The following is a 72089-nucleotide window of genomic DNA, read 5'->3' on the forward strand; positions in this document are numbered from 1 at the left end:
CTTTACTAGTTAAAATATAGAGTTTGGGATATACTCGCCGTATAAGACTACCCCTCTTCCAATACACACCAAATAAAAAAAAATAAAAAATTTCAGACATCAGTGAGATCTGAGAGGCAGAGAAGGAGGTGCAGTAATACCAGTAGAATACAGAGGTGGCCAGACAGGTGAGAAGGGTGTGTTTTTCTGGGCGCAGCACCACTCTACCATATCTCTTTTTATCATACCCGGAAGCCTGGACCTTGCTCTGCCCTTCATATGGTCATCGCCTACAGCGGGGATGCAGCCATTTTTATTTCCCCCCACTGCATGCAGCGGCCGCAGATTCTCCAACCCAATTCCAAAGTTTTCAGCACTCGCCCTATAAGATGAAACCCGGCGTAAAAGACGACCCCTGACTTTTGTCTCCAGTTTGGGTGCAGGTTTTACAACTCCATTCTATTGAAGTGAATGGAGCCTAAATGCAAACCACACCTGAACTGTAGACAAGAGTAGTGCTGTCTCTGGAAGAAAGCAGCCATGTTTGTGAAGCACTGGATAACCAGGCAGTATGGTGACTAAATAATGACATAGATTAACACTATTTATCACTGCTACAAGGGGAAAACCCTCCAAAAGGCTTCATAACATACCTAGCACTCTGTATATAACCACATGGCAACCCCATAAGGTTAGGCTCCACTGTGATGCATAAAAGTCTTTTTCGGCAACAGAATTCACACTAGTCCACTTACTTGTGGAAAAAAATAAAATAAATAAAATATCGACAGCAAGTCTATGGGGATATTACAATCCCTATTGATTTCACTGGGGAAACTAGCATGAGGAGTCTGAAATCTGCACTGCTTGTCAATCGGCCAACGAACAAGCATCTTATTTGCTGGCTGATTGCTGGCCGTTTTACATGGGAATGCCCACTTACCCGATAATCGGCCCATGTTTAAAAAAAAAAAAAAAAAAAACTTTTGCTGCAGATTTAATGCAGCAAATCCATATACTGTGCATCTGCTCTTCGCTTTCTTCGCTCAGATAACTACTTTCTAAAAGATCCAGTAGGGTTACATAGACCTGTGTGACGATATCACCCACAGCTTTCACAGAAATCTGATCATGTGGGTGCCTGACAAAATAGAGAAGGTAAATGACAAGGGCCTGCGCAGCAGACAGGCTCGTGAATTCATGGCGTTTTACATGATTTTTAAGAACAGGCAAAATGATTATTTTAGGTTCCAGTTATAATGCTCCTTCTTGACTCTGTAAAGCAAATAGTCCTCGACCTGCCGCTAGAATGGTTCAACATATTTTTTCCACTTCAAGTTGTGCTTCACCTGTGGAAGATACACCATGTTATGCCTAGAGCAGGACCTGCAGGGGCAATGTATAACCAGAGACTCTGTGTACTGTATGGAGTCCTACATCACCTTCGCCAAACCCTGCGTTAGATATTGAAAAAAAAAAAAGTACTAGCTTTGTCTGGATGGTCCCTTTAAAAGGACATCACTTCAAAAGGGAATCTTACCCCAGGAAACAAGGGAAGTAATGTCACTAATAAAATTATAACTTCCCTTTAGCAAAACCACACCTGAGTGAGCCATCTGTAAGAACACAGGCAGGATGGCAGCTTGATTTGTGTAAAATACCACTTAAAATGGTTTAAAAACAGCGGAATGGATAAAATAATATAACCCTTTGGCAGATGTTACAGCTGGGGTATAAAATAAAGATTAAAAACAAACACCGTACAAGAGATCCCTCTGAAGAGAGGGAGCGATATACTTGGCTCCCCTCATCCCTGCATCTGTTACCTAAAAACACTGGTTTCCATTGCACAATCACCAAACCGACACAATAACAGACTGTCAACGACTGGGATAAAAAAGAAAACCCATATTCGCCATACACACAGCAACAACCCACAGACTCTCCCAGATCACACTGAGATGAGGCGGAAAGACTTCCAAGTCTTGAGTGAGGAAGGATGACCCCCCCGATCTCTTCTGTCCTGTGGGTGCCCGCAGAGCGGGGGTGGCGCCTTCTGCTCCATTGCATGCACAGCCCCTCCTGTCTGGCCACAGCCATCTTCTGGAGACGAGTTATCCATCCAGCGGCTTCCCTAAGTAGACCAAAGTCACTTCTGTGTTCCCATACACTGCAGAAACTGCTGGATATAGACAGGTCTTTGGAAGTCCCCTAAATGCCACTCCTAAAAACTCATAACCACGCTCAAAGGCCAAGGTCTTGTCTTCCATATCCAAGATCACTCTGATCCTTTCACCTATCTGCAATGGAAAGGAGAAAACAAAATACATAAGTAGAGGTCAAAAGCAGTGTTGGGTGAACCTTATGGGCAGAGTTGTTGGGGTTCAGAAATGTTCTCTGTACCTGAATGCTCGGCATTTGACTCCTGGCATCTGGACAAGTTGGATATTCATCCAGCGCCCGCTAGAAAAACATGGCTCCAAACGTCAGGAGTCAAATGCAGAGTGTTCAGGTGTGGAGAATGTTGCTGATTCCGAACAGTTTTGCAAGTCAGCTCAACACGAATAGTAAATAGGCTGGAGCAACACCAAGACTGTCGCACAATATCAGTCTATACTGTGGTGTGATATGAGGGTGTGCACCCAGCAATGCACAATTCACATTGTGAAGCTTTTACTGGATATAAACATTGCCTTTAAGAGGAACCTATCCGCTGGTTAAATGATTCCAATGTGCTGATAGATTCTAATAGGGCAGGGGAAGTAAGACTGGGCGTATCTTCATTACAGCCATATGCTGCACCATTTAATATGTAAATGAAGACATTCCAACTACTATACTCCTTAATTCACAGATCTGCCAAGCTGCCGACTCCTGCAGAACATCTAATGATCAGCTGTGCAGCAAAGTCATGCCTCTGGTACATATGCAATGAGCTGGGTGCAAAAGGCTCTGCTCTTTGTTCCCATTGAAGTGTATATCTGTTTTTGCAAATGAGGTTATTCCTTCCCACACAGCATTTTTGCTCAGTATTTTGGTCAACCAAAACCAGGAGTGGATTAAAAATTTGTCGCAGTGGACTGATCGGCTGAGTGCCGGGAGCCCCCAAAGCAAGCCAGAGCGGGGACCTGGTAAAGCATATACCAGCGCGACTGCGAGTATGTCATCCAATTGAAAAGAATGGGCAGGTACCCTCAGCGGATTTCACAGTGAACTCGCATTGTAAAATCAGCTGCGCATACGGTACGTGTGAACGTACCCTAAAGGTGTATTCTGCTCTCACTGCTCTGGTTCGGCGGGCTGCAGTGATGTTGCGCTGAATATGCATCTTTGCGTCTCCCACTGAAATCACAGATGCCTCCAAGGAGAATCCACAAGCCCTGAAGCCGCCTGTGATTGAGTTGGAGCCATAGAGGCTGGTTGGGAACACACACCAGCTGGTGAGCATTACCCTAGGTCCTGGCCTCCAAGTGATGTCACAGGCCGACCACCGCTCACAGAGCAGAGGCTGGTAATGTAGGCACCAAGCTGTCAACTATTGGCATGTAGTACAGGGCACAAGTGTAAAAGTATCCTGTTATCCTGGGTTTGAATACAAAAAATACATTCCTTCTCCCTTTTTTCACTCGGCACTGGAGGTTTGGATTGCACTAGCTAACACATATTCCTTTATATAGGTGGCTCTGCAAAAATTTGACAGTGTTTGGTCCCCATGGACTGCCCTTATGTCCTTACTGTGTGCTGGGCTCTCTCTATATTCTCAGTAAGCGGGAGGGGCACTCGTATGGATGAATTGTGTAATTTTCTTTTGTTCTTTTTTAGGCCATCTGCCCCTGCATCTGCTCTAATGGCACTAGTCACCCCTTTACTGAAGCGCCATAATTCCCTTACTTCCAGCAAGTGTAAATCTGTCCTGGTCAAGTAAGGGAAATACAAGTACAAGACACTGTTCTGACATATACACACAATCTTATATATAAAAAAAGAAAAAAAAAAAAAAAAAGGAAGAAAGAAAGAAAGAATCGCCCCCCCATGCCCATCACCTGACCAGGTCTGGAATGTAATAAATATTCCCTATTAAAAGGAGAAGTCCGACCAGGCCTATTTTTTATTATTATTTTTTTTTTTTTAAAGTGCTGGGGAAGATAAAAGAAACATACTCTTACATCCCTGGCTCCAGTGCTGGGGGCAGTATACAGCCACTCCAGTCCCCAGCTGCTTCCTGGTCTGAGCGGGTACCCGGGTTGGGACATGTGAGGTCCGCTGAGCCACTCAGCGACCAAGGCAGGACCCAACATGTCACAACTCAGGTCCCCGCTCAGACCAGGAAACTGGTGGGGACCAGAGCGGCCACCAGCGCTGCAGAGGGGGAGGCAAGAGCATATTTATATAAAAAAAAAAAGATTTTGAAAACCATGAACATTTGATAGCGAATATAAATTTTGGAAAATTGTTTCATCCTGCAAGATCATCTGTACCAGAGACCTTAAAGGGGCTGTTTGGCAAAATAAAAACATTGAGGGCAGCAAGGGGTAGTGCAACTCACATGTCACAGTCCAGCACAGCTGCTCCCCATCTTCTCCCCTGATTGCCTGATCAGAGGCCACCGATTGGCTGAGCACACCGTTCCTGCAGGGTCACAACATCACAGGAATTGGGGGATACAGGAAACCAGTGGGAGATGGGGAGTGGCAGCTGCACTGGAGTGGAACAGGCGAATGGCACTTGCTTATGTCTTCACTACCCCCGGCTGCCCAGCACATGCTTTTTCCTTGCCCGGACAATTCCTTTAACAATCTGCTATTTTAGCTGTAAGTGGCTACATTTCCATCACAGTAACCCCTTCCCCACCCACCACAAGCAGAATCTGGCCCCCTTTGTATAGTAGGCTGTACTCTCTGGAAGGAGCAGAATAAATGTCAGCTTTTACTCACCTGATATTTGGGTGCATTATTGCACTGTGGAAAACTCCCATTGACTTCTCCATTGTGCAATAGGTTATTATCAACTAGGTTCCAGCCCCAACTCTGATCATCACTTCCGAGGAGCGCCACGTAACCCTGACACTGCATGGGAGCCCGTTTGGTTGCAATGCCAATAACCGCCACTGTGCCAAGTGGCCCTTCCCACCATACTTCCCAGGCGTGCCGCCCCTCACTGAAGCCAATTTTGGTGCGCGCCCCGTCAGTGCTCTGAGCGATTGGGTTCCGATGCAGAGTAAAACCATTCTTCTTAATGTAAACATTTCTAGAGCAATCGTTGGAGCTGAAGCCATGCTGGAAGGCGCGGACCTGCAGGGACATCAAGATACTGGTGCTTAGACTGGTGTAAGGTTTCTCAACACATAAATCACAGGAAGTCAACATGACCTTCAATAAAAATGCATAACAGAAGACTTAAAGGGTTATTCCCATCTCAGCTTGTTACCCCCTAGACCAGGGATGGGGAACCTTCGGCCCTCCAGATGTTGCAAAATTACAATTCCCATCACGCCTGGACAGCCGAAGCTTTAGCTATCCAGGCATGATGGGAATTGTAGTTTTGCAACAGCTGGAGGGCCGAAGATTCCCCATCCCTGCCCTAGACGTAGGATCCCTGCAATGATTACAGCGCATACCTCGACTGTGTCTCTTGGCCTATGTGTGAACACACCCTAGAAAGGGTTTACCCAGGATATAAGACCGGTCTTCACTGATGCATTATGTAATCACTGATGCATTATGTAATACTAAACATATTTCGAAAGTCTTGTAGGAGCCATATAGATTTACAGCCCCCCTATGTGCCTGCATTGTATCACTCTTAACAACAGTATTATGTGGCCTACAGCACAGTGACCAGTGGAAACCAGAAAGTGATCAGATACAGAAAAGAACAGTAAGTAAAGAAGTGCAAATTTAAAGGGAATTTCCATTTAAGGCCCCTTACACGTTAGATTTGTTAACTCCAGAATATTGCAAATGCCATGTAAATTCATATCTCTTATAGTTCAACACTGACAAAAATCCTCTAAACGCAAAGAACTTGATCCATCAGGGAGGGCGACATAATATAGGTTCTGGTAAAATGAAAGCTGAGCTGTGACAGGTTGCTATTGGCAACAGATAGATGAGGCCTTATATTCTGACAAAACCCCAAGAAAAACCCTTGAGGTCTCCATTCAGGATCAGTGAGTAACATACACACAATGGGGGAGATTTATCAGACATGGTGTAAAGTGAAACTGGCTCAGTTGCCCCTAGCAACCAATCAGATTCCACTTTTAATTTCACACAGACTCTTTGTAAAATGAAAGGTGGAATCTGATTGGTTGCTAGGGGCAACTGAGCCAGTTTCACTTTACACCATGTTTGATAAATCTCCCCAATGAATGGCTGCAGAGAGAATGAATGGAGACAACGACCAGATAAAGGACCAATCAGCGAGCCGCTTACAGTCACCTATCTGACCCGGACAATAGAAGCTGTGATCTGATTGGCTGCTCTCGGCCCTATCAGTTTGTATTGAGGAGCCGGAATGAATGAGCCGCCCGCTCACCTTCGCCTTGTATGTGGGCAGGTTACACAGCACGTCGGTGCGCAGCGCCTCCTCGCTCACCGTCCGCAGGCACAGGCTCCGCCACACGTCGTTGTTCTCGTCCCCGTGCAGGCAGCGATGCCAGTGTTTACACACCAGGCCGCAGCTCCGGAGATCTGACAGCTCCAGGTAGGAGAAGACCAGCTCCAGCACACGGCTCGGTAATCTCCCCGAGCCTGAAGCGGGAGGCGGTGGAGGAGGTACAGCGGGAGCCGCAGAGGGAGCGGCGGCCGCCGCCATTCCCTCCGTATTTCCCGGTTACCGGCGACTCAGTCCCCTCCACACTCCCACATCACCCAGCGCCGAGCAACATCCTGCTGCATCACGTAATCACTAGCCAATCACAGGCCGCGGTTACAAAAATAAATAGGAGGCAGTCCAATCAGAGCTGACATACTACGAGCGCTCCAGCAGTCTTCCTGTTCTATCTCCACCCTGCATTCCTCAGCGGCGGAGCCCAGTAGCCAATCAGCTATAGACCCGGCCTCCTTATGACAGTGAGTGGACCAATCACAACAAAGCGTCCTGCGGCGCATGCGTCTCACATGGGTAGCCGCCCCCTATGACCTGTCAGTTACGGCCCTTAACCAATCAGAGGGCGTCTTTTACTTCTGCGGAAAGAATGTGACCAATCGCGTGTAGCAGCACATGTGTAAGTGGGGAAGACGCCATAGATTCTGGAGAGCGAGGTGTGTGATGTAATTCTGCTGTGTAGCCTTCTTTTATGTAGTGTACAGGTCCGGCGGGTGTGACCCTAGGTCATAGGACACTGTACCCGCTTTATCGTCGTGGTGCATGCTGGGAGAGTTCATTACTAGCTGGATAGAATACACTCTGCTCCTTACCCTGTCTGGCTAATATGTATCAAGGATAGTAACGTTCTAGTGTGTACTGTACCCAACAGAGTGCGTTTCTGTCACCTTCAGGGGCTATCCTGGTGATGTCAGTGCATAGGACAACCCCACTAGACACGTGACCTTCACCTTCTCTGAGTCCGCTGCCATCACTGCACTGGGTGCCATTGTAATATGGGATTTCTCACTATTTTTCCTTGACCCTAAGCTAGTGGGTGTAGCCTGGCTGCTACAATGTCTCCTCCTATACACTGCACTCACACAGAGGAGGGAGGTTCTGTCTCCCCTACAGCTCTATAGCATGCCCTCAGAAGCAGCAGCAGCATGGAGGACATTATAGAGCCATACTGTGCATTATCCCTGAGTCAGCCCATTGTCCACCTTTTTATGTTTAGATACATTTACATGGGTACTGTCCTAAAAACCAAGCTTGACACATCAAATGTTTTGATCAGTCTGGGTGCACGAGAAGGAAGAAGTAGCTGGTAACACATTTCTTTCACCATCTCACAGCTATCTCCATTATAAGTCTATGGGATGCAGAAAGGAGATGACTGACAGTGTTCTGCTCTCCCTACTCATTTCCATTATCCATGGGATCTCAGCAGTAAGACTCCACTGATCAAAATGTTTGACATATGCCTGTTTTTTTTTTTTCTTTTTATGATAGGTAAGCTTTAAAGGGAATCTGTCTGCTGCAATTCATGTTCCAGACTGTTGACACAGTTAGACAAGGGGACACATTGTACCTTTAATATATTCATAAAATGTTTTTTATTCTATAGAATGAAGAGTCAAAGAGGCTTTCCCAAGCTCCTTATCAAGCGCTACAAAAAACATGGCCACTTTCTTCCAGAGACAGCACCACACTTGTCTCCAGTTCAGGTGTGGTTTGAAATTAAAGGGAACCAATCACACTAAAATTGGCCTTAAAGCTAAGGAAACGTGCTGGTACATCACCCTGTACCCTCCGTCCCCTGTACATACAGACTGCAAAGTTAGTTTAATAACCTCCCGCGCTCTATGTAAATTACCAGCCAAGTAGTCACTGGGTCCTGGGCTTGCTCCGGCGCGGTAATCACGCCCTCTGGGCGTGTTGGAAAGCGCCGCATGCTGACATCACTTGGGGGGGGGCATTGCACGTCGGCCACGCCGACGTCTTTACTATGCTGCACATGCGCAGTACAGTGGGTGAAGCCGCTGCTGTACTACGCCGCGCAGGCGCAGTACAGCAGTGTCTTCTCCGGGCGTGATTACAGCGCCAGAGCCAGCCCAGGACAGTGACTACTTGAACAAGCCACCCACCCACCATGACTACTTGGCTGGTAATTTACATAGAGCGCAGGAGGTTATTAAACTAACTTTGCAGTCTGTATGTACAGGGGACGGAGGGTACAGGGGGATGTTTGGGAAGTGTGCTGGGTGATGTACCAGCACGTTTCCTTAGCTTTATGCCAATTTAAGTGTGATTGGTTTCCTTTAAGCTTGATTCAGTTCAATGGAACTAATGGTGCCTTTACACAGAGAGATTTATCTGACAGATCTTTGAAGCCAAAGCCAGGGACAGACTATAAACAGGGAACAGGTCATAAAGGAAAGACAGATTTCTCCTCTTTTCAAATCTATTCCTGGCTTTGGCTTCAAAAATCTGTCAGATAAATCTCTCTGTGTAAACGGACCCGAAGTTACAAAACCCCACCCAAACTGGAGACAAGATAATGAAAGCTACTTGGTGTCTCCTTCACCTAACAGCTATCTAACAGTGACACCAGTTTGGAAAGTGAATTGTAGCTGACAGATCGTTTGAAGGGAATATGTCGCCTACATTTTTTTTTTACTGATTAGAATCAGATACTAAAACATTTTCTTTTATTCTAATCAGTTTCTATTTACTGACTGTATTTTTATTTCTTTTTAGCACATACTTATGGTGGTCATTCCACAGATTGCTGCTATTGTCTCCTCTACTAGTGTCACATGTTGCTGTAATACTATACAGATCACTTTACAGCAGCCTCCAGCTTATCACCAGAGACACAACAGGAAGTCTCAGCTTAGTTTTAGCACCAGTAGTAAGAATAAAAAACGCAAGATATCAGGATTATTATTATTAAAAAATTCTGAAAAAATATGTTTAACATAAAAACATTGTTTAAACAAGAAGTCATTTTCTGAGGACAAATTCCCTTTAAGCTGTTTTTCAAAGAGAATAATGAGTTTAGGTAGGTGGGAGCCGGATAAGAGGAGAAAGTATTTTTCTCTGTTCAGATATATTACAGAGGGTTTTTTTTTTTTTTTAATTTTCAATTTCAGTCCACTGTTCCTTGACTTTTCATAATTAATTAGTTTCAGTCTGTATGAAAAAAAAAAAAACACATTAGGAAAGATCATGTCCCTGTTTTCAGAAGAACAGTGTAGCCCAAAGGCTGTGAGGTTCCTGTAAGGAGGATTTATGGAAAATACAGCTAGCCGCAGCTGTCAGAAAGTGAAATTCCATCACGCCCCCATCTTTCCCTGACATCATTTCTTGGTGTCGTTTTGGGAGACCCCCATATGCTTTATACAGGTGGCCAAACCCACCATAACTAAAATGTTCTTTTTTTTTATCTCTTTCTATTTTCTGACTAATCTTTCATATTTTTTTACTGTGGTGTCCTACCACAGGTGTTACTATTGGTTGCACCCTTCGTAAAAGCCTGTACTTATTGTTCAAGTGGTGATGAAAGTAGTGATAAAGTTTTGCCTCTAGATGCCGCTGTTTTAGAGAGAGTCTGTCCCCTAGAAATAAATGTAAAACATTATTGAGCGTACTCAGTTTGAAGAGGTCGTTCCTTAGGGAGCTCCTGCTCTCTTCTCTATCTACCAGTGTCATTTGTTGCAGCAATGCTGTACAGATCACTTTACAGACAGAACAGGAAGTCTCAGCTTACTGTTATACCCCGTAGTGAGAATGAAAACTGCTAAATTTCAGGATCATTTTATAATATAAATAGTAAAAAATGGAAAATTAGAAAAAAAAATCACCAAAAATTCTTAAAAACTATCTTTAACGTAATATCTCCGATAGGTCCTCTTGTGATGACACATTCCCATTAATGTGTGTCCTTCTGGAATCTATACACGTCGATGCCATTAACTTTCAGCCGCAGAATAAGTTCATTCTTCTCTTTCAGAGCTCCCTAAAATGTGTGGATGGATTCCTGCCCCTACCGTGAGTGTTCACAATGAGTATTGATCCTGGTTCAGGTAAGAAGTCATTTATCAGATGCAAGTTGTATTTGGGAGTAATAGTGAATCGGATAGACGTCACAGTATCATTCTTATTTTTTGAAGAATTTTTTTCCCCTGTAACTTAGGTCCTGGATAAGACCTTTCAAAGGGACTATCCAGGATACATGAATAAGCATGTGAAAGGGGTTCCCCAGGCTTAAAAGGGTATTCCACTCAAACATAACCTTTGATATATTTCTGCCCATGGTGAGACCAACCATTCCTTCCATACTTGTTATTGTCTATTCAGTCTCCTTCCCCCAGTTCTCAGCTGCTGCTTTCTGCTGAAGACACAAAAATGTGTGCGTGAGCCTTTCTCTCTGTCTCCCCCTCCTTCCTTCTGAGACAGCTGATGTAAACAAGTCCCTGGCAGGCTGTATCTTCAACGTTGTAGCTTATTTGTAATGCTGGGAGGGTTATTCTTAGGTCAAGTTGCTGATGAAATCACTGTGATTATCCCTCCCAGTATTACAAAGAAGCTACAATGTTGCAGATACATCCTGTGAGGGACTTGTTTATATCAGCTGTCTCAGAAGGGAGGAAGGGGAGACAGAGAGGAAAGCTCACACACAGATTTTTGTGTCTCCAGCTGAGAACTGGGGGAAGGAGACTGAATAGATTATAACAAATATGGAAAGAAATATTACTCAGCATGAGCAGCAACATATCAAAAGTTATGTTCCAGTGGTATACCCCTTTAATAGAACATATTCCCTTTCTTGCAGAAACAGCACCACTCTTGTCTCCAGTTTGGGCATAGGTTTTGCTGCTTATTTCCATTGAATGAATGGAGCTGAAATACCACACAAAATCTGAGGACAGGGGTGGTGCTGTCTTTGCAAGAAACTGACTCCCAGGCCGCCACCTATCAGCTGATTGAAGGGGCTATGACATGTGAACACTGCAGCTTCAATGTTTATTTCTTGTATAGGTAAAGCAGCGCCTTGATTGGTGGGGACCTGGGAGTCGGACCCCTGCCAGTCTGATGTCCTGTCTTGCAGATAAACCATTACTTTTATAAGGTTGGATAGCCCCTTAAAAATCCACTCTACTTTCCAAGTATTTAGGATCCAACAGTAGGAGATCATTGGGGATCCTTACAGATTGTGGGAACGGTGGGGGTCACTTGTCTCACCTTACTATAGGACTAATAAACCCCCAGATCAGATATTTATTACCTGTCATGTGGATAGGTGATATGTTTTAGTCTTGGCTTAACCCCTTCCTGGTAGAAGCTACTGTATGTATATAGGACAACATTAGACATATTTATAGGGGTTATCCAGCATTAGAAAAACATGTCCACTTTCTTTTAGAGACAGCACCACTCTTGTCTCTAATTTGGGTGCAGGTTTTGCAACTCAGTTCCATTGAAGTGCATGGAGTTTAAATGCAAACCACACCTGAATGGAAAGTGTCACTGTCTGTGTTTTTTTTCAATCAATAGTCAAGGCGATTTTAAATAACTTTGTAATTGGGTTTATTAGGCAAATATGCCATTATCTGCATTCAAAAAGACTTTCCCCAGGTCCCCCTTCCTCCTTTTTCTCAGATAATCTCGACTCTTTTACATCAGTCGAGCCCTGTCTAATCTATGGAGAGGGGAGGAGGGAGATTAGTCGCCAGCAGAGAACAAAGGATTACACAGCGGGACCTGTGTGAAAGCCGGTATTCAGAGGTCTGTGCTGACCTCAGAGGAGATAGCCTGGTGATGTAGATGTAAATTACTCTTTTACTCTTTGATGTCCTGTTTTGGTGCCTAATCTCCCTCCACCCCTTCCCTCTCCATACGAGAACCATGAAGACAGGGGGGAGAGCTTCAAACTGCTTTTTCATGATAAAAATGCATTTTCCGGCTAATAAACCCAGTTACAAAGTTTTTTAAAATCGCCTGGACTATTGAGTTCTGCAAAAAAAATTTAAACGACCGTGACACTTGAAGAAAAGAGTCGTGGTTGTCTCTAAAAGAAGGTGACTGTGTTTTTCCAACACTGGATAACCCCTTTAAATGCTTATTTTTATTCCTGGGAACTTACTTTGAAACATCTGTGTAAACTTTGTTTTTCTATCTCCCTGTTAGCTGCAGGCGGAATAATGGCTGCAAAGTGGGACTCTGGTCATGTCAGTCCTGTGTTAAGTCTGGCAGTCAGTAAGGAGAGAGTGATCGCTTCTGGTGCTGAAAATGGGGAACTTACCATCTGGAGTGAGCAAGGAAATCCAATAGGCAAATTACATCTGAAGGGCGAGGAAGATGTGACGGGTCTGACCTTTTCCCCAGTGTCATTCTCTAAGTTCTATGTTGCTCACGGGGAGACTATCTCAGTGCTGGACACCAGAGCCTTTGGGGAACCAGTGGAGACATTCAGCATCAACAAGGACGAGATCAACTGTATTTCTGTTAATGAAACGGACAGTCTCTTAGCGGCTGCTGATGACTCTGGTACTGTGAAAGTCTTAGACCTCCAGAGTAAGAAAGTCTGCAGGACCCTGCAGAGACATACTAATATTTGCTCAGCAGTTGTTTTTAGGCCCCAACGCCCACAAAGCCTTGTGTCATGTGGCCTCGACATGCAGGTGAGTTCTCTGTGCCGCTGGATTATAACATTCAGGATGTTTCATTTGTTAGGAACCTAAAGGAACTTGCTAGAGTGGGCATAGGTTTCATGGGTAACAGAGTTTCTGCAAACAAAACTTATTATTGTATGATGAGAAAATGTATGATGAAAACATCCATAATTTTTGGTTTACTATCTGCACCAACTCTTCCTTGTTTTTATGAAAAATGACATTCAAAACCTGGCTCCTGGTTTTGACTAGAGATGATCAAACAGAGCTGATGTTCAGGTTCGTACGAACTCGAACCATCGGCATTTGAATCCCGCAGTCTTTCCGTTCCGTGGGGAAGGTGGAGACAGCCCGAGTCCCGCCTGGAAAACAGGAATACAACCTATGGCCCAGGCTGTATTCCTGTTTTCCAGGCGGGACTCCGGCTGTCTCCACCTTCCCCAAGGAACGGCAAGACTTCGGGAGTCAAATACCGATTGTTCGAGTTCGTACGAACCTGAACATCAGCGCTGTTTGATCATCTCCAGTTTTGAATACAGATGAGAGCACGGCATGTGTCCCTCCGCAGTTCTATTCATTCTCTATGGAGCTGCCGGAGAGAGACGAATACAGCAGTCGACTCTTTCTAGCGGCTTTATAGAGAATAAATAGAACCGCGGGTCACGAGGGTCGATTTAGAGATCGCTGTGGATAGGGGACAAGTTAATTTTAAGCTGAGAACCTCTTTAAAGGGGTTGTCCACTTTTTAGTAAAATTATTTAGTGTACAGTATTAGTAAGTGTACTCACTGCACTTATTGACAGCAGCTCCCTGTGTACCTCATAGAGTTAAATTCAGACCCTCCTCCAGGCTGTGCTGCCCTGCCTAGTGGTGATTCTGTCTATAAGATGGCTGACCATGTCCCACCCCCCAGTGTCCTCCATAGGCATATACAGGCTCTGTGGTGAAAACTAGGGGGCGGGACAAGGTCACATGCTCCTCCATGTCAGCCATCTTAAAGGAAGACTTGCCACCGAGCAGGACAGCACAGCCTGGAAGAGGGGAGTCTGATTTTAGCTCTGTGGGGCATGCAGGGAGCTGCTGTCAGTAAGTAATGTAAATACACTAAACAATTTTACTATAAATGGCCGACCCCTTTAGGATTGAATCTCCTTTGAGTTGATAAATGATGGTCTTTAATGTGAGATCAGTGACACTCACTATTCTATAAATGACATAGGAAAACTATACAGTACATAGTAATTTGTCATGTTCTCTGACCACTAGGTAATGCTCTGGAATGTGCAGAAAGCAAGACCACTATGGCTTACAAATCTGCAGCACTTGGCTCAGGATGAAGAAGATACGGATCTCCATCAATCCCCCGGTCAGCTCTTTAATCCACCGCTGGCCCATTCACTTTCAGTGGCCAGCTGTGGAAATGTGTTTTGCTGCGGTGCTGAAGATGGTAAAATTCGTTCATTTCGGATAACAGGAACTCGGTTCGAGGAGGACTTGTGCTTTAAGGCTCACACTCAAGGCGTCTCTCAAGTCAGTTTTTTAGGGGAAGATCCTGGAAAGACTTTGCTGCTCTCTGGAGGCAATGATGGGAGAGTGTGTCTATGGAGTCTCGGGAAAGAGACAGTACAAGCTCAGAAACAGCAAAAACATCACCACTCAAAGAAGTCAGCATCAAAAGTTAAATTGAAACATATGGCAGAGGCATCTCCAAGAGTTTCTTCAAGTCTCTGCATTGAGCATGGAGAAAAAGTGAACTGGATTCTAGGAGCTGATCTTCAGGGGTCAAAGGTGGTTTTGGTTGCAGACCCTAGCAATGCCATATCCATGTATCAGCTTGGTGAGCTCTAGATTGTGGAGGTGCACCCATTAAAGTGCTAAGAAAGTGTTAAGGTATAGTAGTATTGGACATATGCAACCAAGTCACTTGATAGACTGATGGGACGATAACCCAGATCTATATGCAACACAAGGATTTATGTGCAGTGCCTTACTATGTTTCTTAGGACATATCAAAAGTTTTTCCTCTAATGACATGTTTTAAAGTACACTTTAAAACAGCTATGCAGATTTAAAAAAACAAAAACAAAAAAAAACAGCTGCTTTCTTCCACAAACACCACATTGTGCTTAGGTTGTGTGTGGTTTTGTTTGTCTTTTCCTCTGAAGGGAATGGAACTGAATTGTAATACCACCTGGGAACAGGGGTGGCACTGTTTTCGCAAGAAAGTAGTAGTTGCGTTATTAATAACACTGGATAATCCCTTTAATATGTCACAAGCTTCAGTCATTTGTGATTTCCTCCTCGAATGGTAGTAAAAAAAGTTAAGTGGGCAATGTCATTAAGAAATATGGTTGACCTTCTTACAAGGACATGTAAAAAGCTTTGATTGGTTGAGGTCTCACTGCTGGGACCCCGGGAAAAGCAGACGGTAATGCATTTTACTCCCTGGCTTTCAGCAGTCTTCGTCCAGGTTGCTCCATTATATGATCATTGAGCAACTGGATGACGTTGACTGCCAGATGATTGATCACCTACTTCTCCCGATCAGTGGAGGGCCTGACCGATCAAAACCTTGGATGTATCCCTGTGACTAGTGTTGAAAAAACTTCAGAAAAGTGTCCGTGTTCCGCCATGAGGCTGAACCCGAACACTCAGCATTCCACTTTCAGGATCTGGAGAAATTGGATGGATCCAGCTTCCACAGAAGGTGGGAGTTGAATGCCGAGGGTTCGGCCACGTGGCCCAACCTGGACGCTTTTCTGGAGTTCACTCAACACTACCTGTGACATGTCAAAGGTTTTCTTAATGACCAGTGCTCTTTAAGGTTTCATTTTGCACTATTTTATTCTGTAAGCGTTGTAAAGAGAGTATGTTGACATATTGGGAAATTTATATAAAGAAAATAATAAGTATATGAAAATGAATGATATATATGTATTGTGGCATATGAATTCTGGAAAGTTTAAAGTGTATCTCCTTCACAAATATATTAAAAAGTAATTTCTATGGACAGCAGGAAGCCTTTCATGCACCCAAAGCTATTGTTCTGGTATGTTCAGGTAGGAAATCACTCACATGGTTAAAGTTTGCTCATATCTTCCATATTGCTTCTCTAAGCATTGCACTATACTCCTCACTACTTTTTTCTTGTATGTGTTCTCCCGGGGGGGGGGGGGGGGGGGTGTTCTACTAATCACAAGAACAAAGGGGCAGTAATCCATAGTGTTCTTCCCTGCACAGCAGCTCTCATGTGCGCGGCACCATCAGAGTAAGGGCCCTATTACACGGGACGATTATCGTGCGAAAAATCGTTATATCTTTTGAATTTAAACGATAATCGTTCTGTGTAATTGCAGGCAACGAACGAAAAATCGTTCGTATGTCGTTGATTGTTGACTTAGACTTGAACCTAAAATTATCGTTAATCAGTCGCTGTAATTCCACATTAGTTCGCTCAAGTTCCGCATTTGTTCACTAATCGTTCAGTGTAATTGCACATTGTTCATTGTTTTGCTGGGATCAAAAGGAATAAACGATCATAGTAACGATCGTAATAACGATCGTATCTAACGACCATCGTTCTGTGTAATATGGTAAACGACTTCAGGTTAACGATAAACAATCTTGTTTGCGATCGTTTATCGTTAGTCGTTTAATCGTTATAAATCGCTCAGTGTAATAGGACCCTAACCCTTGCTTATAAGTGTGGGGCTGGGTTCACACATTTTTTTTTACTTACTTTTTTGGGCAGTAAACCTTCTGAAAAGAAGGATCAAAAAAAAAAAAAAAAAAAAAGGGGAACAATAGCCTGCTATTCTATTAGTCACTTGGTGTTGCTGCAGTTCAGGTTGGCAACAGGAGAGTCAGCAAAACCTGGAACCAAGCACAGGACAGAATATGTTGGATGTCAGGTAAAGAATGGCCCACCTTTGCTATAACACAACATTTAGGGCCTTATTATATGGCCTAATCACTATAGTAAATGAGCGCCGATCTGCCTATTACACGGCCTGATTCTTGTGCAGCAAGCGCTGTGTATATATATATATATATATATATATATATATATATATATATATATATATATATATATCTCTTGTTACAAAATTGATGGTTGTTATTGCAAGAAAAGAAGGAAACCATTTAAAAAAAAAGTAAATAAATTAAGATATCGCTATAATGGTATCAACCTACAGAATGGTATTATCATGTATTGTATACCAAATAAAGAATACTGAAAAAAAAAAAAAGTTGACATGTGACATATATGCAAAAATGTCACTAAAGAAAATATTGACTCATCTCACATAAAATGAAGTCCTCAGTAAAAAAAAATAAAAATATATATATAGTACAGTAAACAACCCCATTATCAGTACGTCACCCACACTGCTACTAAGCAGAGTCGAGCTGTGTCGCGCAGAAACAAATGGACACAGTGCTCAGTTAAACGCTTCTGCCTATTTAATTTTAGCGATCAGCGGAGGTCTCGGCACCTCAGGGGCTCTGCAAAAGGTACCAAAAAGTCACTGAGCCCGGCCATGTGACCAAATGGCAGTTTATAACTACATACTGGACAATGCTGCACCCTGCAGAAGTTGCCTGTCCCTAGTGGCACAAGCTGGCTACAGCATTCTGGTCACTAATGTGGCAGATCTTTATAAAATAGCTTTTTTTTTTTTTTTTCATTTTACATAATCTGCACATTTATTCCAGGAAAACTCTAATTTTCACTATACTCTTTTATAAACGCCTTAAGCGTAATTTTCAGCATGGGGTCACGTTTTGGAGATTTCTTTTAATAGTTTATGTCAGAAATCTGCAAATGGAGGTCAGTACTGTGTAAATCACCATATCAGGCCTTAAAAATGTGAGTGGGACTCTCTCACTCCTGAAGGCCTGATGTCTGTCTAAGCAAAAACTTAGGGCCACATGTAGGGTGTTTCTGAAGCCAGAATGCCCTGCATAATCAGAAGGCCATCTTTTCATTGTGGCATAAGCTAGCCACAACAAATTGGGCACTGAAATGGCTTATCTGTAGAAAAACTGCAATTTTCATTGTACATGCTTATAGTTAAAGAGGGTGCCCTGATTGACAGTGCAAGAAACTATTGGCTCCTCGCTCTTTCAATCACTCTTGTAACTACAGGGCTGGAGCAGTGAACTTTCAGTGTAGGCAACTATGTATCAGTCTGCCTGCCCCAGGAGCTTTCTGAGCAGCTGCTGCAGACCGGAGGTCCAGGAGGATAAACACACTGCTGTGGAGTGATGTGAGAAGTGAGTATGCTTTTGCAGGGGACATATTCTACAAGAGAGGTGCTAAACAGAGGGGCCTATTCTATGTATCTATATATCAAAGTCAATGAGCGTTACAGTTATGAAGACGTGTCCCTGGCATATGCTACGGAAAAAGGGGTAGATTTGCCCCTTTTCCGTGGCGTACGCCAGCTGTACCCCCTGCTCGCCTGATGGGGGGGAGCGGGGGCGCGTCAAGGCAGGAAGGAGGCATGCAGTGGAGTAGCTACCTTAGAGGCAGGGAAGGCGGTTGCTATGGGGCCCATGGAGGGAGGGGGCCCAGAGAAGATAAGAGCCTCCTGTGTCCCCTTTGCTTAACCCCATTTACTGCAGTGTGTAAGTGACCCAGTGTTCTCTTACATGCTGCAACACAAAAAAGGGTTAATAAGCTCAAGACAATTAGCTCTCTGCCTCACTACTCTGATAACCTCTGAGCTCTTGCAGAGGCCAGGGGTTATTAGTGCAGGAGTAGTGAAGGAGAGAGCTAATTGTCTTCTGTATTAACCCTTTTTGTGTTGTAGCATGTAAGAGAACACTGGGTCACTTACACACTGCAGTAAATAAAGGGTTAAGCAAAAGGTAGTCTGCTTCTGCACCTATGTATATTACCATGAGGCTCCCAATACGCTGTTATAGTTAAATACAGTGGATGGACAGAACAAGCAGACTTTGGCTTTTTGCTCTACCAGTCAGAGATTTTTTTTTTTTTTGGCCACATCACCGAGTACGTATGTATATATTATAGTGTGTAGGGGAGGGGGGCCCCATGAATCCAAGCTACGCCCCTGGAGGCATAGCCTCCTCCCGCGCCTTAAGGCCCTTTTACACAGAAAGATTATCTGACAGATTATCTGCCAATGATTTGAAGCCAAAACCAGGAACAGACTATAAACAGAGATCAGGTCATACATTAAAAGCCTGAGATTCCTCCTCTTTTCAAATCCAGTCCTGGCTTTGGCTTCAAATCTTTGGCAGATAATCTGTCAGATAATCTTTCTGTGTAAAAGGGCCCTTATTTATCATGATTTGTGTGCAATTCCAGGCGTAAATCATGATACAAATCTACACCTGAGCAGTAAGGAGGTGTAACGGTCTGGTGCACTTCATGAACTCGGGAACGCCTCTTTGACTCTTCTTACTATATATTAAAAGCATTTTTCTATTATCAAAATGTTTGTTTCACTTCACATCAGCTACACTATCTCCTTCTTTCCTGCTACAGCCCACCTTAGAGACAGCAATCTATGGAAACTTTGCATGCCCATCTAGCCACATCCTTCCCAGCATGCATGGCTTCACATCTGATACACGACTATAACTGTCGATTTGTAGATTTTATGTTTTAGGACAGGGATGGGGAACCTTCTGGATTAGGTCAAATCACAATTTATTTTTATTCAGATCATCTATCAAAGGTTGATGATATATATACTTACCTGTCAACATCAGAGGACCACCAGAGGTCATATTCCTTACCATAGGCTTATGTAACATCTTTCGAAGGGTCAGATCCTCTATTTATAAAAAATTGTTGGATCATTGTATACTGTACATAAAACACTGGGGAGATTTCTCAAGACCAGCGTATCTGTACACCGGTCTAACCTGTTCCCGTGTCCCACACATAGGCCTCTCAGGCACATGGCCCTCAGTAACTCCAGCAAATCTGAGGCTGCTGTGCAGCGGTCTCAGAAAATTAGGGTCTGTTTACACACACAGATTATCTGACAGATATCTGCAAGATTTTTGCAGCCAAAACCAGAAATGGATTTGAAAAAAAGAGGAATCTCAGCCTTTCCTTTATGAACTGTTCCCTGTTTATAGTCCATTCTTGGCTTTGGATGCAAAAATCTGTCAGATAATCTGTGTGTGTAAACAGACCCTAAAGCTGAGTTTACACGGAACGATTATCGTGCGAATTTGCACGATAACTATCTAATTTGAACGATAATCGTACGTGTAAACGCGGCAAACGATCAAACGACGAGCGAGAAATCGTTCATTTTGATCTTTTAACATGTTTTTAAATTGTCGTTCGTCGTTCACAAAAATTTTGCCGATTGTTCCGTGTAAACAGTCGTTCACTGATTTTACCTATGTGCGAGATAGGCTTAAGCGATCACAAAACGATCGCAAAACGAATTTTCTGTACGATATATCGTTCCATCTAAAAGCTGATCGTTATAGAAAAAAAATCGTTACTTCGAAATCGTTAATCGTACGATCGGGCAAATTATCACTCCGTGAAAACGTAGCATTACACCAGCTCTGAACTGGTGTCGATTTTGACCAGTACAGATAGAAGGCTAGTTGGCACCACTATACGGTCCACAAAAATGTACATATATAGATGTAGCTTGTACTAACAAGATCACGATGACACAGTATACTGCACAGGGTAATGAGATGTTCTAATGCATCACCATATGATCATGATAAATTTTAAAGTGTGATTCATCCTCTTCACCACCAGGTGGCACATGGTGCTATTCTTATTGTTGATTGCTGTCAGTTGATTCCCCAAGGCACATTGCTTTACTGTACAGCAAGCCAATCCTGCTGTATGCAACCTTGGTTTGCTGTCAGCTGCTTAGTCTTCTGGGCAGAGGTAGAAAGCTCTGTTGCACTTTGCACCACATCCTTCTGCCAGGGAAAACCAGTGCCACTAAGCACAGACAACACTTTTATTTAACTAAAAGGGTTGAAGAGGGGTCTTAATTTCAATAAAATTTTAATAATGTTTGCATTTCAATAAAGGTTCTTTTTTTTTTTTTTTTTTTTTTTTAACTTACTAAGTAGTGGATGCCATGTGGTAACCAGCATCTATTACTGAGCTGGAACTTATAGTGCGTTTACACAGTCAGATTTATCTGACAGATCTTTAAAGCCAAAGCCAGGAACAGACTATAAACACGGATCAGGTCATAAAGGAAAGACTGGGATCTATCCTCTTTCCAAATCCATTCCTGGCTTTGGCTTCCAAAATCTGTCAGATAAATCTCTCTGTGTAACATGGAACATGGGGAAGGGGACCATTCACATAAATAACACACATTACAATGAGACAGCTGATGTAAACAAGTCCCTGGCAGGCTGTATCTGCAACATGTTCTTTGTAATACTGGGAGGATTAATCACAGTCAGTTTATCAACAACTTGACCTCAGAATAACCCTTCCAGCATCACAAAGAAGCTACAAAGTAGCAGATAAATCCTGCCAGGGATTTGTATACATCAGCTGTCTCAGAAGGGAGAGATTAGGAAGGGGAGACAGAGAGAAAAGCTCACACACAGATTTTTGTGCCTCCAGCAGAAAGCAGCAGCTCAAAGCTGGGGGAAGGAGACTAAATAGATAAAACAGTATGGAAGGAATTGTTAGTCTCACCATGGGCAGCAACATATCAAAATGTCTGTTTGAGTGGAATACCCCTTTAAGAAGTACAGCCATTAGGCAGGATCTTTAGGACTATAAGCACAACTCCGTTATACAGATTTTATACCAAACTATTTCTGTTGTCCTGAGATCTGTATGTAAAATAGTTTACACAGTAGGAAAATGATGGAGATTCAAGGAGAAAAAAATACATTTGTTAAAAGAAAATCTCAATCTATTTATTAAAGATGGAAATACATGAGACAAGTTTGTAAAGGTACAACAATCCTTTTTTATGGAAAAGAACAAGGAGATAAATGAGGATGAATATAGATGACAATCCTTCACCAGGATTACGGCTTAATGTGGGTCTTGCAGGTATGGAAGGTGCAGGCTTTCAGCAGTTCTGTGAAAAAATTACACAAAGACAAAAATTAGTTTTAGTAAAAAAAAAAATGCAATAGTGAGAATGTGTGAGTAGACATAAAAACATCGAAAATTGTCGGCAGAAAAAGTCCACCTAGTCTTCCCTTTTAGTGTTTTCCTTCTTATTATGTTAGGATAGATATATGTTTACCACATGTTTACATTCACATCTGCGGGAAGTTTGTTTCAAGCATCTACTACTCGTTTAGTAAAGTAATTGTTATGAATGTGACTATGCACACTGTCTGTGTCCGCCATCTTGTCTGTCTGAGCGACCAGTCCTAACAATATTCTAATGTTGTTTCTGTTCTTTCCCAAACTAACCTGACTGTGTCCCCTTATTCTTATGTTCAGGTTTTTTTTATTAACACATCCTTACTGAACTTTTTTTTAGTCCTTTAAAGGTTTTGATCCCCCCTTTCTCTTCTTTCCTCCAGACTATAAAGACTTAAATCCTTAAGTCTTTCCTGATTTGTTTTAATCCTTACATCCTCCACCATTTTGTTCTATTTTATCAATATCCTTTTGTAGGTGAGGTCTCTAGAACTGGGCACAGTATTCCAGATGTGGTGTCACTAGAGCTCTATACAGCGGGATCACAATCTCCCTCTTCCTACTGGTTATATCTCTAGCTTTAGAGCTCAGCATACAATTTGCTTTGCCTACTGCCTGGTTGCACTGGTGACTCATATTAAGGTTGTCAAAAATCACTACCCCTAAATCCTTCTCTTCTAAAGTCTTTGCTAAAACAGAACTGCCGATATCATACTTGGATAGAGGATTCCTTCTCCCCAAGTGCATTATTTTACATTTGGGAAAACAAACTGAACTGCAGTTTCCATTGTTTGGACCACTTGTCTTTCTCACATGATCTGCTCGCAGTAAAGCCGTGCTGGTTTCTATCCATCAAACTTTATTATTAGGTGATGAATTATCTTCTCTTTTAGAAGTGGCACCTTATTAACCTTTAAACGAACAAGTTCTTCAGACTTATTGGCCATCGGAAAACACAGGGGGCTGAACCCTTACAAGTGGAGGCAATGCTATGACCAACTGTGGTGTCCCACCAGGTGTGTTGCTTATGGTTACACCCTTTGCAAAAGTCTGTACTCTAAGTAAACTGTTGTGATGAAGCAGTACCTAGGTTTCGCCACAAGATGTCACTATTGTATGTAATGGTACTTATGTTTTGCACAGCTGCAGGTAACCATAGGGTTATTGTTTGTTGTAATTTGTATACCAATGAGGACCTTTTCTCTCTCTCTCTCTACCTATCTCTGAGCTCCTTTCTTCTATGCTTTTCTTCTCCAGCACTCACAGGGATTATAACATCACCTGTAGGGAGTCGTTACAGCCTATGTACTCTATCTCGCAGCGTGGAGATCACCGACCACAAGGGAAAGGGTATAGCTAGCCTCCCTAAACTAAAAGCAGGCGTGCCACCATACCTGTGTGCCCAACGGGCACTGGCGTCACAATAATATACCATCTAATCTATATTCTGACCAACCACCACAGAAGTGGCGTCACACGGTACCATCTCGCAAGTGACCATTCAAGCACACTTTGAAAACACTGTGCAGAAGTAGCTCAGCAACCACCTTATCTCCATTACTAAATGTATTCTCCCCATTACTTATTTTAGAATTGCTGTAGTTATTCTTTTTCTTCTTCCTGTCACTTATATATCTAAAGAGGGTTTTATTCCCCACCTTAACAGATTTTGCCATTTCTTCCTTTTTTAAAGCTTTAGCAGCATTTATCATCTGCTTTGCCTCCTTCTGTATAATTTTATATGTCTCTCTGTCAACTATATTTTCAGTCTCTTTATACCTCCCATAGGATGATTTTATTTCCTTTACTATATCCTTTGTATCTCTAGTAAACCATAATGGTTTATTTTATCTTTTACTAATTTCTTGTAGTCTACTTGCCTTTTATATGGCCTGTTTTAGTACTGTCCATTGAACACTAGCTTTCAAAGTTTTATCCCATGCTTTTAATCCATTATTTATATACAATTTTCTTAAAATATATCTAAAATCCAATACTTTGGTTGCAGTATAGGATTGCATGCGGTTTGTATGTGAAACCATAAACAATGGTGGTCACTGGAACCTTAATTTTCTTTCACTTTATTCTAACTTCAGACACCCGATCCCAATTAGTAAATACTAAATCTAGAATGTTCTCTCCTCTGGTTGGTGACCTTAGAAGCTGTTTTAGAGATGCCTCTGTAAGGGCCTCTGTTACATTCTTGCTTTTACACATTAGGGCTCTATTACAGGCCGATTCGGCCAATTATTGACAACCATTATTGGCTGATTGCGTCTATAGGTCCGACACCATCATCAGCCACCAACCGTGCATTGCTACATATAATAGTGATGCACGGCCGACGGCTAACGATTGAATAAACTGTTAATACATTACCTCTCCACACTCCTGGTCTTTTCCCGCCCTATGCTCTCTTCCCAGTGCGGCTGTAGATTCAGAATGGTGTCTGAGCTGACAAGCCGCTCAGCCAATCACTGGCCGCTGCGGTCCCAGACAGTGATTGGTCTGTCTAAGCTGTGAAGCTGCAGCCGCAGTGCTGGGGGAAGAGCAGAGGGAGGGAAAGGACCGGGAGCATGGAGAGGTAATGTAACCTAAGTTTGAACCCTACTAGGGTCTAACATTTTTTATTTATTTTATTTTTTATTTTTGATCAGCGGATCATTGGCCCTATGACAAGGAGTGATAGCCCTCATAGTAGGGCCACAAGAATAACAGAAACAAAAGGAATTAAGCTGATAAAGTACCTGATTGTGTACAAGTGTTAAGAGATTCCACAGCGTCTGTGTAAGCCTTCCCGAGGAAATCATTCATACGATCCGATTTAATTTCACGTAAGCATTCTGTGGAGTCCTTGAAGAGTTGATCTTTGCGTCCCTCAGAGTAAAACAATCTGAAAGGCTGTGCAGGGTCATCTGTTTTCTTTCCAAATTTGATCTTTAATAAAGAAGTAAGTGTAAGCGACTTATTTTGCATGATATTTTTCTATAATAGTAGATATAATCATTTCTTTATTTATTCAGTGCCAACTTATTCTGCAGCGGTGTACAGAACCTATCCTTACTCAGATCAGTCCCAGTCTCCCACTGGAGCTTACAATCTAAATAGCAATTTTACCTATCTATATGTTTTGTAGTGTGAGAAAAAACTCATGCCAACCTGTTTAGAACATACCGTCAGCACACAGGCACGGCACCAGCATTCACATTCTGATTAACCCCCCCCCCCCCCCTATAAATTGCAGCTGTCTTAGTAGGATTTTCCAAACATTTTCATTCTCTCATTGTTGAAAAGTATCAGTCAAGAGAAGAATACCCCCCCCCCCCCCCAAGGCATTAGATATAGCACAGAACATTGCAAAGTGACATAACGAAAAAATGTATTCAATTGATTGAAAAGACAAGAAGAACATTGGTCTGGGAGGCTGCCAAGAGGCCTACAGAAACATTAAAGGAGCTGCAGAAATTTCTGGCAAGTACTGGTTGTGTACTGCATAAAACAACAACCTCCCATATTTTTCATATGTCTGGGCTCTGGGTCAGGGTGGAAAGAAAAAAGCCTCTTCTTACAAACAAACATCCAAGCCAGGTTATGTTTTGGAAAAAACCTACATCAAGTCTGACAAAAGTATTAGGAAAAATGTGTTCTGGTCTGAGACCAAGGTTGAAGTTTTTGGTCAAAATTCTAAAAAAGTATGTTTGGTGCAAAGCCAACACTCACTAGAGATGGGCGAGTACTAAAATGCTCGGGTGCTCGATACTTGAGACAATTATTTCCCGATGCTCGTTTCCAGTAACGAACCCCATTGAAACCTCAGAAAATTATGGAAACAACACGTAAATGGACAGGAAACAGCAGGGGCAGCATGTATGGACACCTCTGGGGCTGGCTAATTGCAACATTATGCCAAGTTATGGGCTCCAGGCTCTCTCCCCCATGATCCTGTACCTCCTTCCTCACTCCAACTTTTGTTCACTGTTGGGCCAGTTGATTGATGTCTATCAGGGGTCAAAGTACAGTCTTGGACACACTCATGCCGTAGCTGTACTTCGCTGATCCCAGTCTCTTTCCCCATACAACGACTCCCCCTCCTTCTCGGCTCTCTCCTTACTGCACAGAACACAGCACAGTGAGGAGGTATCGCTGAATTACAGATCCCAGCCAGCCAAGAGTATGTTAGCAACAGGACAAATTGACTTCTGACAGCTGCACTACAAGTCCAAGCCAGCAGCCAAGAGTAGCAAAAAAAAAAAAGTTTAGAAAATTTTAAACCCTTAGAAAAACAGTTGGGTTCTTCGTGTCGGATTCCTGCCTAACCGCACACTAATTCCCTGCCTAACACTCTCCCTGACAGACAGCAGCTCTCTCACTGAAGCGAGCATCGCGGGACCTGATTCTTATATGCCCAGGTCATCCGATCTGGTCATCCAATCTCTATCGACACGTAGGGTTTCCACGTGATGCTACGAGCTCCCAATGCCTCTCCTGCATGATGATTGGCTGAAAAAAGCCACCAAACATGCAGGAAGAGGAAGATGCCATTGTCTTGAGTATCGCAAGATGCTCGTCTGAGTAACAAGCACCATCGGGTACCCTAATACTTGAACGAGCACCAAGCTCAGACGAGCATGCTCACTCATCACTACACATCACCAAAAGAGCACCTACTCACAGTGAAGCATGGTGGAGGCAACACTATTGTTTGGGCCTGTTTTAGGTAAATTTGAGGGTTTTAGTCAAGGTGGAGGGAATTATGAACATTTCCACATTGGCACAAAATCTTCAGGCCTTTGCTAAAAAGCTGAAGATGTAGAGGAATATGTAATATAATTTTTGACAACAACCCAAAGCATACCTCTACATCAACGAAAGAATGGTGTCACCAGAAGAAGATCAAAATTTTGGAATGGCCCAGCTAAAGTCCAGACCTGAATTCAATTGAGGGACGACCTGAAGAGGGTGCTGTACAAAGGGGATGCCCTCATAAGCCAACAGATTTTCAAGGAAGAGTGGACAAAGATTGCCAATTCTTGCTGTACCAGGCAATATTGTCATAAACTTAAAGAGGACTTCACCAAAGAATTAGTTTAAGGGTGTACATATTTATGCAACCACATTATTTAACTTTTTTTTTATATTTTTCCACCCTGAAAGATTTCAGGTTGTTTTTCAATTGTATTATAGGCTACATTCACACACCTTAAAATAATACTAAAATACGTCTGTAATTTTGAGGTGGAAAAACTTTCCAATTTAGTAATTGAAAATTTTCTGGAAGTGCACACATAGAATAGAATAACGTTTGTAATTAATTACGACTGTCCAAATAAAGAACATGCTCATTATTTAGGATCTGCTTTTGCAAAATACAGCTGTTTTTTTTTCCATCCATTCACACATTGTTTCATTTTCACTCCAAATTATGGTCATATTTAGCTTTTATTTTACTGTGTGTGAACATAGTCTACAGATTATGGATAGGGAACATTCTAAAAATTATTATTCTTGGTCAGATTTTTTTTTACATAACAAAAACACAGTATTTTAACAGGGGTGTGTAGATTTGCATATCCACTCTACCTCTTGAGGCTTTTATCTTACCTGCTGCTCTTTAAGAGTTTTTACAACCAGCTCTTTTCTTTCTGGTACAGTAGCAACAGCATGAGCTGGAACCTCAGCAAGATTGCAGGTTTTATATTCAGTCACGGGTTTCACAGAGCCGTCTAAACAGAGTAGGCGGAAATCATCCAATTTCATATTCTTCATCCATGTTGGTTTATCTAGAAAGAAGCCATGACAATGTATCTTAGTAAGGATAATGTAACTTCAAAGTACATTCTCTTCATCTATAAAAAACTGTATACATAATCCTGTAAGGGCTAGTTCACACTAAGTAAATTCGTCGGAATTCCGCCTGGCTTAGTGTCAAATGGAAACTCTATAATGGGAGGGCTTGCACGCCTCCGCTCTCCGTGCAAAGAATTGGCATGTCAATTCTTTGAGCGGAGTCGTGCGAGCCCTCCCATAGGGAAGCCGCTTGACACTGAAGCAGGCGGGATTCTGCTACGGAGAGCTCCACCGTGGAATTCTACCGAATTTACTCAATGTGAACTGGCCCTAAGAAAGGACTAGGATTTGCTTGGTGCTGGTTGTTTTTTGTTTTTTTTTTAAATAACATTAAATGTAAAAAATATCAGTCCAGCCCTGAGCTCTGCAGAACACTGGTTCTAGTATGCAATGTAAGGAGTAAGTTACTTCATACATCATTAAAGGGAACCAATCAAATCCCTGAGGGAGTGTGACTTGGCCTCAGTACCTTACAACTGCCAGGCACAGCTCTCCACTACCCTGCACAGCAGTCTCTGGTGGGTCGTAAAAATCTTTAATCCCCCGTCTCAATGTCTGGTAATTAGGAATGTGGGCGGAGCACCACTGTCATTTAGTTATGCTGCCTCTGCCCTCTTCTCAGCCACTCACGCTTGAGGGCTGGGAACTTATAGCAAAAGTCAGCACTAAGGGCCCGGTTACACTGAGAAAGTTTGTTGGAACCCTGTCTGCAGCCGTTGGGCCAGTTCACGGAATTCTGCGGAATTCTTTAAGCGGAGGGCCATGGAATCCCCTCTGCCTCAATGTCAAACAGCATGTCTATGGGAGGGCTTACGCGCCTTCACTTTCCGCGACTCTCCGTATAAAGAATTGACATGTCAATTCTTTGAGCAAAGAAAGGAGGAGGACAGAGGCATGCAAGCCCTCCCATAGACACACTGTTTGACACGCAGGTGTTCCCCTGAGGTGGGCAAGGTGTTCTTCCGAGGACTTCACTCCCTCCTGAAGCTTCCTAGCAATGCATGCTATTGGTAGTTACTTGCATAGAAGGAAATCTCTCTTGCTCTGTGTTGGCTCAGTCCCTCCCCACCTCTACTGACAAAAGACCCTCCCACCAGAAACTAGTTCCTTTTTATAGGGTTACATTAGCTAGCCTGTGATTGGTGGGGCTGTGTGTGTAGGAGAGAGAAGAAAGAGGATAGGCGTAGTACAGTATACATACAAGAAATACAGCGACATCTAGTGGGGAAAAACACACAATACAACTCTTCTTCATCCTCTTCTGTGAGGACTTGAGTGAGTTACTTTGCTTAGGTATATAAAACTTAGTGGCACACCTGTGCTGGGGCACTATACAAAGTGAATCTCTTACCACTATTGGCCTCAAAGATTGTCATGTGTTTCAACCAAGCAACGTCTCCACCACCTTCAACCATGCACCTTTAAGGAAGGTAAAAAAAATAGACTATGTTATTTTTTGTTAAATCTTTCACTCTTCGATGAAAATAATTTTATACTATAAGAAAGATGAAAAATCCTTTAAGATTTTTTTTAATTTAAGTTTTAAAGTCAGGGAATCAGTAAAGTCTGCTCCATCTGATTTCTTCTGAAATGTCATAGCAACACATCAAATGATAATTTTAGGCTGGATTTCACCATTAAACGAGGTGAACACGATAGATAGATAGATAGATAGATAGATAGATAGATAGATAGATAGATAGATAGATAGTTAGATAGATAGATAGATAGATAGATAGATAGATAGATAGATAGATAGATAGATAGATAGACATAGCTATCTCAGATAGTAGTTTCATGATGACAACACTTATGCCAGGTTAAGGTATCCATATGCCAGGTTAGGATGTATGAATATCAACTGGTGGCAGAAAGTTATACAGGTATGTAAATTATTTCTATTTAGAAATCTCAAGTCTTCCATTACTTATCAGGTGCTGTATGTCCTGCAGAAAGTGGTGTACTGTATTCTTTTCAGTCTGACACAGTGTTCTCTGCTTCCACCTCTGTCTGTGAAAGGAACTGTCCAGAACAGGAGAGGTTTTCTATGGGGATTTGCTACTGCTCTAGACAGTTCCTGTCACGGACAGAGGTGGCAGCAGGGAGCACCGTGTCAGACAGGGAAGAATATCATTTCCTGCAGGACATACAGAAGCTAATAAGTACTTGAAGACTTATGATTTTTACATATCTATATTATACCAGTAAAAACAATTTTTTTCCACTGGAGTACCCCTTTAATACCCAGGCATGGACTAACAGTGGCTAGCTACACCTAGGATCAGAGGTTTTAGGACAACAAATTTTTTTACCCCATCAGCTACATCTTTTTACTGTGGCCCAGCAGTCGTTGTATATCGTAAGGGCAAGCCTCTGCATGCCACAATCAATAGTAATTGCAGCATGCAGAAAGAGACCTGACAGGTTCTGGATCTGTCAGGGGTCTGATCAGCACCCCCCAAAGCAAAAAACAAACAAACAAAAAATGGGATGCAGATCAATTGCTATGGCTAACAGAGGGCTATACTTTCCTTCTGTAGCAGCCATGATGTCTCTGCTGAAGAACATAAAAAATTTCCAAATAAAAGTCAAAATCAACCCCCTTTTTCAATTTTTCAAATAAAAAACATAAACCCCCTCTCAAAAACCCCCAGCACAGTGATCTGTGCAAACAGATAACAAAACCAAACATCAGAATTGCTGATTTTTTTTATTATATCATCTATCAGATAAAACTGAATATAAAGCAGTGTCCAATTAACCCAAATCTGGCCCGATAAAAACTATAGATCACTGCACAAAAAATAAGCCATCATACTTACTATGCTGTGGCCTGATAGTGGGGTGTGTAATATGCTGGGGGACTGATACTAAGGTCTATAATATGCTGGGGGCCCGATACTGGGATATATAATATGCTGGGGGCCTGATACTGGGGTCCTGATATTGGGGTGTGTATTTTGCTGGGGGCCTGATATTTAATATGCTGGGGACCGATACTGGGGCCTGTAATATACTGATGGCTTGATACTGAGGTCTATAATATACTTGGGGCCTGATAATACTGGAATCTGTAATATGCTGGGGACCGATACTGGGGTCTGTAATATACTGATGGCTTGATACTGAGGTCTATAATATACTTGGGGCCTAATAATACTGCAATCTGTAATATGCTGGGGGCCAGATACTGGGGTGTGTAATATGCTGGGGCCCTGATAGTGCAGTGTATTATATGCTTGGAGCCTGATACTGGGGTGTTTAATATGCTGGGGGCCTGATACTGGGGTGTGTAATAAGCTGGGGGCTTGACACTTTGGTGTGTAATATGCTGGGGACCTGATACTGGGGTGTGTAAAATGCTGGGGGCCTGATACTGGGGTGTGTAACATGCTGGGGACCTGATACTGGGGTGTGTAAAATGCTGGGGACCTGATACTGGGGTGTGTAATATGCTGGGGGCCTGATACTGGGGTCTGTTATATGCTGGGGCCTGATACTGGGGTGTGTAATATGCCAGGAACCTAATACCGAGGTGTGTAATATGCTGGGATCATGATAATGAGGTCTATAATATGGCTGGGGGCCTGATACTGGGGTGTGTAATATGCTGGGGGCCTGATACTGGGGTGTGTAATATGCCAGAGGCCTGATACTAAGGGTGTATTTTCCTAACTGTAAGGTCCATAAAATAAGAACATAAGTAACATAAGAATATAAGTAACATTTTGCAGAAACCCACCAATGACAAACCTCACCCCTTGCAAACCACACCCACAATAGACCACACCCAAAAATCACACCCACAGTCAAAATGTCCCTGGAAAAAAAAAAAATCAAACGTTGATTACTATGTTACTTATACCTCAATGCTCCATGATAGCCAAAGTACAATTCTTTGTTGTTTGGAGAACACTTTGTGCCATCCAGTTTTTTCGATGGGTCACCAACACACAGCTTGCAGAGGTTGGAATCAACATCAGCGCCAGGGGCACAGCTCTCACTAAAGTAAGTTGCTATAAAATAAAGATAATTAACTAATAAGTACTTAAGTACCAATACATTTACGTTACTACAGTTAGTATAGTATAGTATAGAGTTAATGGTGGTTATTTGGTGGTTATCTGGAATACGAGGCCAGTTCTATAGTTACATGGATATCTACTTATCCTATCAGCTGAAGTCTAAAAGTCCATTAGAAAACTTACTCCTGTTAATTTTAACTGACAGCATACATAGTTGTCTACCATGCAGTCAATGTGGTCACATTCACATTTCCCCAGAGTTCTTGGTAGGTCACCTTTTAAGTTTTGATGTTATTTGCTGAAATTCTACCTTACAACTGCAGATGGTACACACACGATTTTATAGTTAGTCTACAGCCATGGGTGGAAGTTTCTAAGTGGTACACAAAATATGGAACTTATTTGTTGCCAGCTTTTTTTTGACAGGGGTTGTCCAGCCTTAGAAAAACATTGCAGCTTTCTTCCAGAAACAGAACCTCCAGGGTTTGGGTGTAGGTTTTGCAGCTTAGTGCCACTGAAGGGAATTGAGCTCAATTGCAATACCACACACAACCTGAGGACAGGGGTGGTGCTGTTTTTGCAAGAAAGTAACTCAGCCTTTTCTAATCATGGATAACCACATTAAGCCGCTCTCATGGTTCTCTATGGGCTGATAATTTTAATTGTTTGTGTATTCATACATGTTCCTATAGTAGGGCCAGCAGTGTATCACACAAATATAGAGAATATAGATCAATACAAGACATCCTCTATATTAGATGTTCTGGTAATTTATTATACTATGTGATACGTGTTCTCTTTACTAAGCAGACACCTGGGTTCAAACAAACCTGAGGTTCAACTTAAAGTTAGAAAAAAATTAGAACAAACCTGGGTTTGTCTCTGGATATACTCATGGACATCAATATCTAAAACTATCCAAAGAACAGTAAAGTGATGCCCAATAGGAAGTCATTTGTCAATTCCTAATTCAAGTCAATGCCTATTGTTGAGGTTTTGACGGGACACTTACACATATCACAAACACCAGTTTCTTTATGAATAAGACCAACAGGGATATTCCATCCCGCAGAGCGTCCAAAGCCTGTGTGACAAGTTTTTTTGCCTTTAAGATTATTCCATGTGATGTCAGTGCTGCTTGCCTTTATAACAGCAACAGCATAATATGAGCCTTTGGAGAAAAAGAGAAAAAAAACCCGATATATATATATATTTTTTTTTTCTAATAAAAAAATCCACACTATAAACTAAGTACTTCTAGGCAACTTTAAAGGGAATTTGTCACTAGGTTTGTGCTGCCTTAAATGAGGGCATCATAAACTAGTGAAAAAGATGCTAAACAGAACAATGCATTACTTAGACCATTCTGTTCAACCGTTCTCCTAATATGCAGCAGAATGGGCTTTGTGCCAAACCTCCCCCCCCCCACCCTCCAGCTGCTGACCTGACCGGGTCACAAAACGGCCGGTGTCTTACACCATGTGAACATGGCCTTAGGCCTTTTTTTTTTTTTGTGTAAAACACGGCTGCATTTGTGTGCCTCCGTTTTAATCCGTTTTTCCGTTGACTTCCATGATAAAAAAAATGGATCAAAACTGATCCATTTTGGATCCGTTTTTAAACCTTTTTTTCTATATAATAGAAGTCAGTGGAAAAATGGATCAAAACGGATGCACACAAATGCAGCAGTTTTTGCAAAAAAACGGATGAAAAAAATGCATTGCAAAAACGCAGTGTGAACCCAGCTTTTTATTATGAGATGTAAACATGTAATGCATGTGCACTAGTAAATCTACTTTCTATATCTACACAGGGTATTTTTAGCTTTGTATAAAAAAAATGAATGAATAAATCAGAAAATAAAAACTATTTAGATGTGGTTGATCTTTCAAACCTGATGCTGTTCCTGTTCCTTTGCATTCACGTTCTGTAAGGAATTAAAACAGAAAACAAGATACTCTTTAATAAAGCCTTTGATATAGTCCCTATGTAAAATTGTTAATATTGTGTTTTGACTGCAACCTAAACCTATTTAGGAGACGTTCTACTATACCTACCAACGTATCCAGATGAAACCGTGCACCCATACATTTACCAACAGCCACACAATGTTTCTAACCAATCCTGGCAAGACCACACCGCTATTGATGAATGCATGGGGTTGGTTATGGTCAAATATGTTCCTAGTAACAGTATGTGTCAATCAGGGGCGTAGCTAGGATTCAAGGGGCCCCATAGCAAAAACTGTATGGGGCCCCTTTTCCCCTACGCACAACACAAGGTACTGCATATATATATACACTAAGGGGGAGATCTATCAAACATGGTGTAAAGTGAAACTGGCTCAGTTGCCCCTAGCAACCAATCAGATTCCACCTTTCATTCCTCACAGATGCTTTGGAAAATGCTGTCTGTGGGGAATGAAAGGTGGAATCTGATTGGTTGCTAGGAGCAACTGAGCCAGTTTCACTTTACACCATGTTTGATAAAACTCCCCCCCCCCCCCCCATGTGTCTCCTTGTCCTTACGGCTATCTAACAGTGTCAGCAGTTTGGAACAAGAATAACAGCTGACAGATTCCCTATAACCTCAGCATATGTTTCAGTTAGCCCTCAGACATCCTTTCTCCAAGGAGCCCATAATCTATAAACTTATAAAAAAAAAATTGTTTTCTATTTCCCAAATTTTTTTTACCATCGTAGATCTCTCCCATTGCTGGAACCAGTCCGCATGCCCCTGCTGTATGCAGGTATCCTCCATCTAATGTGGCTGCGTCAGCGTCACCTCTCTGAAAAGAATCCATGAAATAACATCATTTATGGGTCCGGTTTTTAGAAGTGTAATTGTAAGAATGTAAATTAAGAAAATTAATAACTTATATCCCTGTAATATAAGGATACAGATGTTATTTTATGGTCAGAGCCCCTTAGCAATAGATAATAAACTGTTAACTATATTGCTATAGGCATCATACCATTGCTATAGGCAACATATAGGGCTGTATGCCTGAACTTACATTTTCACTGCAGTGGGAGAATTATTAAAGGGGTTATCAAGCCTCATAAAACTGATGGCCTATTCCCAGGACTATGGGCACCTCCCCCCTACGTGTAAGCAGCACAGCCTCGTCCAACAGCCGATTGGTGTGAGTAGTGGGAGTAATACTGCGGCTGATCTTATATTAATTACCTATTTTAGGGACCCTAAGCTGGATGACCCCTTTAATGCATTGTATTGCCGAAGCTTCATAAGAATGTCAGTCGGCACAGTTACATATCACTAGCGCCGCTGCATGCAGTGTTAGCAATACTGAGCCTTTCCTGATGTCTATTCAAATGCATAGTATCCTCCCCCTGGGTACTGTATATTCAGTACATGGGTAACGGCCCTGCCTTGTATAGCACTGTGCATTAGCCCTTGATCAGAGCAGGGCTGCAGGGCTGGCTAAGCACAAGCGTTGGTGGCAGCAGAAGGGCCATGTCACCCAGTGGCATAGCTACTATAGAGGCTGACCATGCCACTGCTACGGGGCCCATGCACTGTACTGGCATCTGGCCCTTTAACTGTGAGTGTTCTTGATGAACGCTCACAGTTAAAGGGGTATTCCGTCAAAAATCTTTTTCTTTCAAATGAACTGGTTTCAGAAATATATATAGATTTGTAATTTACTTTTCTAAAAATCTCAAGTCTTCACATACTTATCAGCTGCTGTGTATCCTGTAGGAAGTTGTGTTTTCTTTTCAGTCTGACACCATGCTCTCTGCTGCTACCTCTGTCCGTGGCAAGAATTGTCCAGAGGAGGAGAAGTTTTCTATAGGGATTGGCTACTGCTCTGGACAGTTCCTGACATGGACACAGGTGGCTGTGTCAGACTGAAAAGAAAACACCATTTCCTGCAGGACATATAGCAGCTGAGAAGTATGGGAAGACTTGAAATTTGGAAATGGAAGTAAATTAACTTTTGCTGGAGTACTCCTTTAAATACTGCAGTGCTCTGACTGACAGGGCCAGAAGCCATTGGTTTTCTGCCCTAGCTGTCTCCCATGTGACAATGTAAAGAAAAAACTATACATATATTTTAATGAAGTTATATGACAAAGTAATATAACTTTTATTAAAGGAATGTACAGTATTAGCAAAAAAAAACAAAACTTTTTTTTTGAGTCTTCGCAGTACCCCTTTCAGATAATATAGGTCAGTATCCTTGATAATCATTTAATCCTCACTTACCATGATCTTTGCAATACATTCTTCTGCAGATGAAGCCTCCACACAGTCTATGGCCCCTCCACTTACAATAGACCAGGTGTCACACTTTGACTTCTCCTCTTTGTTTTGTGTGCACCAGCGGACTCTGTCCTCAGGTGGTTCTTCTGTTTCTGCAGAAATTTACGGAAACAGTCAAAAAGCAAATTAAACCAAGAAAAATCTGTATTGTATTGATCTCAACTAATTCTCAAAAGAGCAGATTTAATTTAAATGGTAACTGTCATTTCAAACAACTTCATTCCATTTGATAGCCATGTCATATTGGTATACCACTCGTAAAAACAACTCAAGTCTTGGTCGCTATGTTGTGGAAATAAAGACAATTCTGTTCATTCTATTGTTAAAGATGGCCCCTATATCCTGGACAACGCCTAAAGGAGAAAGTCTGTGTATGACTATGTAATCCATGAGCTATGTAATACAACCCACTATGCAAATAAGGAACCTGTCCATGGCAAATAATAGCCTGGCATCTTATCTATATAACTGCCCTCTTTGCTCTGACTTGCTGCTATATAACCTGCTGTAACGCTTATAATAAACGAGTTCTACCTTGACATGGCTTCATAGTGGTTCTTCATACGCATATGCATATATATATATATATATATATATATATATATATATATATATATATATATATATATAAGCATACCTAATTTGGAGCAGATAGACAACAGTCTGGTACGGATTGATTACCATCCACAACAGCTAGTTGTCTCAGTTTTTCGCAAACTGCTGTCTACTGCCTGTTTTTAGGCTAAGTCTGTCTCTAGTAGCAGCTAGATCAGGACAAAAACACAGGAAGTGGAGACAAGGCTTCGCATATTCTGTATGGAGGCGAGAGAGAGACTGACAAAGCCTGGGCTGTCTACATGCAGTCTGAGCCATTCTGCCTGTTCTTAACAAGGTACACCTCTAATCTCTGACCGCCCCTATATCTAAGGGTAGGTGTATCTTGTGCTTCTACTGCTGCATGTCCACAATGCTACAGTGTATCTTGTCCTCTCCATTCCCTATAGCTTGTCATCATCATCATTAAAAGGGAACTCCGGGTAGAGGTAAAAAAAAAAAGCATATAGCATTGCTTACCTGTCTAACTGGTTGACCAGTTGTACACAGAACTACAAGTTCCATAATGCATTGCTTTCCCTCAGCTGTTCATCACAGTCCTCCACCCTGCCCATTCCCCGCCCAAAGCTGTTGCAGAACATCTAGACTGTGTTTCCACATTGCAGTTTCATTGTGTTTTACGTTATTATTTCATTGTGGTCCCACCCACAAAGCACACTATTTCTACCTGTAACACCACACAGCACTGTATTCTCTACCTGCAACACCACACAGCACTGTATCTTCTCCCTGTAACACCACACAGAACACTGTATTCTCTACCTGTAACACCACACAGCACGCTGTATTCTCTACCTGTAACACCACACAGCACACTGTATTCTCTACCTGTAACACCACACAGCACAATGTATTCTCTACCTGTAACACCACACAGCACACTGTATTCTCTACCTGTAACACCACACAGCACAATGTATTCTCTGCCTGTAACACCACACAGCACGCTGTATTCTCTACCTGTAACACCACACAGCACACTGTATTCTCTACCTGTAACACCACACAGTGCTGTATTCTCTACCTGTAACACCACACAGCACGCTGTATTCTCTACCTGTAACACCACACAGCACGCTGTATTCTCTACCTGTAACACCACACAGCACGCTGTATTCTCTACCTGTAACACCACACAGCACGCTGTATTCTCTACCTGTAACACCACACAGCACGCTGTATTCTCTACCTGTAACACCACACAGCACGCTGTATTCTCTACCTGTAACACCACACAGCACTGTATTCTCTACCTATAACACCACACAGTACAATGTATTCTCAACGTGTAACACCACACAGCTTGCTGTATTCTCTACCTGTAACACCACACAGCACACTGTATTCTCTACCTGTAACACCACACAGCGCTGTATTCTCTACCTGTAACACCACACAGTGCTGTATTCTCTACCTGTAACCTGTACCTGTACTGAAATTCCCCATGGTGGGACTTTTAAAGGATAATCGTATTTTCTCTACCTATAACACCACACAGCACAATGTATTCTCTACCTGTAACACCACACAGCACGCTGTATTCTCTACCTGTAACACCACACAGCACACTATATTCTCTACCTGTAACACCACACAGCACGCTGTATTCTCTACCTTTAACACCACACAGCCTCTCATCAGTGTGGAGCAGGATTCTGGCTAGGTGGGAGCAATGCCTAGCAAAATCATAAGAGAAACAGATCGCTGATCTTAAGGAGACAAGCGAAACGATAACACTGCTAGCTGCTGGTTAAAGCGCACAATGCGGTGAAATCCTAGGTGCATAGCTCCCTGGGAAACATGAATATGCAAAAGAAGAGCCTGTACTTTGCACGTGTATGCACATTGCCTCTACTTTTATGGTATCCCGGAAGGAGCATATACTCATCATATACGCTCCGGCCGGGATCCCATACAGCGCCCCAAAGAACTGACATGTCAGTTTTCTGCGGCTGCAATTCAGTGAATAGCAGCTGTAGAAAGCCCTGTCAGTTCACACAACGAAGCGAGCGGCTCCGACCGCTTGCTTCATTGTGTGCTATGAGAGTTCTGAACATCAGAACACTGCGGCCGGAAAGATCATCTACAGTACCGGCCAGTATGATCTTTGCAGAGACCAGCCGTTCTCTTACGTCAGGCATGTCCAAACTTTTTTCGAAGAGTGCCAAATTTGATGAAGTGAACATGTGCGAGGGCCGACCATTTTACATGCTACATGCTATATGCTTTATAACACAGGCAGATAATAGCAAGCTGGATACCTGGGGGGCCGTAAAAGTTCGGAACGCGGGCCGCAAATGGCCCTCCGGCCGGACTTTGGACATGCCTGTCTTACGTAGTGTGAACATAGCCTAAAGTTGTCCCAGATGTCCCGGATAAGTGTGCCTCTTTTAAAGGGGGTTATCCAGCAAAAGTATTTTTCTTTCAAATCAACTAGTTTCAGAAAGTTATATAGATTTATAATTTACTTCTATTTAAAAATCTCAAGTCTTCCCATACTTTTCAGCTGCTGTATGTCCTGTATGTTGTTTTCTTATCAATCTGACACAGTGCTCTCTGCTGACATCTCTGTGTGAGACAGGAACTGTCTAGAGCAGTAGCAAATCTCCATAGAAAAACCTCTCCTGCTCTGTACAGTTCCTGTCTTGGACAGAGGTGGCAGCAGAGAGCACTGTATCAGACTGGAACCAAAACACAATTTCCTGCAAGACATACAGCAGCTGATAAGTACTGGAGGGCTGGAGATTTTTAAATAGAATTAAATTACAAATCGATATAACTTTCTGCCACCAGTTGATTAAAAAAAAAAAAAAAAGATTTTCGCTGGATAACCACTTTAAGAACCCAAGCATTGACTTATTGTATCAGCTATGAGAAGAGATCTTAGACCTCACTGCTAAATCTTTATATCCAGGGTTCAGGATGAGCTGTGTACATTGCAAACTGTCAATACATTTAATGCATACCTGTGTGCAGTGCCCTAAAGGCCCTGGTTAATTCTTGTCCCAAGTACATGAAGGCATCAAGTTTAGATGGAAGGGGGATGAGTTCCGTTGCAGAATCTTTCACAATTAGATCTTTTCCATGAGGGGAACCAAACAATTTACAGTCTGGTTTGTTCTAATAATAGCAAAAAAAAAAAAAAAAAAAAAGAGTATGCATGAGTAATTGCAGAAAATTTAAAAGTACAGTCTAGAGCACAGGTGTCAAACTCAGTCCCTCCAGCTGTTACCAAACTACAATTCCCATCATGCCTGGACAGCCAAAGCTAAAGCTTTGGCTGCCCAGGCATGATGGGAATTGTAGTTTTGGAACAGCTGCAGGGCCTGAGTTTGACACCACTGGATGTTACCTTGTGATTATTAAGTTTATCATAGAAATTTGATGACACTTTAAATGCGACCTGGACAGTAGTGTTACAGCCTTTATTAAAATGACGGCTAGCAGTACTCCTGTGTAGAGGTATGCAAAAAAAGAACCCATGGAGCCTAGATATCCCTACAGGAAGGGCCCAGCCAAGGGGTGGCTCCTGTAGGGAAACCACCATATTAAGTGGCCCTATAAGTCAATGTAATGACAAGGGAAAAACCAAGGCCAGGTATCCATCCACATACAGCTGTTTCGGGGTGTTGCCCCTCATCAGTGTGGAGCAGGATTCTGGCTAGGTGGGAGCAATACCTAGTAAAGCCATATAGGAAACAGATCACTGATCTCAGGGAGACCAGCCAAAGATAACACTGCCAGCTGCTAGCTAAAGTGCTCAATACAGTGAAATCCTAGGTGCATTGCCCCCTGGGAAATACAAACATAAATTGACTTATAGGGCCACTTAATATGGTGGTTTTGGTGGTTTCCCTATAGGAGTCACACTCTGGCTGGGTCCTTCCCGGTGGGATATCTGGCTAGTCCTGTGTTTAAAGACTCTGAAATAAGGCTCCATGGGTTCTTTTTTTGCATATTTGTATTTCCCAGGGAGCAATGCACCTAGGATTTCACTGCATTGGGCGCTTTGGCCAGCAGCCGACAGTGTCGTCTTTGGCTGGTCTCCCTGAGATCAGACATCTGTTTCCTGTGTAGGGGATTCTGAAGTGCTGGCATCCGAGGTTTGAACTTGACCAAGGTCGAGTCTGGATGTCCTCGTGTTTTGTGGCTTTCTTCTCAGTACCCCAGTCTCACCCTTTTAGGAATTTGGAATGTATCTAACTATACAGTGCTAAAAGTTGTGCTGTTGCTTTATAATTGAACAAAATAGATATCATAGAACAGTTTGAATCACAGTTCATTAGAGGAGACAGCTGCAGGAAGGAGGCATCCAATCCTAAATACTGTAGATACGATACAAGTTTAATGTGATCCTACACCAGAAAAAAAATGATCCAGCACTGCATACAATCTTGAAAGCTTCTGTGACAAAGAGCGCATGTGCTTGAAACGTGTAACCGTGGAGTTGGTGTTGTCCTGATGGTGTATTGCCAATTTTAAAGGGGTATTCCCGTCAAACTTAACTTTTAATATGTTTCTACCCATGGTGAGACTAACAATTCATTCCATACTTGTTATTATCTATTTAGTCTTTTCCCTCAAGTTCTGAGCTGCTGCTTTCTGCTAAAAACACAAAAATCTGCGTGTGAGCTTTTCTCTCTATCTCCCCCTCTACCCTTCTGAGACAGATGATGTAAACAAGTCCCTGACTGGCTTTATTTGCAACTTGTAGCAACTATTGTAGCTTCTTTATAATGCTGGGAGGATTAATTATAGCAACGTGATCTCAGAATAACCCTCTCAGCATTACAAAGAAGCTACAAAGTTGCAGATAAAGCCAGTCAGGGACTTGTTTACATCAGCTGTCTCAGAAGGGAGGGGGAGGAGGGGGAGACAGAGAGAAAGGTTCACACAGATTTATGTGTCCTCAGCAGAAAGCAGAAGCTAAGAACTGGGAGAAGGAGACTGAATATATAATAACAAGTATGGAATGAACTGTTAGTATCACCATGAACCGCAACATATCAAAAGTTATGTTTGGGGGAATACCCCTTTAATTGCATGAAATAAAGCGTTCAAGATTTTATACAGTGGTGGATAAACTTTGTTAGATGGTATGTTGCATGTGGCTGGATGTGGACCTGTGCACTAAATTGAAGGCAGAGGTGAGCTGGAGTGTTTTTATAGATATTAATGTTACCTTAGCCTGTTTGAAAAATTCAGTAATAGCTTGAATCTTGTCTTCATCCTGAACGGTCACCACAGCATGGGCTGGGACTCTTCCCAAATAACAGTTTTCATACTCGCTGACTGGTTTCCTTGTATTGTCTAAACACAGCAGCTCGTAATCCTTACCTCCATTCACTAAAGGACAATGACAAGTTATGAGATTGTTGTTTTTAAAGAGTAAAATAAAAAAGGCTATGTTTACCCAACGTATAAACAAGGTCCGTTATTTGGCACTCAAAACAACAGCCGTTTTAAATGAAATTACTTTAAAGTCTATGGACAACGGCCGGAAATAATTGACATGATCATTATTTCGCCCGCTGTAGCAAACAACGGCATTGAGTGCATTGACTTTAATGCAAATCATTGCATTAGAAAAAATATGTTGTGAGAACATAGCCTTAGGCCTCATTCACAAGTTCCGTAAATACAGTCTATGCACAGACTATGTGCTACGGACCGGAATAATGAATAATGAATGATGATGCTGGGAGTTCCCAGGTCCAGTCCATTGATTCTAATGGAGCCGTACTACAGAGGGGGAAAGGGTTTAGTCACACTGGGGGCGGGCCAGCCTCCAGTGATTCAGGTTGGCCGGTGCCCGGGTATAGAGCGGTGCCGTGTTCAGGAACCGGGCCTAGGTTCAAAAAACGGACAGCAGCAACGGCATCCCAGCGGCGGCACCGGTCTATTGATGTAAAAATCTTAAAGCGATGTACCTGATGGTACATTCGCTTTAAGCTTGTAGTACTGAGCATGCAGCCACCGTGATAATTCTGTGTACGAAAGGAGTTTGGTTACCTGCTGTAGTTTGCTTCACAAAAGCTATATCTCCGCTTTCCGCTTTTAAACATCTGCATGAGGAAAAATACGAATATATTATAGCAATATATAGTATACATTATATACTAGAAAGCAATGGGGTACCGACCCCTAAATGCCTGTCGTTCCTTGGAGGCTGAAACTTAACTTTTATTTTATTTCATATATATATATATATATATATATATATATATATATATATATATATATATAGATATATATATATATATATATAATACAGGTGCTCAATGCACACGAGCACCTGTATAAAGTTTTATAAATATAAATATATATATAGTTACGTTTTAGCCTCAAAGGAACGATAGGCATTTAGAGGTCGGTACCCAACTGCATTCTATTCATAGGATACCTTGCTGGGCTATTTCGCAAGTCCTGTCATTTTTTGATTGTTACTTGTTGGATTGTGGTTTCCTTGACTGAAGACCCCCCTTGGCTTAATTGTTTCTTCCTGGAGGAAAGTCTGGCTAGCTCACTGATGTTGAGAAACACATGATGGTGTCTCCGCAGTATTTCTGCATATTTGATTTCCCAGGGGGCAATGTTCCTAGATTTACTGACATTGAGAAACATGTGATGGTGTCTCTACAGTGTTTTGATTGCTCTTCCTGAGGTCAATCATCGTTCTCCTAACACCAATCCTGGTCACTGTGACAAGTGCCCAAGTGTACCAAAGCCCACCTTGCTGTTTCACCACCTCGCAGCACCCCGGTGCAGGGCACAAGTCTGAAAAAGGACTTCTCTACAAAGTGGTTTGGAGAAGTGTGACTAGCCTTCATGACTACTGTTTTCTTGGGTAATCTTGAGGGACTAGCGCCGCCCAGTCGTGTAACCCCAGGGCCTGTACTACTGGATCTGGCACTCTGTGATCTCTGCAGCATTAGGCAGAACTTCATAGCCATGAGTACAGGTTACTCCTCTATTTCATGTTACGTAACTAAAGCCAAGGTTGTAAGAATCGCCCCAAAAAAGTGCCATGCATATTGAACAAACCCCTAGCCTTATCTGAAGTCTTTAGTAGACTTTACAAGCCAAGTATTATTAACCTTAAGTCTAAACTGCTTAACAGTAGACTCACTAGTCTTAAAGGTAAACAGTGTCATAACTTCCTCTCAAGTGCAAAACTAAAACAAGCACTAAACTTATTATCAGGAAACACACTGTTTGTGCTACAAATAAACCTGTTACACTGTTAAAGTGATCTGGACTCTATGCTTTACAAACTGTAACACTGCATACAGGGAACACCAGGCACTACCTTTTAACCGATTTGTGTTGGGACCTAGTAATATGCTAACAATTTACTAGATCATTAGACATATCTGTGAGATATTCATTTTTGTACTCTGGAACCCCAAATTAAAGTTATCATTGTGATTTGTACCCTATAAGGCCAAGGCTTAAAATTTAACAAGAACATGACAACCAGCTGGCATCCCGTGGATCAGCGCTTGATAGCCTCTTGATGATAGGTCATCAATCAGTTATGCTGGGAAAACCACTAGGCCTAAAACTGAGCTGAGCCTAGTATTGCCTTTCATATTAACACAGGCAGGAGTACAGTGACAGGTGACACCAGTGTATAGATAACAGAGGTACACACAACAGATGTTGCTTACAACTCAACTCAATATCAACTCAATAACAACTCAATATCAACCCCACTCCCCAAGAATTACTCTTTTAACGGTCACTGAGCATGCCCCAAAGCCTTTGTCATTCATCTGAACAAGACAGATACTGTCCATTATTGTATATGTCTATGGGGATTTCTGTAGAGCTCTAAATGCTGTTAAAATAGTTCAGGCTCCATAAAAAAAACGAAAAAAACACGTTTCAGTACCTGGCTCTGATGAGTAAAAAGAAATATATATATCACGATTCACTTTAAATATTATTCAATGCAGGCAATAGTTCAAAATTTCCTAGAAATCACCTGAAGGCCACGTTCACACGCTGTAAGACAGTGGGCATTCTGTGACACGGCTGTGTCACAGAACGGCCACTATCTGTGAAGTTCACCCCGGCCGGTACTGCAGATAAACATCATTTTTTTTTAACTGCAATACGGGCACATTCGGGTGTGCCTGTGTTCCAATTAACCATTGCAGACAATGTAAAGTACGGCCAGAGCCATACTTTACATTGTCTGCACAGTCAATTTTGTGCAGCTGCTATTTAATGAATAGCGGCCGTACAAAATTGACACGTCAGTTTTCTGTGCAGCTGTATGGAATCCCAGCCAGAGTGTATACAGTGGGGGAGATTTATCAAACATGGTGTAAAGTGAAACTGGCTTGGTTGCCCCTAGCAACCAATCAGGTTCCACCTTTTATTCCTCACAGACTATTTGGAAAATGAAAGGTGGAATCTGATTGGTTGCTAGGGGCAACTGAGCCAGTTTCACTTCACACCATGTTTGATAAATCTCCCCCAGTCTGTATACACTCTGGCCTGCATTTCTATAGTAGTTAAAGCGATCGTCCGCTGTGATTAAATAATGGCCGTTGTTGCAAACCTGCAACAACGGCCATTCTTTAATTAAAAAGTACCCTGTGTGAATGTGGCCCAAGACATATTAGGATGTTTAAACAGAATGAAGTCCTGCACACTAAGGCCATGTCCACACAAAGTAAAAATAAGAGCAAAATACGTCCATATTTGGATAAATACGGCCTGAAATAATAATAATAATCATGTTCTTTATTTCAGGCCGTGTTTATCCAAATATGGACGTATTTTGCTCTTATTCTTACGTTGTGTGAACATAGCCTAAGGGTAAATTCACACGGGCGTCTCGCACAAGAAATCCGCAGCTAATCCGCAGCTAATCCGCAATACACATATTATTCTTATTCTTATTATTAATACGTGTATTGCGGATTAGCTGCGGATTAACTGCAGATTTCTTATGCGAGACGCCCGTGTAATTTACCCTAAGAAAGTATTTTAGCAAACTGGCTGAGGAAAGTATTTCTATTTCTTTTAATGGCAGAATTATATAGGTATCACTAAACTGCTGCCATAAAGCATCTCAAGGCACAATGATCGGTAAAGGAAATGTCTACTCACCTGAAGGCACCATCATATCCCCAATAGGGCTCGTCTTCAGATTGCTTACACTTCTTATCCTTTTGTCCTGCGCACAGCTTGCACAGTTTTTCCTCCTTGGCACCTGGTGCACAACTGCCTGAGAAGAACTTTGCAACGGCTGTATAAAAGATGACAAAAAAGTACTTACTATATCTGTATGGCTGTTGGGATATAGAGAGCTCTTCTCAAATTATTGTAATATCATGAATCATGATATTACAATGATTTGAGAAAAGCTCTCTTTCTTCTATTTGAACAATAACTTTTGACTTTCATCAGACATGTAAAAAGTTATTTTGATGACAGGTACTCTAAAGGTACTTTAACAGATTACAGAGAGTTTTGCACAAAACCACTGATAACACATAACAGACCCCTAGGATTTGCAGCCAAGCTGTTTTAGGCTGGTTTCACACAGTGTTTTGCACTCTGTTCCCCCCCCCATACGTTTTTTTTGCAAAATGGATGAAAAAAGGAAGCGTTTGCGTGCCTCTGTTTCGATCAGTTTTGACCAGGCTTAGGCATAAATTGTGCAATAAATTTTGCAATATGTATCCAGGCACTTGCATTTGATGATGATTTTTGCGTAACAACCATAAAATTTTGCGCAGCCCAAAAAAACCTCCTCCTGCTCAAAAAAAATAGTGCAGATGATGCACTAATGGGACAGTGCCATCTACTGTCAGTTCAATGTAAGCACTGTACTGTATTTCCCAACAAGAGGAAGCAGCTGTGTGTCCAAGTATGATTAAAAAAAAATAATCTGTACACTTTTCAACAAATTAGAGATAAAGTGAGAAAACCAGTGAAGTGATAACATTATGACCTGGAGCGATAAAATCTGGCCAAGGCAATTTTACATTCCCCGGTATAGAATATATCCCCTGGGGTATACTGTAGCCTGAAAAACAGTGATAACTTAGAGGCATATATTCTGGCCTAGACTGTTTTATACCCCCCTAGGGTATACTGTGGCCTAGTTTCACATTAGATGGCTATATTTTGGCCTGGATGGGTATACTCTGGCCTAAGCTATGTTACACCGCGGGGTATAGTTTGGTCTAGGCTATTTTACACACTGGGTATAGTTTGGCCTAGGCTATTTTATACCCCAGGCTATATTCTGTCCTGGAGGGGTATAGTTTAGCCTAGGCTATTTTATACCCCGGGGTATACTCTGGCCTCGGCCATTTTATACCCCGGGCAATATATTGTCCTGGAGGGGTATAGTTTGGACTAGGCTATTTTATACCCCGGGGTATACTCTGGACTAGGCTATTTTATACCCCGGGGTATACTCTTGCCTAGGCCAAACTATACCCTGGATGGGGTTTAATCTGGCCTGCTACACCGGAACCACATTCATGAAGGGGAACCTGCACGGAACCTGGGTAGCCAGCCCGCATGTAATAGGAGTCCAAGGAAGCAGTGCATGGATCCAGCATTTCCAAAAAAGATTTCTTAAAATCTAAACTTTATTGCATATTCAAAAAAAGATTAAAAGAGATCCCACTAGGGATAACACACTGGCTAGATGACGCGTTTCGCGCATGCGCACTTAATCATGTCTGCGATCCAATCCCAGGCTGTATCATCGTAACAGCTTATTCCGACCAACTTAAGTCTATGAGAATACTTGTAGACTTGTACAGCAGTGCTTCCCAACCATTGGCTTCCAGTCCTCATGTTATACTGCATGATATGTAGTTGTCATTTCTCAGACCAGTGGATGAGGATATTGAAGAGCTTTTACCTTTCTCGATAGATGATTCTTCTGGTCCATCCCACTTTAATAGGCCTTTAGCCCTTAGAACTCCAACTGGAACATTCCAGCCTGCTGTTCTTCCTCTGCCAGTGTGGCAGGATTTCTTGCCCTCAAGATCCTTTAACATAAAATTGCTGGATTTTTTCACAAGTGCCACTGCATAATAGCATGTATCTGGGTCTGTAAAAGGAAAAATGTACAGGATTGTCATACTGCACGTTGCAATCATAGGTAATAATGTGCCAATGGAAAGGTAAGTGGGTGCCATAGGTGTCTGGCAGTGAATTTTCCCTCTCTCTTTTTCCAAACACGAGTCAGACAGTACCTAGCTTGCCACTCCATCTGGCTCAGGGCAGAATTGGTGAGGAGCTAAGTATGGGCCCCTACACACTTATGTACCTGTATGCTCGAGGTTCACTCATCTCTAGTCCTGGCCAAAGCTTTGATTAGTAAAAACTATCTTTATAATATAGAATTAAAAGTCACTTATTTTATCCCTTGTTTTTGGGCAGCAAAAGCAGATATCATGGGTGGTAGCCACATATAGTGCCCTGACACATGCTTCAAGGCAATAGCCTCTTCATCAGATTGCTAGGACAATGGACTGATATTATCATTAAATAGTACTATCTACACAGTCAGAGCATAGGGTCAGTTGTTTTTTTTATATTGTATTTCATTGGTCTGTTTTATTATGGATTTGTGGCTCTGGAGCTGCGGCCTGTGCTATTCATACCATACTCTTACAAGTGGTTGTGGCTATGCACAACCTACCAGGTGAGTATTGATCCTGCTGCTATGGAGTGCAGGCTTCGCTGTGTGATACATATCAGGCGCTTTGCCTATTTTTTTAATTGTATATTTTGCCTCTGGTTTCGACTTTTTCACTATTTTGCACAGCAGCTACTGCTCATCTTAGACTACGGCTACTTGAACCTAATTTTAGGGCCCAACTTCTGTCTACATAAGACATGATTCTACTTTTAATTGTATAATGAATGGATATTATTGCTATCATTGTAAACACAAGACTAGTGATGAGCGATTTTACAGTAATAGTGAAGCAAAGCGCTAGTCTCAGCAGTTGGCTTGTCAGCTGGCTGCCTTTGAACTCCATGCCATTCTACTCTGGGTGCTTGGAAAAGCTGGGTCCAGTCCTGGGAAACATCTCCCAGTTTCCTAGGACTGGATCCAGCTTTTCCTGGCATCCAGGGTGGAGCGGCATGGAGTTCAAAGCAGCTAGCTGACAAGCCGACTACTGAGACTAGTAAAGCGCTATGCTTCACTACTGTAAATTCACTCATTCCTACACAAGACAATTAAGGATCTAATAATTTTTTTGTGAATCAACCTGTAAGAAATAGACTCTAGTAGCAAAGTATAGAGATGATCGAACAGCACTGATGTAGATATAAAGAACTAAATGATAATGTGAAGATGTTTGTAACCCCAGGTGACCCCGGACGCTCGTCTAAGTAAAAGATGGAGAAAATTACACTATTCACCTAGAGTATAGGGATAAGGGGAGTTAAATATTAGGGTTTGTTGAAGGAGTATTTCTGGAAGGACGGTTGTCGGGTGGGACACCCCTTGAGGGAGGGAGGTTAAATTTGATTTAAAGGGGGTCGGTGGGATTTGGGGGGGGGGGGGGGGGACATGGATGAATTAGCCTATGGTATGAAGCTCCCTACCTGATTGCTTGATTTTAAATAAACATGGTTGTAATTGTTATATTGAAGTTTAATGTAAATAAAACAAAAAAAATTTGGGCAAAATAAAAATAATGCTTTTATTTGTATAGCACACACAGATTCACATAGTTTTGCCAATTATTGCTCTCTGTCCCCAATAGGGCTCACAATCTGAATTTACCTACCTGTATGTTTTGTCCGTGCTGTCAGTTTTCAGGGCTGTACAAATGATACAAGGTTTGTTTGTGCAGGCCGGCAGCTTGATTTCTTGTGCTGTGTGAAGGCACTGCAAAATCAGTGAGATTGGTGCTCGATTTTGGCCACCCGTGGTTGAGAAATCTATTTAAAGGACCATAAGGGTCTTCAGGTGTGAGTCTAATCATCCCTACCTTAAATTGGGAGACTGACACATAACTGGAACCCTCATTTTTCTATACAACACTTGTTCCTCAGTCATTATTATAAAGTCCCATAGTTGTGTAAACCATTGAGTTGCCTTATCTCTCAACACCTCCATAATGCATTACCTTTCTCAGTTCCATAGTTTTCTGCCAGGATTGGCTTCAGGTTATATGGATTCAGAGAAGCCTTGTATATATCACCACTATCCAAATCGATTGCATCTGCTATTCCGTCCTGAAAAGGAAAAAAAAAGCCCCCCCCCCCCTTATTTTCCATGACTTATAAAATAAACATGAAAACAACTTTGGTTCAAGAAGGAAAGAGCCAGCTCTCTAAGACCACCTCTCTAATGTCAACAAGCTGATTGCTGAGGGTCTAACTGATGGGAACTCCACCGATCTCGAGAATGGGGGTGCATTTAAGTGCATACCCCGCCATGTCAGCCATTGCTACCTGCACTCTGCTACAGTTGCCATACATCCCCATTCATAGGTCAGGGTTGTCCCTGCGGTCAGACACTCAGCATTCTGCTCTATCCTATGGATACCGGATCGCAAGCGGAGATGGGAACACTCTTTTATTGCTCAACTTAAAACAAGACTGGATTATTCTAAAGCTTCCTTAACCAACTGGTGCTTTCCAAATGTGATGAGTTATCATTGCATTACGTATAGTCTTACAGCAATGGCCTTGAAACAGTCATCAGTAGAGCCTTTATGGACACAGGACAGGGAGATCTTGTCACCGGCACAGGTTCGGGCTAATTCGTTGCATTTTTTCATTTCTTGGTCAGACTTTACACACCAGCGGATGTTATTTGTAGGGGCAGAAAGGCACACAGCTATGGGGGGAAAAAGGTAAAAAGTTGATTTAGATTCAATGGTTTACATTCTTAGACTTCAAAGAATATTTAAGCTACCTGCAACTTTACAGTCATTGTTTAACTGGTAACCATAAACATTATATCATAAGAAAGTGGCCATGTGTTTGTAGCGCTGTATAACCACTTTAAGAAGACTACTGGGGACACTTATGAAAACCGTCACACGCCTCTTAGTGAATCCAACCTGGCCTGGCCTGCTGCACGACAGGGGCAGAAATCTACATCTGCTCCTGAGCAGGTGTAGATTTCTGCCATAATTTACTGCTGCAAACAGACATAAATCATGGATAATCAGGTGCAGGAGGAGGCCACGCCTTCTCCCCACCTTGCCGAACACCTCCTGCCAAAACTGTCAATTTTAATTTGTTTTTCATGTCGATTGTGTCAGACTCATTAATCTGGATGGTTTTTCACAGGACAAAAGTAAAACCCAACCATCCTGCCACTCTAGAAGTGGCTGTTTTTTTTTAGAATAGAAAACCCATTAAATAAAAATCATGGTTTGCTTGGTAAATCTGTCAGTTGATGGATTTTAAAAGACAAACCCACAACATGCCCACTTGGCAGGTTTTTGAACAGAAATTATGTGTTTGTTAGGTTTTTGGAAAAATTGTGCACACCATTAGTAAATATGTCAGAACACTAAACTGACATTGAAAATGGACAAAAACTTTACAATTTGTTGCTGGTAACATGTTAGTTAATCCGCCCGAATGATATTAATTCATATTTTCTTTTGGTGAAACTGTGAACTGCCAAATGGGCTCTAAGCCAAGACTGGTGATTTGGAGGTCTCTTAGTCATGACCCATTTTAGTGGGTGGCTCCTAAACCCAAAGAGGCCCTAAAGGCAAGGAGAGGTAATGAGAAGGTACTATTTTTTTTTTCATTTCGTCTGGAATGTAATAATTATGAGAATATGGCTGGGTCTAATTAATTCAGGGCTCATATCTGGACTTTGATTTATATAAAGGGTTTGGTCTGTGATCTGAACAATTTAGGCATCTGGTCTGCTGTAGGATTATTATAGGCTGGTCTGATTAATTTAGGCCCTGGTCTACTGTTGGATAATAGGAAGGGGGGGGGGCCTTTGTCCTGTTATAAGTGACGGCCTAGAGTGTCTTTGCCCTAGGTCTGCAACGCCTCTCCTCTCTCCCTCCCCACCCTCCCCATCAGGATTTCTGTTCGTTGCTTGTTTAAACTGCACTTGTGTTGCTACTGTACAGGTGCATTTTAGACAAGTGATGAATAGGGGAAATCCTGCCTGGGGGCGTTCCTAATGATGAGGAGGGTGGGGAGGAAGAAAGGAGAGGTGTCGCAGACCTGGCAAAGACTCTCTAGGCCACACCTGTTTGACTTTCCTGCTACAGATTAAAATATAATTTTTTGCTCTAAAAGACACAACCGGTAAGGATTTATTCTCATTAAACGGATGGTACTAACAGTTTGGTGGGGTGTATTAGTGGATAAAGAGTCGCTTTAAACTGTTATTAGGAGCTTTGATATATTTTTATAAAGATTTATGTATTTTTATTTTATTTTTTTTATTTTAAACTTTTTTAGTCCCCCTAAAGATATTTGCGATGGCACTTTAAAGTTTTAATTATAAGGGAATTTATCACTAGGTTTATGCTGCCCTCATCATTCTGTTCAGCCGTTCTCTTGATATACAGGTGAATGAGCTTCTAGCTGCGTCCCTCCGTCCCCCCTTAGGCTGCTGATTGACAACTGTCTGTCTATGCATAGTATATATACACACAGTATAGATAGACAACTGCCAATCAGCAGCCAGTGGGCAGAGAGGGCTGGTGCTCTTGAATATCCAGGACTACTGAACACGCACACATAATGGAAAGGACTAATTATTGTCTTTGTTATTCAGGAGGATATCTCTGAATCAGCTGCACAGGACAACATTATTTTATTCAGCTGCTGAAGTGGTGTATTCTTTCCAGTTTGACACAGTGCTCTCTGCTGCCACCTCTGCCTGTGACAGAAACTGTCCAGAGCACTAGCAAATCCCCATAAAAAAAAACATTGGACAGCTCCTGTGACAGACAGAGGTGGCAGCAGAGAGCACTATGTCAGACTTGAAAGAATACATCACTTCCTGTAGGACATACAGCAGCTGATAAGTACTTGATGGCTTGAGATTTTTTATATAAAAGTAATTTACAAATTACTGAAATAATTTACTGAATAACTGACACCAGTTGATTTGAAAAATTATTTTCTCTGGAGTACTCCTTTAATTACAACAGCGATTATAATACTAAACACCATAATTATCAGTATTACTGCTACTCTATGTTAACTAATGTTACATAAACTTAAAAAAAAAAATAAACATGATGTTATATGCAAGCCAGAAAACATTTAACCATTTGTAAAAAATACTATACCTTGAAGTCTCTACCATAGAGTTAGGATTTTTATTATTTTTATAAAATTATTATATTGATATAATAACTGTCTGTGCATAATTGAATAGTAATGTGTTCAAAGTGTCACTTACCCAGCATGCCCAGGCACAAGGTCAGCAGGAAGGTAGGTGCCATGGTCACAGCAGTGTCTCCTTCACAAACTGACAGAACTCAGTTTGTGGAGAGATGTCCGGAGGAATCTTCGCCTTTTTATACAAGCACGGGGGGAGCTGACTGGGCAGATTTGGTCTCTGCAATGTTTACCTACTAGTGTTTCTCAACATTAACCTCCTCCTCTTCTCTCTCTAGCAAATCTCCATCCTTCTGGCACCATAACACTTTGATGTGAATGGCTCTGGGAAGGGATAATTCATTATCTATTAGGAAATTAAGTAGGTGAAATAGAAGGGAAATTCCTGCTCTTCTACTTTCACTTGGCATGAGTTCATATTGGTGAAGAGAAGATAAGTCATTCTCTATAGCCGCATCAGTCTTTTGTCTTTCTTATGACCAACCCTCAGTACTGGCATCCTTTGGATTAGAAGCAACATTTGATATTCAACTAATTACAATTAATTAGTATTAGATTTGTATTCAAGCTCTTTGGCCCCAGTCCAAAATGTGTGATACAGGTCCACGCCTACCATGTGCCAAATCCCATTGTTATTTATTTGGTAGAGGCATTCAGGAACCAGGTTGAAGGGACAGCTTTCTCTGTGGGAGCTTAGATGGAGCACATCTGTTGCAGCAGGGTAGGACACCTGGGATGGCTGGGACCTGTGTTCTTCTGCCCGTCAAGGTTGTTGTCATACCGGCCACACTGAAGTGTGCTGGAGTGTCTGGGACTTACAAACTCTTCTCTAGCCCGTGTTGTGTGCTTCTCTTACCAGAGGTGATAAAAATAACTGTCTGACTTCCAGTCAGTTTCTTTTCGCATCTATACCCACAATACCCACTGCAGGTATAGGTTTATTAAAGATTTGTAGTTTGACAACCACTCGGTCCTAGTCCCGGACCGAAGCCCTGTAAGGTCATAGGTTGATGCTAGAGGGCACATGTAAATCTTTGTCTTGCAGGCTGTGTAACTTTTGATGGCGAGGTCAAAATCAGAGTACAGTTACCTTAAAAACACTAAATACGGGTAACTTATAAGGAACAGGCTATTTTTTATGATAAGCAGAGGTCCAAGTATCAGCAATCTGGGTACAGATAAGTATGCTCAATAATCAGCCAGAGGGTGGTAGACAGGTACCAGCAATATGGTTGGACGGGATTTCAGAAGCCACAGTTTGGTGCACCGGTGTTAGTAACAGCAGACCAATAGAGTGAAGAGACTGATAAAGGCAGATAGCACAATAATCTTACAAAAAGTAAGTGGAAAGGCCATGCTTATATGGGAATTTCAGGAATGGAGACAATTAAGAGGAAGTCTGTAAAAATATATTTTTTAAAATACAGCAGGGGGGAAAATGATAGGGAACAAGTACTTACCTCCCCCTGTGCCCGTGAACCGCTATGCCAGATGGTGGGGAATCCCGCCAGAAGCCTTTTTTCCTCGAGTGATGACATCACAACTCGGGGGGGTTGGGAATGCCCGACACAGCTGATGGACAGCCCGCTCAGCCAATCAGTGGCTGGAGCGGCGTCCTGCCCAAGTTACTGACTGGCTGAGAGAGCTGTCAATCAGCTGGGTCGTGGAATTGGCAGCAGAGTAGATCCTGGTGCCTGGTGGGGGTCCTGAGGACGGTCAGAAGGTGGTTCGTCAGTATGGAGAGAGGTAAGTTAGTTCATTTGTTGTTTCTTCCCTCCTACCTTGTGTCCTGCCATTTGCAAAAAAGCCCTCACGCCGGACTTCTCATTTAACTCCTTTCAGCACCATGACATACAGTTGCGTTGTGGTGGCGGTAAGGGGCTATAGAGGGGGGGTCACAATGTGGACTCTACTCTATACCATGCGGCCCCTAACTGCTATCAGAAAGAGGGCCACTGCTAGATCCTCTGTGCCGGCTACTTAACCATGTCGAAATTGACAGTGGCGTTTAAATGTAGCAAGGCTAAGAATAAAACAAAGGGCTATGGCTTTTTAAATACAAGGAACAAAAAAACTAGTGCAAAAATGAAAATTGGCTGTGACATGAAGGGGTTAATCTATCACAGGAGCTGTCCAGCATGTTCAGTAGCTCAGTGAGCAGTGGAGCTCAAGAGTATTTGGGCTCAAGTCCTGACAGAGCTCCTACCCATTCTAGAATGTTCCCTGTAAGCGTATACTGTATGCTGGTGTGAAAAGTATATTAAACTTTTACTTTTAACCACACCTGGAACAAATATAGTTTCAGCATATAATGTGAGAACACAATATAAAAAACTGAATAAATAGGGCATTTTTAGTGACTCTCAACCAACAGGCCCCACAGTTTTCCTAGTGGGACACTGCACCTCTACACCCTTTACTAATACACCCTTTCTACAGTAAATTGGTTGCCTGTTGACATTCATTATTAGAATTGGCCAAAGTTGTCAAATAATAATTAATTCACACCAAACACTGCTATTGATTGTGCATTTACAAGAATCTATTTCAGTCTACTCTAATAAATAATAATATTTATTTGTATAGCGCCAACAGATTCTACAGCGCTGTACAGATTTCAGTATAATAATAATTCAGTATTTCAGTATTATATTAATAATACCAGCAATTTCTTTTGATCTTTCCCCTAACTAACCTCAGATTGTACTCTCTTGTTCTTGTGTTTAGTTTCTTTTATAATTGAATCCCTCAAGTTAAAAGAGACATAATAGGAAGCGTACAGAACAGTCTTTAATAAATGAACAACAACCTACTGTTTGGCGGGAGAGGTGCGACACAGTAACGCCCCTAAAACAGTAAAATCAATACACATAATAATTATAAAAGACAAACATAAACACATAGGGGGAGATTTATCAAAGGGTATAAAATTTAGACTGGTGCAAACTGCCCACAGCAACCAATCACAGCTCAGCTTCCAGCTCTGATGAAAGTAAAGAGGATCTGTGATTGGTTGCAGTGGGCAGTTTGCACCAGTCTAAATTATACACCCTTTGATAAATCTCCCCCAATGTGAATAAAGAAGAGCAAAGACTAATAGTTAAAATTCATCTAAATATTCATAAAACCATTACAGATAATCTGATGCCACTTAGAATGTCTGTTATGTCATTATGGGTCCGATCACGTGATCGGCTTTTTTCAAAGAGAAACTTTATTGATGGTCATATATGCAGAGGAATGTATATATATATATATATATATATATATATATATATATATATATACATACATAATATTTCATATCTAAACATTCCTCCACATAAATACATATAATTTTATTTAATCTTATTACATATATTCTTTTGTTAGAATTATTATAGTTAGCTCAGTATATGCTTATCCCATTCACAAGCTATTTTCCTAACAAACAAGTCATTTTTATTATAAGATCTATTATATAATTCTAAACCAGTCTCTAAATTACTAACATACGTCATCTATTAACGATTTGCTAAATAAATGCTTTGACACATGAATGAATGCTCCGATCACGTCTGGAGAAGCGTGCCTACGCACACGAAACAGCTGTCACGTACGCTATACCGCATGGTGCTGGCGTCTGAATCGCCCTGGAATATGGACTGTTTTCAAGATATTTACAATAAAGTCAAGTTTTATGGTGAGTGCCCTCCGATCATCTTTTTCCTATTTTGAATGCTCCGATCAGTTACATATTTATATACACTCACCGGCCACTTTATTAGGTACACCATGCTAGTAACGGGTTGGACCCCCTTTTGCCTTCAGAACTGCCTCAATTCTTCGTGGCATAGATACAACAAGGTGCTGGAAGCATTCCTCAGAGATTCTGGTCCATATTGACATGATGGCATCACACAGTTGCCGCAGATTTGTCGGCTGCACATCCATGATGCGAATCTCCAGTTCCACTACATCCCAAAGATGCTCTATTGGATTGAGATCTGGTGACTGTGGAGGCCATTTGAGTACAGTGAACTCATTGTCATGTTCAAGAAACCAGTCTGAGATGATTCTAGCTTTATGACATGGCGCATTATCCTGCTGAAAGTAGCCATCAGATGTTGGGTACATTGTGGTCATAAAGGGATGGACATGGTCAGCAACAATACTCAGGTAGGCTGTGGTGTTGCAACGATGCTCAATTGATACCAAGGGGCCCAAAAAGTGCCAAGATAATATTCCCCACACCATGACACCACCACCACCAGCCTGAACCGTTGATACAAGGCAGGATGGATCCATGCTTTCATGTTGTTGACCCCAAATTCTGACCCTACCATCCGAATGTCGAGACTCATCAGACCAGGCAACGTTTTTCCAATCTTCTACTGTCCAATTTCGATGAGCTTGTGCAAATTGTAGCCTCAGTTTCCTGTTCTTAGCTGAAAGGAGTGGCACCCGGTGTGGTCTTCTGCTGCTGTAGCCCATCTGCCTCAAAGTTCAAGGTACTGTGTGTTCAGAGATGCTCTTCTGCCTACCTTGGTTGTAACGGTTGGCTATTTGAGTCACTGTTGCCTTTCTATCAGCTCGAACCAGTCTGCCCATTCTCTTCTGACCTCTGACATCAACAAGGCATTTCCGCCCACAGAACTGCCGCTCACTGGATGTTTTTTCTTTTTCGGACCATTCTCTGTAAACCCTAGAGATGGTTGTGCGTGAAAATCCCAGTAGATCAGCAGTTTCTGAAATACTCAGACCAGCCCTTCTGGCACCAACAACCAGGCACTCAAATCACCTTTCTTCCCCATACTGATACTCGGTTTGAACTGCAGGAGATTGTCTTGACCATGTCTAAATGCCTAAATGAGTTGCTGCCATGTGATTGGCTGATTAGAAATTAAGTGGTAACGTGCAGTTGGACAGGTGTACCTAATAAAGTGGCCTGTGAGTGTATGTCCCGCTTTATATATGTCCCATTCTAAACAGCCGCCCCAAACACTTGTTTGGTATAAACCAACCTACTATGTCTGACTGATACGGCTGTCGGCTGCAGTAAAACATTTCCCTTCTGCTTACACTGTTAACATCAGACAATCATCAATAAAGTTTCTTTTGGAAAAAAGCCTGATCACGTGATCGGAGCCATAATGACATCACAGACATTCTAAGTAGCCTCAGATTATCTGTAATGGTTTTATGAATATTTAGATGAATTTTAACTATTAGTCTTTGCTCTTCTTTTTTCAAATTGTGTTTATGTTTGTCTTTTATAATTATTATGTATATTAACCCATATGCGTTTTTGTTTTTCCCTCCTCGTGTATATAAGGCCATAGCGCCTGCATTTTTCCACCTAGAGACCCAAATGAGCCCTTATTTTTTGCGCAACTAATTGTACTTTGCTATGGCAGATAAAATTTTTGCCTAAAATGTGCCGGGAAACCAGAAAAAAATTATATGTGTGGTGAAATTGAAAAAAAAAAATGTTTTTTTTTTTTTATTTGGGGGGGGGGGGGGGGGGGGTTGTTTTTTACTTTGTTCGCCCTGGGGTAAAACTGACTCATTATATATGTTCCTTAAGTTGTTACGATTACAACGATATGTAACATGTATAACTTTTATTTGATTTGATGGCTTGTAAAAAATTAAAACCTTTTAAAGAAAATATATGTTCCTTAAAATCGCTCCATTCCCAGGCTTATAGCGCTTTTATCCTTTGGTCTATGGGTCTGTGTGAGGTGTCATTTTTTGCGCCATGATGTAATCTTTCTATCGGTACCTTGTGTAACGCCTGGACTAGTGGATCCACTGGACCATCACCAGCGATGGCACTAACCTCCCCAGGGAGCGGAGACTAAGGGGCCGCTGGTTTTCACCAGAGCCCGCCGCAAGGCGGGATGGACTTGCTGCGGCAGGCGACCCCCAGGTCGCTACCCCTGGCTTGGTTGCTGGTGACGGCAGGCGAGGCGTGGCAGGAGCAGTAGGCAGGAGATGGTGCTGCAGAGGTCAGTGGACGTAACCGCAGGTGACAGGCAATACACAGGAGCAATGGTGATGCAGGGGAACAGGAACCAGGAACAAGGACTAGGGACAAGGTGGCGGATAGGAATCAGGAACAGGGACTAGGAACCAGGTAACGGCCGGGAATCAGGAACAACAGGGAGCTGGGCCAAACGCTATGGGAAGCATGTAGAGGCTCCAACACCAGGGACAGGGCATGCTGGGATTTATAGGGGAGTGATTGGGTGCAACTACCAATTAGGTGCGGACTGGCCCTTTAAATCTGAGACAGCCGGCGCGCGCGCGCCCTAGGAGGCGGGGACGCGCGCGCCGGCCGGCACAGACGGAGGCAGGAGCGGGACCAGGTAAGGCGCCCCCCGGGGCCGAACATGTAGCAGCGCCGGGTCCCTGCACCGGGACCCCGGCAGCTGCATGGGATGGAGGGAGGTCGCGGCGGCGGCCCGGAGCCCGGGACGCCGCCGCGGCCGTGACAGTACCCCCCCCCCTTTGGCCTCCCCCTCTTTCTAACCTGCAGGAACCTCTTGATGAGATCTTGGTCCAGGATGTTAGCCTCGGGTTCCCAGGACCTCTCCTCAGGACCAAATCCTTTCCAGTCCACCAGGAAGAACCTTCTCCCTCTGACAGTCTTCATGGCCAGAATGTCCTTAACAGCGTAGACGTCGTCAGAGACGGCTTGTGGAGCAGAGAATGAAGACCTATCGGAGAACCGGTTCAGGACCACTGGTTTTAAGAGGGAAACATGGAAGGAGTTCGGAATCCGCATAGTGGGGGGTAGGCGGAGTTTGTAGGTGACAGGGTTGATGCGTCTTAGCACCGAGAAAGGACCGAGGAATCGAGGGCCCAACTTGTAGCTGGGGATCTTGAGTCGGACATATTTGGCCGAGAGCCAGACTTTGTCACCTGGGAGAAAATTCGTGGCAGGTCTCCTCTTATCAGCCTGGTCCTTCATGCGTTCGGAGGCTTTGAGTAAGGACTGTCGAGTTTGTTCCCAGATCGATTGCAGGTCAGATAACAACTCCTCCACGGCTGGGACTTCAGAGGATGGAGAGAGAGGCAGAGGAGGACGAGGATGATGCCCGTAGACCACATAGAAAGGGGACTTGCCTGTGGAAGTCGAGTCCAAATGGTTATATGAGAATTCTGCCCATGGGAGTAGATCGGACCAGTTGTCTTGGCGGCTGGAAACAAAATGGCGTAGGTAGTTACCCAGAATCTGATTGACTCTCTCCACTTGCCCGTTAGTTTGAGGATGATAGGCCGATGAGAAGTCCAGCTTCACTTGGAGTTGCGAGCATAGGGCACGCCAAAATTTAGAGACAAATTGAGAGCCTCGGTCGGACACAATGTGAAGAGGAAGTCCATGCAGGCGAAAGATGTGTCGGAAGAACAACTGAGCCAGACGAGGAGCAAAGGGCAGACCAGGAAGGGCCACGAAGTGAGCCATTTTAGAGAAGCGGTCCGTCACCACCCAAATAACAGTATTGCCCGCAGATGGAGGTAGGTCTGTGATGAAATCCATCCCAATGTGGTGCCAGGGATGATCCGGGACTGGCAAGGGCAATAGTAGGCTGGCAGGTCTTAGACGGGGAGATTTATTCCTGGCACAGACTGCACAGGAAGCCACAAAATCCTTGACATCCTGGAGGAGATTGGGCCACCAGTAGTGACGGGAGATCAATTGCCCGGTCTTTTGGACTCCTGGATGCCCGGCTACCAAAGAGGAATGCCCCCACTTCAAGATGCGTTTACGGAGTGCGGGGCGCACATAAGTCTTCCCGGGAGGCAGTCTCTGCAGGGCAGAAGTGGCAACTGGCACTAGGCGGTCGGGAGGTATTATGTGACGAGGAGAATCCTCTTGCCCCATGACATCGGATGCTCGGGATAATGCATCGGCCTTCAGATTCTTCTCGGCTGGACGGAAGTGGATGGTATAGTTGAACCGAGAGAAGAAGAGGGACCACCGAGCCTGCCTGGGATTGAGGCGTTGAGCCGATTGGAGGTAGAGGAGGTTCTTGTGGTCCGTGTAGATGTTAACAGGGTGTTTAGCCCCCTCTAATAGATGACGCCACTCCTCCAGTGCCAACTTAATGGCCAGGAGTTCACGGTCCCCAATGGTATAGTTCCTCTCGGCAGGGGAGAAAGTCTTAGAGAAGAACCCGCAGGTTCTGGTCTTGCCAGATGTGTCCCTTTGCGAGAGAACGGCTCCTGCGCCCACAGAAGAAGCGTCGACCTCGAGAGAAAACGGCCTGGAGACATCCGGGCGGACCAGAGCAGGAGCAGAGGCAAAGGCAGACTTGAGGCTATTGAAGGCTTGTTCGGCCTCTGGAAGCCAACTTCTGGGGTCCGCCCTCTTTTTAGTGAGAGCCACTATGGGTGCGACCAGGGTAGAGAAGTGAGGGATGAATTGCCGATAATAGTTGGCGAAGCCAAGGAAACGTTGGATGGCTCTAAGTACCACAGGGCGTGGCCATTGAAGGACAGCTGCGAGCTTGGCTGGATCCATTTGTAGACCCTGGTCGGAAACGATATAGCCAAGAAATGGAAGACTGCGCTGATGAAAAACACACTTCTCTAGCTTGGCGTATAGATGGTTGGCCCGTAGTCTTCGTAGGACCTGACGCACTTGTGCCACATGAGTCTGCTGGTGCGGGGAGAAGACCAAAATGTCGTCCAAATAGACAATGACGCAGACATAGAGGAGGTCTCGGAAGATGTCGTTCACGAATTCCTGGAAGACCGCTGGGGCATTGCATAGGCCGAATGGCATGACCAGATATTCGTAGTGCCCATCTCTGGTGTTGAAAGCGGTCTTCCATTCGTCTCCTTTACGAATACGGACCAAGTTATACGCTCCCCTGAGATCCAGCTTGGAGAAGATCTTAGCTCCACGAAGACGGTCGAATAGTTCAGGAATAAGCGGAAGAGGATAGCGGTTCTTAACAGTCACCTTATTCAAGCCCCGATAGTCTATGCATGGGCAGAGGGAACCGTCCTTCTTCTGGACAAAGAAAAATCCAGCGCCAGCTGGGGGACGTGGATTTACGGATGAAGCCCTTTTGTAAGTTCTCCTGGATGTAGGAGGACATGGCTTCCGTCTCGGGCACAGAGAGAGGGTATACTCGACCACGTGGAGGAGAAGCCCCTGGAAGAAGGTCTATAGGGCAATCATAGGCTCGATGAGGTGGTAGTGAGTCCGCCTCTTTGGCCGAGAAAACATCGACAAAGTCTTGGTAGTCCTCTGGTAGCCCGGATAGAGGCTTGACATTAGCAGGTGACCTTGTAGAGCACTTGGATTGAGGAGATCTCAGACACCGGTTATGACAGTCCTGGCCCCAGCTGAGAACCTCCCCAGTTCTCCAGTCCAGCCTAGGGGTATGGAGTTGCAGCCAAGGAAGACCCAGCAGGAGGTTGGAAGAGGAATGGCGCAAGACATAGAAGGAGATCCTCTCCTGATGTAAGGCTCCCACCTGGAGGACTAAGGGTGCCGTCTGGCTGTACACCGCTTCGGTAAGAACCTCCCCCGTAACCGAAGAGATAGACCGGGGTTGGGCTAGCTGGGTCACGGGTAGCCGCCATCTTTGGACCAACGAAGCAGAGATGAAACTGCCAGCAGAGCCAGAGTCGATGAGGGCAGTAGTCTGGAAAACTTGCCCAGAGGGTGTCTGGATGGAGACGGGCATAGTCAACCTTGGAGAGGTGGCATTCACACCTAGGGAGGCCTCTCCCACCGGACCTAGGTGCGAGCGTTTCCCGGACGCTGAGGGCGTTGGGGACATCTCTGCCGATAGTGATCCGCGCCACCGCAATAGAGGCAGAGATTCTGGTCCAGACGACGGTTCCTCTCATCAGTCGTCAGGCGAACACGTTCCACCTGCATAGGAACTTCTGGAAGCGGCTGGGACATAGGAGCAACGGGATTCTGGAACACTGGTGCCAGCCGAGGATGGCGACGGAGCAGACTCAGACGCCGTCCTTGCCGGACCTCCTCCTCTCTCTCGGAAAACCTGGTGTAGACTCTGGTAGCCAGTAGGATAAGTTCGTTCAAGGAGGTAGGCAGGTCCCGGGCAGCGAGCACATCCTTCACTTGGCTGGACAGGCCCTTTTTAAAGGTGGCAATCAGAGCGGCCTCATTCCAGTCTAGTTCCGCAGCCAGGGTGCGGAACTGGATGGCGTAATCACCAACGGAGGAAGTACCTTGGGATAGATTGAGAATAGCAGTCTCAGCCGAAGACGCACGGGCAGGTTCCTCAAAGACAGAGCGGAACTCGTCCAGGAAGATTCGAAAATTGGCAGCAACCGGATCATTACGGTCCCATAGTGGCGTGGCCCAGGCCAGAGCTCTTCCCTCCAATAGGCTGATAATGAAAGCCACTTTAGAGCGCTCGGTGGCAAACTGACTGCTTAAAAGTTCGATATACATAGTGCATTGGGTCAGGAATCCTCTGCACAACTTGGGGTCACCTCCATATTTACTTGGGAGAGCCAGTCGTAGTTTTGAAGAGGCTGCCGGAGGTGATGACTGCTGAGCTGTGGTATGCTGCTGAACGGCTGCAGTCAGTTGTTGAATCAGCTGTGACTGTTGCTGAATCTGTTGAGCCTGTAGGGCGACCACTCGGGCTACCTCGCGGATATCAGGCACCTCGCCGGGATCCATGGTTGGAGCCTACTGTAACGCCTGGACTAGTGGATCCACTGGACCGTCACCAGCGATGGCACTAACCTCCCCAGGGAGCGGAGTCTAAGGGGCCGCTGGTTTTCACCAGAGCCCGCCGCAAGGCGGGATGGACTTGCTGCGGCAGGCGACCCCCAGGTCGCTACCCCTGGCTTGGTTGCTGGTGACGGCAGGCGAGGCGTGGCAGGAGCAGTAGGCAGGAGATGGTGCTGCAGAGGTCAGTGGACGTAACCGCAGGTGACAGGCAATACACAGGAGCAATGGTGATGCAGGGGAACAGGAACCAGGAACAAGGACTAGGGACAAGGTGGCGGATAGGAATCAGGAACAGGGACTAGGAACCAGGTAACGGCCGGGAATCAGGAACAACAGGGAGCTGGGCCAAACGCTATGGGAAGCATGTAGAGGCTCCAACACCAGGGACAGGGCATGCTGGGATTTATAGGGGAGTGATTGGGTGCAACTACCAATTAGGTGCGGACTGGCCCTTTAAATCTGAGACAGCCGGCGTGCGCGCGCCCTAGGAGGCGGGGACGCGCGCGCCGGCCGGCACAGACGGAGGCAGGAGCGGGACCAGGTAAGGCGCCCCCCGGGGCCGAACATGTAGCAGCGCCGGGTCCCTGCACCGGCAGCTGCATGGGATGGAGGGAGGTCACGGCGGCGGCCCGGAGCACGGGACGCCGCCGCGGCCGTGACACCTTGATTGCGCATATATGACTTTTTGATCGCTTTTTATTACAATTAATCTGGATTTGATGCGACCAAAAATGCGCAATTTTGCACTTTGGGATTTTTTTGCGCTGACGCCGTTTACCGTGCGAGATCAGTAATGTGATTAATTAATAGTTCGGGCGATTACGCACGCGGCGATAGCAAACATGTTTGTTTATTAATTAATTAATTTATTTTTATTTATAAAATGGGGAAAGGGGGGTGATTCAGACTTTTATTAGGGGAGGGGATTTTGTGTTATTAAAAATACATTTTTCTTTTACTTTACACATATACTAGAAGCCCCCCTGGGGGACTTCTAGTATATGCACTCTGATCTCTCATAGAGATCCATGCAGTATAGTTATACTGCATGAATCCATGAGATCGGTGTTCTATTACTTTTGGCTGCTGCAGCCAAAAGCAATAGAATGCCGAGCCGGGATCAGCGCCATTACGGAGCAGACCCCGGCCCGGGATGGATGCGGGGATCGCCCCCCCGCAATCGCGCCGCAGGGGGGCGATCCCCCCACTAGACCACCAGGGATGCATATCAGCAAGTATTTAGAAGCAGCTGTCAACTTTGACAGCTGCTTCTAAGTACTTAATTAGCGGGCACGGCGATCGGACCGTGCCCACTAATAGCTGCGATCCCGGGCTACATGCGGCACCCGGGATCGCGGCAGTTCAGAGGGGGGTCGCCGCGCGACCCCCTCTGAACTCCCATAGCGGCACGAGGACGTTCAATAACGTCCTGGTGCAGCTATGGGTTAAAGGTTTCAGTCATGTTCAATCCAGTCCCATCTTTCCTCCAAACTAAACAAAATTGAATTCCTTAAAGGAATTATATAGCCTAATAGAATTGATGGCCTCTTCTCAGAATTGGGGGGTGGGGAGTTCAACTCCTGTCGCCCTATCTGATTAGCTGTTTGAAGGGGCTATGGTGCTCATGCTACTGCCTCGGCCTCTTCAATGCTACTAGTAAGTGGCTTTCAGTAGAGATGATCCAACATCAGGAAATGTTAGGTTCGATCGAACTCGAACCTTCTCGAACCTTCAGCATTTGATTTCCGTCCCGTGGGAAAGGTGGAGACTGCTCGAGTACCGCCTGGAAAACAGGGATACAGCCTAGTACTGATGGCACTCTGATGAAATCCTAAAAGCCCATGATGTATAGCATGACTTTGCATAGTGACTGAAATATTTTAGTCCATGGACCTGCGGAATTGGGCCCGCTTAACCAGTTTCAAGGGATTGGCTAAGCAAAAAGGTCCTGCTTGGATCTCTTGTCTTGGAAGCAGGAAGATCAGGGAAATAGAAGGAGCAGAACTGCAGCTGTGAGGGACCACCAAGTAACTAAAAACGTATTAGATGGCCGCACCCGGGGGGTAACTGAGCGTCAATCTGCCACTGAGAGACCAAATGTTAGCTCGTCAGATGATCGCTGCCTCTATTACACAGGGAGATATCGGCCTGATTTGGCTAATAATCACTCCATGTAATAGGACATTAAATGGGCACTGTCACTACAAATAATCATAAGGCATGTTAAAAGTTATTGTTCACAAAGGGTCTCACTGCTGAGGCTCACTGTGATCAGGAGATATAGCTGTGGAGAAATCGCAGTAGCGCAATCCACTAGCAGCTGGCCACTCATTCGGTCAATATTTCCTCATAGACGTACATTGAGTGAATATTAACTGAATGAGCAGCTGGACAAAGAGTTGATGTCGTTGCTGCGATCTCTCCATAGCTAAATCTTCTAATCAGACACAATGTAATCAATTACTTTAGATATGTCTGATGACAAGTATAGTTTTTTATCTATTTTTTTCACAACCCCAGCTACATATACAGATTTTTTTCCCAAAACACTGAAATACCCCTTAGTTAGGTAACATCCTCATGGAGAAGCGTTTCTTGTCTTTACATTCCTATATTATCACATGGACCATACCAAACTGCAAGTGCTCTAAATCTGCTGTAAAAATCAATGCCTGTTAAAAATTTACTCATTATGACATTTCTCTCTCTGCAAACACTACAGCACATTGTCCTTCAGATAAGGGGGAAGATGAGTCCCCTGACTGTCAGGTCAGTAGGTGTATTCATAAGACATTAAACTATGATGCTATGTTTACACGCTGTAATACAGCAGCCGTAATTTACTACAGACACTGTATTCAGCGGTAAACTACGTTTGCTGGATTACATGTTCCTGCAGACGACACTTCCATTTCGGCCGTAGGAATATTATCTTTTTCCCATTTTGATTGCAGGCACCTTTGGGTATTCCGGGATAAATCAACTTTTACCCTATTCACAGGGAAGGGGAAAAGTAGGAGATTGCGGGGAGTCTGACCTCAGTACCCCCCCCCCCCATCTCCGTATCGGGCCACGGCTTCTGTATTATAAACAGAGCCACTGGTAGGGCGCATAACCCGTGGCTCTATTCATTCCTATGGAGCGATGGTAAGAGCCAAATAAATCGGATTATTGCCGTACTCAGCTCTTTCCATTGCTCCATAGGAATGAATAGAGCCGCAGGTCACGTGCCATACATGCGGCTCTATTAATTACACAGAAGCCGGAGCCCGATACGGAGATCAGTGGTGGGTACTGAGGTCGGACCCCCCCACAATCTCCTACTTTTCCCCTATCCTGGGGATAGGGGAAAAGTTGATTTTTCCTGGAATACCTCTTTAAGCATTGACCCTAATTATGGAAAATATATTATAATATTAGTACTATTATTACCAACAGTACTTTACATTCTCAGATTGGAGAACAAAAGGCCGGGCTACGAATTTAGATAATAAAGCATTATTTTTTTTGTTTCAATCCACACAAAGATAAGCACATGGTTATTATGTAAGTACTATACCCTGTATTATTAAAAAATATCAATATAGTGCTTTTAAGGTTTGTGTGTTTTCCCTGGCTCAATATCACATCACATGTATAATTGTTAAAACCTCGTTAATACATAACAATCAAATTCTCTTTTTAAAAACTGGTATTAAATCCTAATAAAAACCCTATATATGAAATTCCCATAAAATCAAGAAAAGAATGGGGAATCTCCTGTCTTTATTGGATTTTGGAGGGCTGATGGGGTGGCAGAGTCTAAAAAAGTTTAGCATTTTTCACCTTAAAATGCCTCTCAACTGGATATGGACTTTGGCCCGGACTCCCCAGATTATGTTTGTATAGTAATGTCCCAAAACAAGAGCTGATGGCTTGTAGATTATATACATATGTGAGATCATTAGGGAGAAGTGTACTCATATCTAAGAAGTCAAAGATCAATCAGTGTACAAAAAAAGATAACATAAAATAAATCAAGTAGTCAAAAACCTTTTAAAAACCCTTTATTGGTCATATCTAATGTTGTCATCCTGACTTTATAGAGCCTAAATGGTCACTGTCATTTCAAACAACTTCCCCCAATGTTGTGATATGTAAATCATCAATTTACCAAAATGACTTCTTACCCAGAAAAACAATAAAGTCTAGGCGATTAGGTGTCTCCCTTTCCTGCAATCTGCTGTCCACTGACTGTTGTTAGGGGAAATCTGTCTCTACTAACAGTCTCAGCAAGACAGATTACAGGAAGCAGGGTGAGGCATACCATGTGCCCTGTGCAGGAGAGTGTAGAAATAAAGCCTTGGCTGTGTACTGCAAGTTGTGAACCATCTCCAGCACAGTACCAGCTGATTCAGTGCTTGGGGTCCAGCACTAGCTGTGTTGTTGATTTTTTTTTTTTTTTTTTTTAAGATTACAAAGGGGGATACCTCAGATGGGATACTACCTAACGGAGTAGGTAGTGTTGCATTCATGTTCAGTAAATGGTAGCACGTGAATGCCTAGTCTCCTACCTTTATCTGATTGACTGGCAACTTAAGTTCTGTAATCCAAGACTTGTTTACTGCACAGAGTCACTTGTCCTGAACCTTGCTGGAATTATTTATTGATATAAAAGAAAAATCCAGTTGGTCTCATCTGGTGGACCAGAGGTCTCACAGCATGTGTAACATGGCCAATGTTAGATACAAAGAACACTAAATAGCCTCAGGCATCGTGAAGTGTTTGTGGTTCTTCATTTCCCATTTTGTTTCTGTGAATCACAGCACAAAATCATGTAAAATCTTCAGTTTATATAAATTCTTTTATCTAGCGAATAATGAAAACAAGATGGCTGTAAATGCTATAATTACTATATAATATGTTTCTTTCTCTCTGTAAACAACAAATATGTCATGTGGAGAGTGGTCAGGTTATAATGTACCATTTAGTTTTTTAAGGGGAATTATTCAAAAACTGTATAAGGTCATTGTAACGCCTGGAGTAGTGGATCCACTGGACCGTCACCAGCGATGGCACTAACCTCACCAGGGAGCGGAGTCTAAGGGGCCGCTGGTTTTCACCAGAGCCCGCCGCAAGGCGGGATGGACTTGCTGCGGCAGGCGACCCCCAGGTCGCTACCCCTGGCTTGGTTGCTGGTGACGGCAGGCGAGGCGTGGCAGGAGCAGTAGGCAGGAGATCGTGCAGGCAGAGGACAGAAGGCGTGCTCGCAGGTGGCGGACAGGACTCAGGAACAATGGGAAGGCAGCGGGCAAGGATAGGGACAAGGACTAAGGACAGGAACCAGGGACAAGGACTAAGGTCAGGAACAACAGGGAGCTGGGCCAAACGCTATGGGAAGCATGTAGAGGCTCCAACACGAGGGACAGGGCATGCTGGGATTTATAGGGGAGTAATTGGTGCAACTAACCAATTAAGGGCGGACTGGCCCTTTAAATCTGAGACAGCCGGCGCGCGCGCGCCCTAGGAGGCGGGGACGCACGCGCCGGCCGGCACAGACCGAGACAGGAACGGAGGAGAGGTGAGGCGCCCCAGGGGCCGAACTAGCAGCAGCGCCGGGTCCCTACACAAGGACCCCGGCGGCTGCATGGGACAGGAGGCGGTCGCAACGGCGACCCGGAACGCGGGAAGCCGCCGCGGCCGTGACAGTCATTCTGGGTTAATTGAGTGGAATTACTTATTTTTGACGTCCAACAAAAACGGTAAAACATGGTTACAATACAGCCCTCATATAGACCTTCTGTAGAGGCCATCCTAAGGAAGGACTGGGGGTGAGGGCAAGTGAGGGAGCATGCCAGTCTACTGCACTCCAACAGTTTGGCCCCTTAGCTGTCTATTGCTTTTGTGGACCTTCAGTCGGGCACAGACCACCATCTACTGCCTGGAGCCGACCAATGTAATTTCTTCTCATCATCTCAGAGACTTAACTATCTGAAGAAGTAACTTCAACCACTTCAACCAACTTCAGCTAACTGCAACCACCTGCCATCACTGGTAACAACTGCTGAAACTGTTCACACTGTGCACCTCTGTTCTGTGTATGAAGCTTTTGCATTAAGTTACCTGTTTAAAACTTCTCGAGTCCTGGTGTGTTTGCATGCTTACCATTTTTGACACTCCACCTTTCATCAGCCAGGGCATGATTGAACAGGGTGTGTCCCAGGGGACTACATACTATAGAAACCTAGAAGACTGTCGGCAAAAAAGACCACTCAGTCCATCTAGCCTGCCCTTTAGTATTCTCTTCTTATTATCTTAGGATAGATATATGTTTATCCCAGGCAGGTTTACATTCAGTTATTGTAGAAATACCAACCACATCTGCTGGAAGTTTGTTCCAAGCATCTACTTCTCTTTTAGTAAAATATTTTTTTCTCATGTTGCTTCTGATCTTTCTCCCAACTAACCTCTCACTGTGTCCTGTGTTTTTGTTTACAGTTTTTCTAAAAAACACTTTCCCCCTGAACCTTATTTAGTCCTTTAACATATTTAAACGTTTCAATCATGTCCCCTTTTCCCTTCTTTCCTCTAGACTGGTGACTCATTTTAAGGCTTTCAGGAATCACTACCCCTAAATCCTTCTCTTGTGAAGTCTTTGCCAACAAGGAACAAGGCGATATCCACGGCACCACCTTTATCCAGCAATTTTGTGACATAATCAAAGAAATTTATGAGATTAGTCTGACAAGATCAGCCCGCAGTAAAGCCATGCTGGTTCGGTTCCTTCTTGCCAATGTAGCCATTCTTTTAACTTTTCAGTAGATTCTACAGTATCAGGGTCAGAGAACCCGTTCCAGCCACTGTGACATCTCACATTTCTGCTTGTGTGACACCAACACATGTGCTGCTCTGCTTTGTCACACAGCAAGAAGTACTATGTTTGGATCAATTTATGTTAACATACACTCACCGGCCACTTTATTAGGTACACCATGCTAGTAACGGGTTGGACCCCCTTTTGCCTTCAGAACTGCCTCAATTCCTCATGGCATAGATTCAACAAGGTGCTGGAAGCATTCCTCAGAGATTTTGGTCCATATTGACATGATGACATCACACAGTTGCCGCAGATTTGTCGGCTGCACATCCATGATGCGAATCTCCCGTTCCACCACATCCCAAAGATGCTCTATTGGATTGAGATCTGGTGACTGTGAAGGCCATTTGAGTACAGTGAACTCATTGTCATGTTCAAGAAACCAGTCTGAGATGATTCTAGCTTTATGACATGGCGCATTATCCTGCTGAAAGTAGCCATCAGATGTTGGGTACATTGTGGTCATAAAGGGATGGACATGGTCAGCAACAATACTCAGGTAGGCTGTGGCGTTGCAACGATGCTCAATTGGTACCAAGGGGCCCAAAGAGTGCCAAGAAAATATTCCCCACACCATGACACCACCACCACCAGCCTGAACCGTTGATACAAGGCAGGATGGATCCATGCTTTCATGTTGTTGACGCCAAATTCTGACCCTACCATCCGAATGTCGCAGCAGAAATCGAGACTCATCAGACCAGGCAACGTTTTTCCAATCTTCTACTGTCCAATTTCGATGAGCTTGTGCAAATTGTAGCCTCAGTTTCCTGTTCTTAGCTGAAAGGAGTGGCACCCGGTGTGGTCTTCTGCTGCTGTAGCCCATCTGCCTCAAAGTTCGACGTACTGTGCGTTCAGAGATGCTCTTCTGCCTACCTCGGTTGTAACGGTTGGCTATTTAAGTCACTGTTGCCTTTATATCAGCTCGAACCAGTCTGCCCATTCTCCTCTGACCTCTGGCATCAACAAGGCATTTCCGCCCACAGAACTGCCGCTCACTGGATGTTTTTTCTTT

General features: G+C 43.4%; 3 protein-coding genes across 6 annotated transcripts; 1 reads left to right on the forward strand and 2 right to left on the reverse strand.

Moving 5' to 3' along the window:
• Window positions 1-402: 402 nt before the first annotated feature.
• FBXO45 (F-box protein 45) lies at window positions 403-6849 on the reverse strand. The gene is made up of 3 exons (XM_069975636.1): window positions 6517-6849; window positions 4914-5270; window positions 403-2279 (listed from the first exon to the last, which is right to left on the reverse strand). The coding sequence occupies exons 1-3, from the start codon at window positions 6793-6795 to the stop codon at window positions 2094-2096; spliced, it is 822 nt and encodes a 273-aa protein (XP_069831737.1). The 5' UTR covers window positions 6796-6849; the 3' UTR covers window positions 403-2093.
• Window positions 6491-16256, forward strand: WDR53 (WD repeat domain 53). Of its 4 annotated transcripts, none has more exons than XM_069975633.1 (4): window positions 6491-6684; window positions 10583-10655; window positions 12760-13253; window positions 14511-16256. In XM_069975633.1, the coding sequence occupies exons 2-4, from the start codon at window positions 10634-10636 to the stop codon at window positions 15090-15092; spliced, it is 1098 nt and encodes a 365-aa protein (XP_069831734.1). In that variant the 5' UTR covers window positions 6491-6684; window positions 10583-10633; the 3' UTR covers window positions 15093-16256. The 4 variants fall into 4 exon arrangements, with proteins under 4 accessions (XP_069831734.1, XP_069831733.1, XP_069831735.1 ...); XM_069975632.1 differs by lacking the exon at window positions 6491-6684 and adding an exon at window positions 6975-7244; XM_069975634.1 differs by lacking the exon at window positions 6491-6684 and adding an exon at window positions 6975-7207.
• Window positions 16257-22125: 5869 nt separating this feature from the next.
• On the reverse strand, window positions 22126-53675 carry LOC138795910 (serotransferrin-A-like). Its single transcript, XM_069975637.1, has 17 exons — window positions 53566-53675; window positions 50849-51009; window positions 50294-50402; window positions 48064-48255; window positions 46290-46428; window positions 43179-43231; window positions 42349-42512; window positions 40133-40286; window positions 36495-36643; window positions 34959-35052; window positions 34159-34191; window positions 33277-33435; window positions 32105-32255; window positions 29591-29658; window positions 27994-28172; window positions 25140-25329; window positions 22126-22318 (listed from the first exon to the last, which is right to left on the reverse strand). Exons 1-17 carry the CDS (start codon window positions 53606-53608, stop codon window positions 22266-22268), a joined length of 2091 nt encoding a protein of 696 aa, XP_069831738.1. The 5' UTR covers window positions 53609-53675; the 3' UTR covers window positions 22126-22265.
• Between the last annotated feature and the right edge of the window lie 18414 nt (window positions 53676-72089).

This window comes from Dendropsophus ebraccatus, chromosome 6, assembly GCF_027789765.1.
Source record: "Dendropsophus ebraccatus isolate aDenEbr1 chromosome 6, aDenEbr1.pat, whole genome shotgun sequence".
Lineage (NCBI taxonomy): Eukaryota > Metazoa > Chordata > Amphibia > Anura > Hylidae > Dendropsophus > Dendropsophus ebraccatus.

Coding starts and splice junctions, on each gene's coding strand:
- FBXO45 (XM_069975636.1), bottom strand. CDS start 6,795: ATGGCGGCGGCCGCCGCTCCCTCTGCGGCTCCCGCTGTACCTCCTCCA. Junction 5,271..6,516: donor TGCCCACATACAAGGCGAAG/GTGAGCGGGCGG, acceptor ATGTCCCTGCAG/GTCCGCGCCTTCCAGCATGG. Junction 2,280..4,913: donor ATAATGCACCCAAATATCAG/GTGAGTAAAAGC, acceptor TTTCCATTGCAG/ATAGGTGAAAGGATCAGAGT.
- WDR53 (XM_069975633.1), top strand. CDS start 10,634: ATGAGTATTGATCCTGGTTCAG. Junction 10,656..12,759: donor GAGTATTGATCCTGGTTCAG/GTAAGAAGTCAT, acceptor TCTCCCTGTTAG/CTGCAGGCGGAATAATGGCT. Junction 13,254..14,510: donor CATGTGGCCTCGACATGCAG/GTGAGTTCTCTG, acceptor TCTGACCACTAG/GTAATGCTCTGGAATGTGCA.
- LOC138795910 (XM_069975637.1), bottom strand. CDS start 53,608: ATGGCACCTACCTTCCTGCTGACCTTGTGCCTGGGCATGCTGG. Junction 33,436..34,158: donor AGGAACAGGAACAGCATCAG/GTTTGAAAGATC, acceptor TTTTCTCCAAAG/GCTCATATTATGCTGTTGCT. Junction 32,256..33,276: donor AACTGGTGTTTGTGATATGT/GTAAGTGTCCCG, acceptor TTTATTTTATAG/CAACTTACTTTAGTGAGAGC.